The sequence below is a fragment of the Arachis hypogaea genome, chromosome 4, assembly GCF_003086295.3.
Source record: "Arachis hypogaea cultivar Tifrunner chromosome 4, arahy.Tifrunner.gnm2.J5K5, whole genome shotgun sequence".
Taxonomy (NCBI): Eukaryota; Viridiplantae; Streptophyta; class Magnoliopsida; order Fabales; family Fabaceae; genus Arachis; species Arachis hypogaea.
In genome coordinates, this window is record NC_092039.1 from 112,347,431 (window position 1) to 112,419,519 (window position 72,089).

The window sequence follows — 72,089 nt, forward strand, 5'->3', positions numbered from 1 at the left end:
GCTGTAGCCTTCGCAGGAGCCCAATCCAAGGAAACCTTAGCAAAACTCCTCCAACAAATCATGCAGATGATTGAAGAAGATAAAGCATAGAAAGAAGATCCTACTTCATCAGCAGAGTCCTCAAGTGATTATAATCAAAACGAAGATGATTGCTTTGGGATCAACTTAGGGGAGGATTAGATTCTAATCTCAAAATTTATGAAAATCAAAATTGTATCCACTTGTACTGTAGAAATAGTACTGGTTAACATAACCTGTACTGTAGAAATAGTAAAATATCCAATTATAAAAGGAGGCCTCGTTCCCATTAGGAGGCACCCTTCAGTTTTACAAACATAGAGAGAAGTTAGTGAGAGAAGCTCTCTCTCTCTCTCTCTTTATATATATATATATATATATATATATATATATATATATATATATATATATATATATATATATATATATGAGGTTCATGGATCTGAAATTATGTTTACTGTTCATGTTTTCAATCTTTGTACATATCAAACAAAACTATTCTTTAAATCTGGAAGTACGGGTTGTTTAATCTTATCACTTAAAGGGACTGTAGCAGTAAGACCCTTGTTGTGGGACAGTAAGGCTAATTTGACGATGTTCTTGAAGATGATAAGATCCAAATGTAAGATTTCCTGGTGGCTATGGATTTAAAGATTGTTGGAAAAAAAAGAGTTATAACCCTTAGAATAAAAAATTTGAGTGATAGTTTAATGATAATATAAATGTTCTGTCTGAACCAAAGGAGGGCAATGATATCAGATTCTTTTTAAATATGTCTAATCTCTTCCGTTCACTCTCTAGACGTCTTTTCATTAGGGGATCTTCTCCGTCTTCTTCCTCCACCTCTTTACCCCATTCTTCTTCCAATCATCTCGAAATAAACCATCCGCGCGCACGTAGCATGCGCGCGTACGCGCGGATTTCCTTCCTTCACCACATTTCTTTTCTTCTCCTCTTTCTATTTCTTTCCTTCTCCTTTCTTCTTCCCCCCTCCTACCCCTCATCCAACACTTTCAAACACCATCGATAACCATTTATTTTAGTTAGTTATTAGTTAGTTAGTTAGTTAATTAGTTAGTTAGTGGTGCGCGAAATTGTGAACAATACTTTTCACAACTCTCATAATCCCCGGTCATGAACCCCAAAAACTTGGTGTTCAATACCATGGCATTACACAATTTCGCACAACTAACCAGCAAGTGCACTGGGTCGTCCAAGTAATAAACCTTACGCGAGTAAGGGTCGATCCCACGGAGATTGTTAGTATGAAGCAAGCTATGGTCTTCTTGTAAATCTTAGTCAGGCAAACTCAAATGGATATGGTGATGAACGAAAATAAACATAAAGGTAAAGATAGAGATACTTATGTAATTCATTGGTAGGAACTTCAGATAAGCGCATGGAGATGCCTTCCCTTCCGTCTCTCTGCTTTCCTACTGTCTTCATCCAATCCTTCTTCTTCCTTTCCATGGCAAGCTTATGTAGGGTTTCACCGTTGTCAATGGCTACCTCCCATCCTCTCAGTGAAAACGATTGCATATGCTCTGTCACAGCACGCGGAATTCAGCTGTCGGTTCTCGGTCAGGCCGGAATAGAATCCATCGATTCTTTTGCGTCTGTCACTAACGCCCCGCCTGCTAGGAGTTTGAAGCACGTCACAGTCATTCAATCATTGAATCCTACTCAGAATACCACAGACAAGGTTAGACCTTCCGGATTCTCTTGAATGCGGCCATCAGTTCTTGCCTATACCACGAAGACTCTGATCTCACGGAATGGTTGGCTCGTTTGTCAGACGAGCACTCGGTTGTCAGGCGATCAACCATGCATCGTGCAATAAGGAATCCAAGAGATATTCACCCAATCGAAGGTAGAACGGAGGTGGTTGTCAGTCACACGTTCATAAGTGAGAATGATGATGAGTGTCACGGATCATCACATTCATCAAGTTGAAGAACAAGTGATATCTTAGAACAAGAACAAGCGGAATTGAATGGAAGAACAATAGTAATTGCATTAATACTCGAGGTACAGCAGAGCTCCACACCTTAATCTATGGTGTGTAGAAACTCCACCGTTGAAAATACATAAGAACAAGGTCTAGGCATAGCCGAATGGCCAGCCTCCCAAAGAGGGTTCAATCATAAAAACATGATCAAAAGATTCAGAGATCGAAAGACCTCCTCCAAAGATTCAAATACAATAGTAAAAGGTCCTACTTATAGAAAACTAGTAGCCTAGGGTGTACAGAGATGAGTAAATGACATAAAAATCCACTTCCGGGCCCACTTGGTGTGTGCTTGGGCTGAGCAATGAAGCATTTTCGTGCAGAGACTTCTCTTGGAGTTAAACGCCAGCTTTTATGCCAGTTTGGGCGTTTAACTCCCATTTTGGTGCCAGTTCCAGCGTTTAACGCTGGGATTTCTGAGGGTGACTTTGAACGCCGGTTTGGGCCATCAAATCTTGGGCAAAGTATGGACTATCATATATTGCTGGAAAGCCCAGGATGTCTACTTTCCAACGCCGTTGAGAGCGCGCCAATTGGGCTTCTGTAGCTCCAGAAAATCCACTTCGAGTGCAGGGAGGTCAGAATCCAACAGCATCTGCAGTCCTTTTCAGCCTCTGAATCAGATTTTTGCTCAGGTCCCTCAATTTCAGCCAGAAAATACCTGAAATCACAGAAAAACACACAAACTCATAGTAAAGTCCAGAAAAGTGAATTTTAACTAAAAACTAATAAAAATATACTAAAAACTAACTAGATCATACCAAAAACATACTAAAAACAATGCCAAAAAACATACAAATTATCCGCTCATCACAACACCAAACTTAAATTGTTGCTTGTCCTCAAGCAATTGAAAATCAAATAAGATAAAAAGAAGAGAATATGCAATGAATTCCAAAAACATCTATGAAGATCAGTATTAATTAGATGAGCGGGGCTTTTAGCTTTTTGCCTCTGAATAGTTTTGGCATCTCACTCTATCCTTTGAAATTCAGAATGATTGGGTTCTTTAGGAACTTAGAATCCAGATAGTGTTATTGATTCTCCTAGTAGAGTATGATGATTCTTGAACATAGCTACTTTTTGAGTCTTGGCTGTGGCCCAAAGCACTCTGTCTTCCAGTATTACCACCGGATACATACATGCCACAGACACATAATTGGGTGAACCTTTCCAGATTGTGACTCAGCTTTGCTAGAGTCCCCAATTAGAGGTGTCCAGGGTTCTTAAGCACACTCTTATTTGCCTTGGATCACAACTCTTATTTCTCTCCTTTTTTTTTTCGTTTTTCCTTTTTTTTTCTCTTTTTTTTTCGAAAATTTTTTTTCATAGCTTTTTCTTGCTTCAAGAATCATTTTTATGATTTTTCAGATCCTCAGTAACATGTCTCCTTTTTCATCATTCTTTCAAGAGCCAACATTCATGAACCACAAATTCAAGATACATATGCACTGTTTAAGCATACATTCAGAGAACAAAAGTATTGCCACCACATCAAAATAATTAAACTGTTATAAAATTCAAAATTCATGCAATTCTTTTCTTTTTCAATTAAGCACGTTTTTATTTAAGAGAGGTGATGGATTCATAGGACATTCATAACTTTAAGGCATAGACACTAAGACACTAATGATCACAAGACACAAACATAGATAAACATAAGCACTAAAATTCAAAAAACAGAAGAATAAAGAACAAGGAAATCAAAGAACGGGTCCACCTTAGTGATGGCGGCTCTTTCTTCCTCTTGAAGATCCTATGGAGTGCTTGAGCTCCTCAATGTCTCTTCCTTGTCTTTGTTGCTCCTCCCTCATGATTCTTTGATCTTCTCTAATTTCATGGAGGATGATGGAGTGTTCTTGATGCTCCACCCTTAGTTGTCCCATATTGGAACTCAATTCTCCTAGGGAGGTATTTAGTTGCTCCCAATAGTTTTGTGGAGGAAGGTGCATCCCTTGAGATGAATCTTTCCATCTCCCATGACTCGGAGGCGGAAGCTTTTGCCTTCCCTTTCCTCTTTCTAGAGGTTTCTCCGGCCTTGGATGCCATAAATGGTTATGGAAAAACAAAAAGCAATGCTTTTACCACACCAAACTTAAAATGTTTGCTCATCCTCGAGCAAAAGAAGAAAGAAGAGAGTAGAAGAAGGAGAAATGAGGAGAAAGGGAATGGCTTTTGTTTTCGGCCAAAAAGGGGAGAAGTGGTGTGTATGTTGTGTGAAAATGAAGGAGTGAAGGAGGGTATATATAGGAGAGGGGGATGGGAGGGTTCGGCCATTTGAGGGTGGGTTTGGGTGGGAAAGTGGTTTGAATTTGAATGGTGAGGTAGGTGGGATTTTATGAAGGATGGATGTGAGTGGTGAAGGGAAAGATGGGGTTTGATAGGTGAAGGGTTTTTAGGAAGAGGTGTGGAGGTGATTGGTGAATGGGTGAAGAAGAGAGAGAGAGTGGTAGGGTAGGTGGGGATCCTGTGGGGTCCACAGATCCTGAGGTGTCAAGGAAAAGTCATCCCTGCACCAAATGGCAAACAAAATCACGTTTTTGGCCATTTCTGGCGTTAAACGCCGGGCTGGTGCCCATTTCTGGCGTTTAACGCCAGCTTCTTGCCCCTTTCTGGCGTTTAACGCCAGTCTGGTGCCCCTTTCTGGCGTTAAACGCCCAGAATGGTGCCAGACTGGGCGTTAAACACCCAACAGCTAACCTCACTGGCGTTTAAACGCCAGTAGGTGCGTCCTCCAGGGTGTGCTGTTTTTCTTCCTGTTTTTCATTCTGTTTTTGCTTTTTTCATTGATTTTGTGACTTCTCATGATCATCAACCTACAAAAAAAGAGAAAATAACAAAATAAAATAGATAAAATATAACATTGGGTTGCCTCCCAACAAGCGCTTCTTTAATGTCAGTAGCTTGACAGAGGACTCTCATGGAGCCTCACAGATACTCAGAGCCATGTTGGAACCTCCCAACACCAAACTTAGAGTTTGAATGTGGGGGTTCAACACCAAACTTAGAGTTTGGTTGTGGCCTCCCAACACCAAACTTAGAGTTTGACTGTGGGGGCTCTGTTTGGCTCTGTTTTGAGAGAAGCTCTTCATGCTTCCTCTCCATGATGACAGAGGGGTATCCTTGGGCCTTAAACACCAAGGATTCTTCATTCATTTGAATGATCAACTCTCCTCTATCAACATCAATCACAGCCTTTGCTGTGGCTAGGAAGGGTCTTCCAAGGATGATGGATTCATCCATGCACTTTCCAGTCTCTAGGACTATGAAATCAGTAGGGATGTAATGGTCTTCAACTTTAACCAGAACATCCTCTACAAGTCCATGGGCTTGTTTTCTTGAATTGTCTGCCATCTCTAGTGAGATTTTTGCAGCTTGCACCTCAGAGATCCCTAACTTCTCCATTACAGAGAGAGGCATGAGGTTTACACTTGACCCTAAGTCACACAAGGCCTTCTTGAAGGTCATGGTGCCTATGGTGCAAGGTATTGAAAACTTCCCAGGATCCTGTCTCTTTTGAGGAAGTTTCTGCCTAGACAAGTTATCCAGTTCCTTGGTGAGCAAAGGGGGTTCATCCTCCCAAGTCTCATTTCCAAATAACTTGTCATTCAGCTTCATGATTGCTCCAAGGTATTTAGCAACTTGCTCTTCAGTGACATACTCATCCTCTTCAGAGGAAGAATACTCATCAGAGCTCATGAATGGCAGAAGTAAGTCCAATGGAATCTCTATGGTCTCATTTTGAGCCTCAGATTCCCATGGTTCCTCATTGGGGAACTCATTGGAGGTCAGTGGACGTCCAGTGAGGCCTTCCTCAGTGGTGTTCACTGCCTCTTCTCCTTCCCAACATTCGGCCATGTTGATGGCCTTGCACTCTCCTTTTGGATTTTCTTCTGTATTGCTTGGGAGAGTACTAGGTGGGAGTTCAGTAATTTTCTTGCTCAGCTGACCCACTTGTCCTTCCAAATTTCTAATGGAGGACCTTGTTTCAGTCATGAAACTTTGAGTGGTTTTGATTAGATCAGAGACCATGGTTGCTAAGTCAAAGGTATTCTGCTTAGAACTCTCTGTCTGTTGCTGAGAAGATGATGGAAAAGGCTTGCTATTGCTAAACCTGTTTCTTCCACCATTATTGTTATTGAAACCTTGTTGAGGTCTCTGTTGATCCTTCCATGAGAGATTTGGATGATTTCTCCATGAAGGATTATAGGTGTTTCCATAGGGTTCTCCCATGTAATTCACCTCTTCCATTGAAGGGTTCTCAGGATCATAAGCTTCTTCCTCAGATGAAGCTTCCTTAGTACTGCTTGGTGCATTTTGCATTCCAGACAGACTTTGAGAAATCAAATTGACTTGTTGAGTCAATATTTTATTCTGAGCCAATATGGCATTCAGAGTGTCAATCTCAAGAACTCCTTTCTTCTGACTAGTCCCATTGTTCACAGGATTTCTTTCAGAAGTGTACATGAATTGGTTATTTGCAACCATTTCAATCAGTTCTTGAGCTTCAGTAGGCGTCTTCTTCAGATGAAGAGATCCTCCTGCAGAGCTATCCAAAGACATCTTGGATAGTTCAGAGAGACCATCATAGAAAATACCTATGATGCTCCATTCAGAAAGCATATCAGAAGGACACTTTCTGATTAATTGTTTGTATCTTTCCCAAGCTTCATAGAGGGATTCTCCTTCCTTCTGTCTGAAGGTTTGGACTTCCACTCTAAGCTTACTCAATTTTTGAGGTGGAAAGAACTTTGCCAAGAAGGCATTGACTAGCTTTTCCCAAGAGTCCAGGCTTTCTTTAGGTTGAGAGTCCAACCATGTTCTAGCTCTGTCTCTTACAGCAAAAGGGAATAGCATAAGTCTGTAGACCTCAGGGTCAACCCCATTAGTCTTGACAGTGTCACAGATTTGCAAGAACTCAGCTAAAAACTGATGAGGATCTTCCAGTGGAAGTCCATGGAACTTGCAATTCTGTTGCATTAGAGAAACTAATTGAGGCTTAAGCTCAAAGTTGTTTGCTCCAATGGCAGGGATAGAGATGCTTCTCCCGTAAAAGTCGGGAGTAGGTGCAGTAAAGTCACCCAGCACCTTCCTTCCATTGTTGGCATTGTTGTTTTCGGCTGCCATGTGTTCTTCTCCTTTGAAGAATTCGGTCAGGTCCTCTAAAGAGAGTTGTGCTTTGGCTTCTCTCAGCTTTCTCTTCAAGGTCCTTTCAGGTTCAGGATCAGCCTCAACAAGAATGCCTTTGTCTTTGCTCCTGCTCATATGAGAGAGAAGAGAACAAGAAATGTGGAATCCTCTATGTCACAGTATAGAGATTCCTTGAAGTGTCAGAGGAAAAGAAGAGTAGAAGACAGAAGTAGAAAATTCGAACTTATCAAAGGAGATGGAGTTCGAATTTTGCATTAAGGAATAGTGTTAGTCCATAAATAGAAGGATGTGAGAAGAAGGGAAGTGATTTTCGAAAATTAAGTGAAAAATTTTGAAAACATTTTGAAAAACATCACTTTGATTTTCGAAAATAAAAGTGGAAAAGAAATCAAGTGATTTTTGAAAAAGATTTTGAAATTAGAAATAAAAAAGATTTGATTGAAAACTATTTTGAAAAAGATGTGGTTAAGAAGATATGATTGATTTAAAAAATGTGATTGAGAAGATATGATTTGAGACACATTTTAAAAAGATTTGATTTTGAAAAATTAAAAACTTGACTAACAAGAAAAGATATGATTCAAACATTAAACCTTTCTCAACAGAAAAGGCAACATACTTGAAATGTTGAATCAAATCATTAATTGATAGTAAGTATCTTTGAAAATGGAAAGAAATTGATTTTAAAAAAGATTTGATTGAAAAATTGATTTGAAAAAGGTTTGATTGTGAAAAGATTTTGAAAACTTAAAAAAAATTTGATTTGAAAACAAAATCTTCCCTTTTAGCCATCCTGGCGTTAAACGCCCAGAATGGTGCACATTCTGGCGTTTAACGCCCAAAATGCTACCCTTTTGGGCGTTAAACGCCCAACCAGGTACCCTGGCTGGCGTTTAAACGCCAGTCTGTCCTTCTTCACTGGGCGTTTTGAACGCCCAGCTTTTTCTGTGCAATTCCTCTACTGTATGTTCTGAATCTTCAATTCTCTGTATTATTAACTTGAAAAGACACAAATTAAAAATATTTTTGGATTTTTAATAATAAGGATAAATCAAAATGCAATAAGAATCAAATAACAATGCATGCAAGACACCAAACTTAGCAGTTTGTATACTACTGACACTAACAAAATGAAAATGCATATGAGACACACAAAACACTCAAGTCAATAGAATTCAAAGATCAGAGTACGAAAATCATCAAGAATTACTTGAAGATCCTTTAAGACACATGCATGAATGCAATAAGAACAGAAACATGCAATTGACACTAAACTTAACATGAGACACTAGACTCAAACAAGAAATATTTGGATTTTATGATTTTTTTATTTTTTTTTTGTGTTTTTCGAAAATTAAAAGGAAGAAGATATCAAAATTCTTAATGAGAATTCCAGGAATCAGTGCAATGCTAGTCTAAGACTCCGGTCCAGGAATTAGACATGGCTTCACAGCCAGCCAAGCTTTCAAAGAAAGCTTCGGTCCAAAACACTAGACATGGCCAATGGCCAGCCAAACCTTAGCAGATCACTGCTCCAAAAGCAAGATTGATAAAGATCAACAAGCTCTTGTGATGATAAGTTGAAACCTCGGTCCAATGAGATTAGACATGGCTTCTCAGCCAGCCAGACTTCAACAAATCATCATGAAACTCTAGAATTCATCTTCAAGAATTTCGAAAAAAATGAATACCTAATCTAAGCAACAAGATGAACCGTCAGTTGTCCAAACTGAACAATCCTTGGCACTGATGTTACCAAAAGCTTGCTCAAAACTTGAACAATCCCCGGCAACGGCGCCAAAAACTTGGTGCGCGAAATTGTGAACAATACTTTTCACAACTCTCATAATCCCCGGTCATGAACCCCAAAAACTTGGTGTTCAATACCATGGCATTACACAATTTCGCACAACTAACCAGCAAGTGCACTGGGTCGTCCAAGTAATAAACCTTACGCGAGTAAGGGTCGATCCCACGGAGATTGTTAGTATGAAGCAAGCTATGGTCTTCTTGTAAATCTTAGTCAGGCAAACTCAAATGGATATGGTGATGAACGAAAATAAACATAAAGGTAAAGATAGAGATACTTATGTAATTCATTGGTAGGAACTTCAGATAAGTGCATGGAGATGCCTTCCCTTCCGTCTCTCTGCTTTCCTACTGTCTTCATCCAATCCTTCTTCTTCCTTTCCATGGCAAGCTTATGTAGGGTTTCACCGTTGTCAATGGCTACCTCCCATCCTCTCAGTGAAAACGATTGCATATGCTCTGTCACAGCACGCGGAATTCAGCTGTCGGTTCTCGGTCAGGCCGGAATAGAATCCATCGATTCTTTTGCGTCTGTCACTAACGCCCCGCCTGCTAGGAGTTTGAAGCACGTCACAGTCATTCAATCATTGAATCCTACTCAGAATACCACAGACAAGGTTAGACCTTCCGGATTCTCTTGAATGCCGCCATCAGTTCTTGCCTATACCACGAAGACTCTGATCTCACGGAATGGTTGGCTCGTTTGTCAGACGAGCACTCGGTTGTCAGGCGATCAACCATGCATCGTGCAATCAGGAATCCAAGAGATATTCACCCAATCGAAGGTAGAACGGAGGTGGTTGTCAGTCACACGTTCATAAGTGAGAATGATGATGAGTGTCACGGATCATCACATTCATCAAGTTGAAGAACAAGTGATATCTTAGAACAAGAACAAGCGGAATTGAATGGAAGAACAATAGTAATTGCATTAATACTCGAGGTACAGCAGAGCTCCACACCTTAATCTATGGTGTGTAGAAACTCCACCGTTGAAAATACATAAGAACAAGGTCTAGGCATGGCCGAATGGCCAGCCTCCCAAAGAGGGTTCAATCATAAAAACATGATCAAAAGATTCAGAGATCGAAAGACCTCCTCCAAAGATTCAAATACAATAGTAAAAGGTCCTACTTATAGAAAACTAGTAGCCTAGGGTGTACAGAGATGAGTAAATGACATAAAAATCCACTTCCGGGCCCACTTGGTGTGTGCTTGGGCTGAGCAATGAAGCATTTTCGTGCAGAGACTTCTCTTGGAGTTAAACGCCAGCTTTTATGCCAGTTTGGGCGTTTAACTCCCATTTTGGTGCCAGTTCCAGCGTTTAACGCTGGGATTTCTGAGGGTGACTTTGAACGCCGGTTTGGGCCATCAAATCTTGGGCAAAGTATGGACTATCATATATTGCTGGAAAGCCCAGGATGTCTACTTTCCAACGCCGTTGAGAGCGCGCCAATTGGGCTTCTGTAGCTCCAGAAAATCCACTTCGAGTGCAGGGAGGTCAGAATCCAACAGCATCTGCAGTCCTTTTCAGCCTCTGAATCAGATTTTTGCTCAGGTCCCTCAATTTCAGCCAGAAAATACCTGAAATCACAGAAAAACACACAAACTCATAGTAAAGACCAGAAAATTGAATTTTAACTAAAAACTAATAAAAATATACTAAAAACTAACTAGATCATACCAAAAACATACTAAAAACAATGCCAAAAAGCGTACAAATTATCCGCTCATCAGTTAGTTAGTTTTAGTTTAGTTTTCATTTAATTTTCTCTCTTTACATCATAAGTGTTGGATTATTGACTTTGTTTACTATACGTTACTGCCCCTTATTGCCTAAATGCTATTTCAGCATGAATATTTTTAGATAATCTTTGTTGGATTCTATGATTGAGGTTATATTTTGCTACTTGGTTTTGAGTTTTTCATGCTTACCTTTTGAAAAATACCAAGTGATGAGAATTGCCTTCGAGCTTATAACTCTTTTGAATTGCATGTTGTAGCTAGCCACCATGTGATTTGAACTCTCTCTTTGAGTGGGCAATTTCTTGATGGATGTTGTGTATTTACCTTAATGCAATGTATTTCATGATCATATGCATCCATATGTGTTTGACTTGAATGCTTTCATGCTTCTTTAATGCTTGTTTTACTTTACAAGTTCACTTAGACCATCTCAAGCATACTAGAATGAGTAAAGTGCATGCTTCTTTTGTGACATAGCTTTTATGCTAATGTGTGTTCTAAACTGCGCAATTTAGAATTCACACACTTATTTGTCATTAATGTCACATTAATTCACTCACCTCATTCTAGTGATTTACCTCATTCCAACAATGTATGCTTCCTTGCTTTTATATCTTCTAATCTTATGGTGTTAATTTCTATCTTTCATAATGGATGCACCACGAGCAAACAAGGAAGCGGATGAAAGAACATGCAGCAACCGGTTGACCTACCAGCTGAAGGTAGCAATCCGGAGAGTCGCCGTACCCCCTTACTCATCTTTGAGTGCACCAAGGACGGTGCAAACTTTTAAGTGTGGGGAGGTCGTCCGACCGATCAACGATTTTGGGTGACAAATTTCTAATCCCAATACTTTTGCATTTCATTCTAGGAAATTTCTAATCCCAACACTTTTGCATTTCATTCTAGGATTTTAGGATTTTTACTTGCATTTTCTTGTTTTTGCATATGTATACACAATAAGCTTAGTCAAAATAATGAAATTTTTCAAGATTTCTATCTATAGGACACTTCAATTGATTGAGTGAAAACTTTTCATTAAACTTGCTTGAATCACATATATATATTGTGGAACATGAATTTTTGAGCTAAGAACACAAGCAAGTGAGTTTTGAGCCTATTGATGTGGTTACATCTTATAACCACTTATTTTCCTTCTTGTGTGCATTATTCTCTTTCTATGATTGTAATCTTTGATTTGTTTGATTCTTTATGCCCATTATTTTGTGTATTCATGCATTTATATGATTGAGGCCATCATTTCATTTAGCTCACTTACCCAAATGGCCTTACCTTTTATTTTCCATTGTTAGCCAACTTTGAGCCTACGATTAACCCACTTTGTTCTTAATTTAGCACATTACAAGCCTAAAACGGAAAACAATAAATGTCCTTATTTGGATCTTTGATTAGCTTAGGCTAGTGTGTGTGAGCATCATTCAAGAGTGGAAAAACTTGGGACATTGGGTGAATAAAAGGGTGTATTTTGTATTTTGTTGAAAATATTGAGAATTGGGTACATACTCATATATTGATCAAATGTAAAACCTTATGCATTGATGTTCTTGTATATAGAAAGAAAAAAATGAGAAAAACAAAAGAAAAAGAAAAGAAAAAGAAAAAACAATATGGAAAAAAAATATAGAAAAAGAAAGAAAAAGAAGAAAAAGAAAAGTAATAAAAAGGGGACAAAATGCCCCAAAGTGAAGCTCGATAAAATCAATGCATAAGTGTTGTGAAATGAAAAGGGATGCATGAGTATGTGAAAAAGTGAGAAAACTGGGTAGTTAGAGTAGTACTTAATTGTATAGGATGTCATAAGTTAGGTGGGAAGTTTAAGCTTATCAAAGATTCAAATTTCAAGCTCACTTGACCAAATATGCATCCTACCTTGACCCTAGCCCCATTACAACCAAAGAAAAGACCTCATGATACTTGTATGCATGCATGAAATATTTGTTTATTGTTAGAAGAAAAACAAATCTTAGAAAGCATAATTAGGAGAGAATTGAGAGAATCAACCCTAAACACTTGAGTGAATAGAGCGCAAACACATCCGGTGAGGGTTTGATGCTCAATTACATGTTTCTACCTATGATCATCTCTTCTCATGCAAGTTTGTAAAAATATTTAATAACTCAATTCAATTGTGGATTAGACTTGCTAGTCCTTAGCCCTTGTGCATATACGCTTCTTGGGAATTGATTTATTTTGACCAAGCAATTACATTCATGTAGATAGTTGCATATAGGTAGATTGCATTTAGATAGTTTCCATTTGAATAAACACCATACCCTTTACTTCATTCTTGGTTTAAGCATGAGGACATGCTTGGTTTAAGTGTGGGGAGGTTGATAAACCCCGTTTTGACGGTTTATCTTGTATTGATTTTAAGAGATTTTAATACCTTTTACCCACATTTATCCATTGAAATAGCATGGTTTTGTAACTTCTCCTTTAATTGTGCTTAAGAGTGAAAACACGCTTTTTAGGACTTAAAGTAGCTAAATTCAATTCACCTTTGATTCCACTAGATGCCTTGATATGTTTGTTAGTAATTTCAGAATGAAAAGGCTAGGAATGGATCAAAGGAGTGAAGAGGAAAGCATGCAAAGTGGAGAAATCATGAAAAGTCAAAGAAGTTGAACTCGCCCATGGACGCACGCGCGCACCTGCAAATCACCCCATGGACGCGTACGCGTGTTGTGCGCGTACGCGTCGGTGCTGGTTTATGATTGTTTAATGAAAACGTGCCCAGCGACTTCTGAAGGCTGTGGGGCCCAATCTCAACCAACTTTGGCGCCAGAAATGCTATTTAAAGCCAAGGATTGAAGAGCAAGGGGGACATTAGTTCATTTCCACTCATTAGGATTAGTTTAGAAGTAGTTTCTAGAGAGAGAAACTCTCTCTTCTCTCTAGAATTAGGATTAGGATTGGGTTTAGTTCTTAGATCTAGGTTTTAATTCATGTGCTCTTCTACTTCTACTTCTCAATTCTTTGTTGTTACATTCATCATTCTTCTACTCCTTTGTTGTAATTTCCTTTATGTTGTTCTTATACTTTGTTGTAGATCTACTATTGTTCCTTCCATTTTCTTTCAATTCAATAAGAGGTAATTCATAATAATTGTTCTTCTTTGCTTTTCTATTGTTGATCTCTTGCCTTTGTAGTTAGATCTCTCTTTAATTCTTGCAATTTATGTTGTTTACTTTTATTGCCTTTTATGTGTTAGTTGAAATGCCTCTTCTAGATATAGTATAGATTTTGTTCCTCTGTGCCTAGGTAGAGTAATTCGTTACACTTGAGTTATCTAATTCCTTTGTTGATTGGTAATTGGAGAGATTGCTAATTGGTTTGGAGTGCACTAAAGCTAGTCTTTCCTTGGGAGTTGGCTAGGACTTGTGGCTCAAGTCAATTCATCCACTTGACTTTCCTTTATTTAGTAAGGGTTAACTAAGTGGTAGCAATGAACAATTCTCATCACAATTGAGAAGGATAACTAGGATAGGACTTCTAGTTCTCACACCTTACCAAGAGCCTTTTATAGTTGTTAGTTTACTTTTCTTGCCATTTATAATTCTTGTCTAAAAATCCTAAAAACCCCAAATATAACTCACAATCAATAACAAGGCACTTTATTGTAATTCATAGGGAGAACGACCCGAGGTTTCAATACTTCGGTTTATAAATTTAGGGGTTTGTTTTAGTGACAAACAATCTTTTGTATGAAAGGGTTATTGTTGGTTTAGAAACTATACTTTACAACGAGATTTCATTAGTAAAATTCTAAACCGTCAAAAATCTAATCATCAAAATGGCGCCGTTGCCGGGGAATTGCAATGGTGTTGTGTTATTGGTTATTGTATATATGTGAATATTGTGAATATATTGCCTTTTGCTTTATTTGCTAGTTGTAGAATTTTGTTTCTCTTAATTTCTATTAGCTTTTGAATTTTACTTTCTCTTTTCATCATGAATTCTCATTTTGGCTATGAGTATGATTACAACTATGTTGTAGGAGATGTGAATTTCAATGACAACATGCATCAAGGATGGGACAACCAAAGGTGGGATGAGCCATATGCATATGATCAATCCTCATGGCAACAACCTCCACCAATGCACTATGAAGAAGAGCCATTCCATGATACATACCAATCAAATGGCTATGGTGAGTCTCCTTGTGACTTTCAAGAACCACCACCATATGCCTATGAATTATATCCTCAACATGATCATCAACTACACTCACAAGTCTCTTTTCACCAAATACCTCCATATGACTCTAATCCTTATCCACTACACCAACCACCTTTTGAACCATATGAGCCATATATGGAACCACAATTCCAAGATTACTACTCCCAAGAATCAACGCAATACACACCACCACCTTACCAAGAAGAACCACCTTCCTATAATAAACACTTTCTCCAAGACAATGAACCCTCTTATCCACTCCAATCCTCAATGGATGAAATCCTTAGCCTTATACTTCAAGGGCAAGGGGAAATGCAAAGGGAGACACTAGAATTTATGGCTACCTTGACCAAGGTAGTAAGCATTTTAGCCTCCCAATGCTTGAGCACTCAAAGCACTCCCATAGTCACATGGGGAGAATCAATTAAAGAGCATAGCATGAAGGAGAGATTGGAAACTCCGGTGGAAAATGAGGAATGCCACTTTGTATTAGAACAATTGAAGAATCCTATGACCATTGAAGAAAAGGAAGGAGTGGTTGAAGACTTAGGAGATGCGGAACCTCCATGGGAAGCTAAAATAAAAGAAAATCCCTCCAAGAAGAGTAAATTTGATGTTGAGGAGGAATGTGCACAGCCTCCGAGGCATATTCTATATGAAGACTTGGAGAGAATGAAGCAAGAATTGAGTTCCCTTAGTGATGAAGATCATGCATCCAATCTTCTTGGTGAAGAATCCTTTGAATTTGAAGAACCTTCTCCCAATGAATTTGAAAGTGATGTGGAGGTAGATTTCTCTCAACCCCCCATTTATGACTTGAGTGATGGAGAAGAGTTAGATGAAGTTGATGAACAAAGGATTGAGAATGAAGAAGTTTATGAAGAGGTGGAGATTGACGAGGAAGCAAACAAGGGAGTAGAGCTTGCAAGCACATTGGAGACACCTCTCCCCAAGCCACCACCATCCATTCTCTCATTCAAGTGGGTAAATTCCTTATACTTAAGCTTTGTTATTCCCCTTGAATATGGTTTGCTTGAGACAGATGGTCAACGTAGATATATTTGTGGCTTTAAGAGTAAAAAGGAGATGGTTAGTGGTTGGAAGCATCATTCTAGGTTCATTATGGTCACATGTCCAAAGCTTGATAGCAAAGGTTGGTGTATAACTAGAGTACATGGGTCTAGAAGGATGTTTGGTCACTTTGTTGAAAATTCACCTTGCTCACCACCCACATGGATTAATGATAATCAACTTGGAGATGGGTGTGAAGACAAAATATGGGATCCGGGAACATATGAGGATCAACATTGGGAGCCCATGGTTTGTGAAGAACTCCATCAAAGCTTGGAGATATTAATCTTGAATAATGGAGCTTATTGGAAGACCAAGTATTGGTGAAAGTTCCAAGATGAATACAAGCACAAGCCACCTTGAGAGGAGCCCCCCATAAGTCCAACTTAAGGACAATAAACAAAAGTGCTAGGTGGGAGACACCCCACCATGGTAAAATCTTTTCATTTTATCTTTTTGTACATATTGGTATAATTAGTTTAAATTCTTGTTTTGATTGTTTTAATGAGTTTAATTGGTAGTTTAGTATGTTAAATAAGGTTTTATGGTACTTTGGTAGCTGTTTGGAGGTTTGGAATGCTTGGATTGGTGCATAAAAAAAACATAGCAAAAATTTTTGAAAAACAGAGCACCATCCACGCGTACGCGCACTGTGCGTGTACACGTGCATCTAGCATTTTGGACCATCCACGCGAGCGCGCCATGCGTGCGTATGCGTGGATTGAGAAGTTCCACCTTCCAACCATAAACCTGAGAATTAGGCTCGCGCTGTGCGTGCATTGTGCCTAAGGCACAAACCAACTCGCGCGTACGCACACATGACGCGTACGCACCACTCTCGAAATAAACCATCCGCGCGCGCGCGGCATGCGCGCGTACGCGCGGATTTCCTTCCTTTACCACATTTCTTTTCTTCTCCTCTTTCTATTTCTTTCCTTCTCCTTTCTTCTTCCCCCCTCCTACCCCTCATCCAACACTTTCAAACACCATCAATAACCATTTATTTTAGTTAGTTATTAGTTAGTTAGTTAGTTAATTAGTTAGTTAGTTAGTTTTAGTTTAGTTTTCATTTTATTTTCTCTCTTTTCATCATAAGTGTTGGATTATTGACTTTGTTTACTATACGTTGCTGCCCCTTATTGCCTAAATGCTATTTCAGCATGAATATTTTTAGATAATCTTTGTAGGATTCTATGATTGAGGTTATATTTTGCTACTTGGTTTTGAGTTTTTCATGCTTACCTTTTGAAAAATACCAAGTGATGAGAATTGCCTTCGAGCTTATAACTCTTTTGAATTGCATGCTGTAGCTAGCCACCATGTGATTTGAACTCTCTCTTTGAGTGGGCAATTTCTTGATGGATGTTGTGCATTTACCTTAATGCATTGTATTTCATGATCATATGCATCCATATGTGTTTGACTTGAATGCTTTCATGCTTCTTTAATGCTTGTTTTACTTTACAAGTTCACTTAGACCATCTCAAGCATACTAGAATGAGTAAAGTGCATGCTTCTTTTGTGACATAGCTTTTATGCTAATGTGTGTTCTAAACCGCGCAATTTAGAATTCACACACTTATTTGTCATTAATGTCACATTAATTCACTCACCTCATTCTAGTGATTTACCTCATTCCAACAATGTATGCTTCCTTGCTTTTATATCTTCTAATCTTATGGTGTTAATTTCTATCTTTCATAATGGATGCACCACGAGCAAACATGGAAGCGGATGAAAGAACATGCAGCAACCGGTTGACCTACCAGCTGAAGGTAGTAATCCGGAGAGTTGCCGTACCCCCTTACTCATCTTTGAGTGCACCGAGGACGGTGCAAACTTTTAAGTGTGGGGAGGTCGTCCGATCGATCGACGATTTTGGGTGACAAATTTCTAATCCCAACACATTTGCATTTCATTCTAGGAAATTTCTAATCCCAACACTTTTGCATTTCATTCTAGGATTTTAGGATTTTTACTTGCATTTTCTTGTTTTTGCATATGTATACACAATAAGCTTAGTCAAAATAATGAAAATTTTCAAGATTTCTATCTATAGGGTACTTCAATTGATTGAGTGAAAACTTTTCATTAAACTTGCTTGAATCACATCTATATATTGTGGAACATGAATTTTTGAGCTAAGAACACAAGCAAGTGAGTTTTGAGCCTATTGATGTGGTTACATCTTATAACCACTTATTTTCCTTCTTGTGTGCATTATTCTCTTTCTATGATTGTAATCTTTGATTTGTTTGATTCTTTATGCCCATTATTTTGTGTATTCATGCATTTATATGATTGAGGCCATCATTTCATTTAGCTCACTTACCCAAATGGCCTTGCCTTTTATTTTCCATTGTTAGCCAACTTTGAGCCTACGATTAACCCACTTTGTTCTTAATTTAGCACATTACAAGCCTAAAACGGAAAACAATAAATGTCCTTATTTGGATCTTTGATTAGCTTAGGCTAGTGTGTGTGAGCATCATTCAAGAGTGGAAAAACTTGGGAGTGAATAAAAGGGTGTATTTTGTATTTTGTTGAAAATATTGAGAATTGGGTACATACTCATATATTGATCAAATGTAAAACCTTATGCATTGATGTTCTTGTATATAGAAAGAAAAAAATGAGAAAAACAAAAGAAAAAGAAAAGAAAAAGAAAAAACAATATGGAAAAAAAATATAGAAAAAGAAAGAAAAAGAAGAAAAAGAAAAGTAATAAAAAGGGGACAAAATGCCCCAAAGTGAAGCTCGATAAAATCAATGCATAAGTGTTGTGAAATGAAAAGGGATGCATGAGTATGTGAAAAAGTGAGAAAACTGGGTAGTTAGAGTAGTACTTAATTGTATAGGATGTCATAAGTTAGGTGGGAAGTTTAAGCTTATCAAAGATTCAAATTTCAAGCTCACTTGACCAAATATGCATCCTACCTTGACCCTAGCCCCATTACAACCAAAGAAAAGACCTCATGATACTTGTATGCATGCATGAAATATTTGTTTATTGTTAGAAGAAAAACAAATCTTAGAAAGCATAATTAGGAGAGAATTGAGAGAATCAACCCTAAACACTTGAGTGAATAGAGCGCAAACACATCCGGTGAGGGTTTGATGCTCAATTACATGTTTCTACCTATGATCATCTCTTCTCATGCAAGTTTGTAAAAATATTTAATAACTCAATTCAATTGTGGATTAGACTTGCTAGTCCTTAGCCCTTGTGCATATACGCTTCTTGGGAATTGATTTATTTTGACCAAGCAATTACATTCATGTAGATAGTTGCATATAGGTAGATTGCATTTAGATAGTTTCCATTTGAATAAACACCATACCCTTTACTTCATTCTTGGTTTAAGCATGAGGACATGCTTGGTTTAAGTGTGGGGAGGTTGATAAACCCCGTTTTGACGGTTTATCTTGTATTGATTTTAAGAGATTTTAATACCTTTTACCCACATTTATCCATTGAAATAGCATGGTTTTGTAACTTCTCCTTTAATTGTGCTTAAGAGTGAAAACACGCTTTTTAGGACTTAAAGTAGCTAAATTCAATTCACCTTTGATTCCACTAGATGCCTTGATATGTTTGTTAGTAATTTCAGAATGAAAAGGCTAGGAATGGATCAAAGGAGTGAAGAGGAAAGCATGCAAAGTGGAGAAATCATGAAAAGTCAAAGAAGTTGAACTCGCCCATGGACGCACGCGCGCACCTGCAAATCACCCCATGGACGCGTACGCGTGTTGTGCGCGTACGCGTCGGTGCTGGTTTATGATTGTTTAATAAAAACGTGCCCAGCGACTTCTGAAGGCTGTGGGGCCCAATTTCAACCAACTTTGGCGCCAGAAATGCTATTTAAAGCCAAGGATTGAAGAGCAAGGGGGACATTAGTTCATTTCCACTCATTAGGATTAGTTTAGAAGTAGTTTCTAGAGAGAGAAACTCTCTCTTCTCTCTAGAATTAGGATTAGGATTGGGTTTAGTTCTTAGATCTAGGTTTTAATTCATGTGCTCTTCTACTTCTACTTCTCAATTCTTTGTTGTTACATTCATCATTCTTCTACTCCTTTGTTGTAATTTCCTTTATGTTGTTCTTATACTTTGTTGTAGATCTACTATTGTTCCTTCCATTTTCTTTCAATTCAATAAGAGGTAATTCATAATAATTGTTCTTCTTTGCTTTTCTATTGTTGATCTCTTGCCTTTGTAGTTAGATCTCTCTTTAATTCTTGCAATTTATGTTGTTTACTTTTATTGCCTTTTATGTATTTGTTAAAATGCCTCTTCTAGATATAGTATAGATTTTGTTCCTCTTGGCCTAGGTAGAGTAATTCATGACACTTGAGTTATCTAATTCCTTTGTTGATTGGTAATTGGAGAGATTGCTAATTGGTTTGGAGTGCACTAAAGCTAGTCTTTCCTTGGGAGTTGGCTAGGACTTGTGGCTCAAGTCAATTCATCCACTTGACTTTCCTTTATTTAGTAAGGGTTAACTAAGTGGTAGCAATGAAAAATTCTCATCACAATTGAGAAGGATAACTAGGATAGGACTTCTAGTTCTCACACCTTACCAAGAGCCTTTTATAGTTGTTAGTTTACTTTTCTTGCCATTTATAATTCTTGTCTAAAAATCCTAAAAACCCCAAATATAACTCACAACCAATAACAAGGCACTTTATTGTAATTCCTGGGGAGAACGACCCGAGGTTTCAATACTTCGGTTTATAAATTTAGGGATTTGTTTTAGTGACAAACAATCTTTTTTATGAAAGGGTTATTGTTGGTTTAGAAACTATACTTTACAACGAGATTTCATTAGTGAAATTCTAAACCGTCAAAAATCTAATCATCAGTTGCCAAATTGGCTTATGAAATTTTCATGTTAGAATTTTCTTAACTAACGTAATTTGAGGTATTTTCAGATATATGATTTTAATTTAGCTTTCTACATTCTTGGCTTTGGTTGATTAATTGGTAACTCTTGAGTTGTCAAACTCATCGTAATTGATAATTGATATCTTTGCTGATTGATTTAGATTCCTATAACTCTAGTCTTTCCTCAGGAGTTGACTAGGACTTTAGGTGTTAAATTGATTTATCCACTTGACTTACCTTCATAGTTAGAGGTTGACTTAGTGGGAGCAAAAATATAACTCTCATCACCATTGATAAGGATAACTAGGATAGGACTTCCAGTTTTCATACTTCGCCAAGAGTTTTTCTTTGCTATTGATTTAATTCCCTGCAATCTATTTTTCTCTTGTTCTAACCTTTTCAAAACCCAAAAATATTGTTTTTCATAACCAATAATAAAACACACCTACCTACAATTCCTTGAGAAGACGACCCGAGGCTTGAATACTTCAGTTTATAAATTTTATTGGGTTTGTTACTTGTGACAACCAAACGTTTGTACGAAAGGTTTTTCTGTTGGTTTAAAAGCTATACTACCAACGCGATTAATTTTATAAAATTTCTTTACTAGCAGAAATCCGCTCGTCAAAATGGCGCCGTTGCTGGGGAATTGCAAACGTGTGCCTTATTATTGGTTATTGTAAATATTTTTCAAAAAAAATTTCAGATTTTTATTTTAAAATTTTTTTCTTATCTTATCTTAGTTTTAAATTTCAAAAATCAAATCTTTTTTTCAAAAATCATATCTTTTTCAAAATCTTATCTTATCTTTTTTAAAATCTTATCTTATCCTTTTTTTCAAAAATCATATCTTTTCCAAAATATTTTCTTTTTGTTAGTTTTTGTTTTTATTTTTTTTCTACTACTATGAACTCGCACCTCTTTGGCTATGAGTCTGGTTACAATTATGTTGCAGGAAGAGGAGATTACAATGAGAACATGTATCAAGGATGGGACAACCAAAGATGGGAGGAGCCACAAGGATTTAATCAACCCTTTTGGCAACAACCTCCACCAACATACTATAACCAAGAACCCTTCCAAGAGGAATACCAAGATAACGGCTATGGTGAGCACTTTTTTTATTATCAACAACCACCACCATATGCCAATGAACCCCCCTCAATATAGCTTTGGACCACCATACTCACAAGCCCCTTTCCACCATTCACCTCCATATGACCCTAACCCGTATCCACCATACCAACTACCTTATGAGCCATATGAACCATATATAAAATTACCCCAATTCCAACCCAATTACCCCCAAGAACCACCACCTCAATATTCACCACCTCCATATCCATCAATCCAAGAGCACTACGATCCTACTTATGATAGCCGAGCGTAACAAGAATCAAGGGATCATCTCAAGGAAACAGTGAAAAAATTTCATGCAACTCTATATCTACTAAATCAAGCGATAAGTCGATTAGCTTCCCAACGCTCGGGCACTCAAAGTGCTCCCATGGCTACATGTGGAGAATCAATTAAAGAGCGTAGCATAAAAGAGACACTAGAAACTTCAATGGACAATGAGGAACATACCTTTGTATTGGAACAAGTGGAGGAAACCGTAATAGCTGAAGAAGAGGAAGTGGTTGAAGACTTAGGAGATGCGAAACCTCCATGGGAAAGCCAAGTCATAGAGCCTCTTTCCAAGACGGGTGAATTTGATGTTTAGGATGGTGTACAACCTCCAAGGCATATCATGGTTGAAGACTTGGAAGAGGTTGATCAAGAGATGGAGATTCAAGAAGAAGAGGCACAACCTCCCATGCCCTTAGTGAGAAATGAAGAAGAGATTGAATTAGAAGAAAGCTACCAAGAGGAAGAGGTTGATATTGTAGAAGCTTGCAAAGAGGTGGAAGTTTTCAGAGAAGAGCACAAGGGAGTGGAGCTTTCAAATTCATCAGAAACACCTCTCCCAAGGCCATTACCGTCCAACACAACATTCAAGTGGGCAAAAAATCCTATCCTTATCCTTTACTTTTCCACTTGAATATGGGCTATTAGAGACGAATGGTCAACTTAGAGCTCTTTGTGGCATTAAGAGTAAGAGGGAGATTGTTAGTGGTAAGAGTTGTCAGGCAAGGTTCATTATGGTTGGAAACTTTAAGTTTAAACGCAAACGTTGGTGTAGAGCTCAATTGAATGGGTCTAGGATGTTGTTTGACCGCTTCAGTGAGAATTCAGACTGCCTACCACTCGGATGAAACAATATTGCTCAACCAGAAGACGGGTGTAAAAGCAAGGTTTGGGACCCTGGAATTCATTCCAACAGTCATCACTCTTGGGACCTTGTCACTTGCTTTAACTTGCTTGAAGGCTTTCTGCACCTAATTTGGGATCCCGGAGGATATTGGATTTACAAACATTGGTGGAGATTCCTGGATAAATTCAAGCACAAGCCACCATAACAGGGAGCTCACCAAATGTCCAACTTAAGGACTTTAACTAAAAGTGTTGGGTGAGAAACAACCCACCATGGTATGATCGTTCTTTTGCCTCTCCGTAGTTTTCTTTTTCAATAACTCTTCTCAGTCCTAGTGCATATAGTTTGCATCTGCATTTGCATCTTGCATATTAAAAAAAAGAGAGAGCACGCGACGCAATAGCGTCAATGACGCGTCCGTGTCTTATGTGCCTTAGAAACGAGAAGAAAGGAATAGAGAGTCACGTGAAAGTGTGGCTGGAGGCATGCCTTTGGCACAAACTAATCCACGCGACCGCGTGGATGACGCGATCGCGTCATCAACGAAACAGCCTCACCACGCGTCTGCGTCACCCACGCGACCGCATGGCCCTGTAATTCGACGTATAAAGGTGTATGGCCGAAAGTTGAGCTGGAATTGGGCTGGTCTCGTGCTAGCATCACAAGCCCTACCACGCGAACGCGTGCCCTACGCGTTCGCATCATTCTTTAAACAAGGCCATCCACGCGATCGTGTCCACCACGCGATCACGTGACCCAAAGTTTTGGCAAAATGAGCTTTTCACCAGAGAGTTGCGCGGCCGCGAGGCTACACTCGCGCTGAAGGCATGAATCACTTCACGCGAACGCGTGATCCACGCGTTCGCGTCACTTACAAATCGCACCAACCGCGCAAACGCGTGGAGGCGTCACCTGCGCCGCACAGCTTATCCAAATCACCGCCAACTATCTTATCTTTTCTTCTCCAAATCTAAATCTTTTCTTTCCCTTCTTTTTCTTTTTCTTTCTTTTTCTTTTAATTGGTGTTGGAAATTTATTTGGGTCATTATTTTGCTTGTGGATTATTAAGGAATTGTTTGACAATTATATATTACTTTTTATAGGGCTACTTGCATGTTCAATTTAATACTTTCAATAACTTATTTACCATGCATGCTAAGTGTTTGTGAAAAAGCCCGTATGGCATCATGCACTACTTCTGTATTATCCTACTACTTTAATGCCTATTTTTCACAAAATCTCTTTTATATTTTATTAATTAAAATATAATTGTCAATCCAAATAGATTGTTAGTTTGAAAGAGATGATAATCTAACTTGGGCATTTAATGCTTGATCTATGCTACGCATGGCTTTGCCAGTATGCCAATAAACATCTTGCATTTAATAGCCATCACATGCACTTGCCATATTTCCAATTGATGAACTTTTCATATGTAGTCATGACCGTGTGTTAACAACATCCTTCTTTACCGTGCATTGATTATCACTTGTACCATCCTCTTCCTTGATCTAACCCTTAGCTTTAAAAGTTACTTTCTTTTTCCCTTTTCAGGATGGCCACCAAGAAGGGTAAAGAGAAAGCTACTCCCAAACAATCGGCAAGGAAAGGAACAAAAAGAGCACCAATTGAGGAACCACAACCCCCATCCACTTGCACTGGGCTGACATGCACCGAGGACGGTGCAATCTTTAAGTGTGGGGAGGTCGATTCTGATCTCCATGGGTTAGTTATTTTCTTCTCAACACCAATATTCTATTTTCTTTGTTTGTTCATTGTTGCATTTGCATATTTGATTGCATGTTTGTTTGATTTTATGCATTTAGTTACTACTTGGTTGAAGTAATATTTTTTTTAAGAAATTTTATAGTATTTCACTAATTTAAATTGAAAATTTTTTTGTTAAATTTGTTTGAAGTTGTATTTGGAACATAGTTAAAAGCTAGAACACACAACTTGTGAGATTTTGAGCTTATTTATATGGTTACATTATTTAACCATAAATTTTATTCTTGTGTGTTTTCTTCTCTATAATTGCAATCTTTGCTTTGTTCCATTCTATAAGTCTATTATTTAGTGTATTTACATGCTTGCATATGATTGAGGCCATTACTTATTTTTGCTCACTTATCCCAAATAAGCCTACCCTTTTATGTCACCTTTGTTAGCCCCCTTGAGCCTTTCTACCCCTTCTTCTATTTTATAACCACATTACTAGCCTTAAGCAGAACAATAAATTAAAAATCCCAAGTTGAATCCTTGGTTAGCTTAAGATAGATATTGTGTATAATTTAAGTATGGAAATTTTATAGGAACATGGGATGATAGGAAAAAAGGGAATTAAATTGAATAAGTTATTTCAAAATTTGGGAAGCATGCTCATGTGAAATCAAAATAATTAAATTACCATGTGCATCGAGAAAATTTTTTTTAAGTAATTAAATAAGGGGATACAAAAATTACCCCAATGCAAAATAAAAAGAACCAATGCACATGGGACAAAATTCAAAAACAAATTTGGTGCATGAGCATGTAATACAAAAGTGGAAAAATTTGGATAGCTAGGTAAAGAACTTTGAAATTATATAAAGTGTGTATATGTTAGGTGAGATCTTAGACTAATCAAGGATTCACTTTGTTAGCTCACTTAGCCTTATATATATATATATATATATATATATATATATATATATATATATATACCTTTACCTCAGCCCAATTACAACCTTGAAAAGACCTCATGATGTTTGCATTGGCATGGTAAATATTTGTTGATTGGTTAGATGAAGAACAAGGTTGAGAAAGCATGACTAGGGAAGAGTAGAGTGATTGACCCTAGACACTTGAGAGTTAGAGTGATATACACTACCAGTAAGGGTTCAATGCTTAATTCTATGTTCCCTGCCTTCATGAGCTATCTTCTTACAAGTTTAGTTGCTTTATATTGTACAATTTGAATTAGTGAAATTTGGTTTGTATTTGTCTTGAAGAACTTGTTTGCTTTTAACCAAGTAACATCTTAGCATGTAGTTGCATTCACATTCATAGGTTGCATTGCATGAGTCTTGCTTTTTCCTACTCATTTATTTTATCTCCTTAAGCTAAGCATGAGGACATGCTAATGTTTAAGTGTAGGGAGGTTGATAAACCACTATTTTATGGTTTATCTTCACCAACTTATTCATGTAAATTGCATGGTTTTACTATTTCTTCCTCATTTTATGATATATGTGAAAACATGTTTCCTATGCTTTAAAAAAATTAAATTTAATCATCTCTTATTACCATTCGATGTCGTGATATGTGTGTTAAGTGTTTTTAGAGATTACAGGGCAGGAATGGCTTAGAGGATGGAAAGGAAGCATGCAAAAGTGGAAGGAATACAAGAAGTTGAAGGAACTGCAAAGCTGTCAGCCTGACCCTCTCGCACTAAAACGACCAAAACTTGAGCTACAGAGGTCCAAATGATGTGGTTCCAGTTGCGTTGGAAAGCTAACATCTGGGCTTCGATTTGATATATAATTTTCCATAGTGGCTGTACAGCTAGGCAACGCGAACGCGTGCTTCATGTGGACGCATCGCAGTGACGAAAAACCAGCGTGGCAGATTTCACAATCAGCAATTTCTGGGCTATTTCCGGCCTAGTTTCAAGCCCAGAAAATACAGATTAAAGGCTGCAAAGTGGAGGAATGAAGGGGGATGAATCATAATTCACTTTTCATAATTTTAGATGTAGTTTTAGAGAGAGAGAGAGAGAGAGAGAGAGAGGCTCTCTCCTCTCTCTTAGGATTTAGGATTAGGATTCACCTTAAAGGAATTAGGATTTCATCTTCTTCAATCACAGGTTCAATGTTCCTTTATTTGATTTATGTTGCCAAATTGGCTTCTGAACTTTTCATGTTAGGATTTTCTTAACTAATGCAATTTGAGGTATTTTCAGATATATGATTTTAATTTAGCTTTCTACATTCTTGGCTTTGGTTGATTAATTGGTAACTCTTGAGTTGTCAAACTCATCGTGATTGATAATTGATATCTTTGCTAATTGATTTAGATTCCTATAACTCTAGTCTTTCCTCAGGAGTTGACTAGGACTTTAGGAGTTAAATTGATTTATCCACTTGACTTACCTTCATAGTTAGAGGTTGACTTAGTGGGAGCAAAAATATAACTCTCATCACCATTGATAAGGATAACTAGGATAGGACTTCCAGTTTTCATACTTCGCCAAGAGTTTTTCTTTGCTATTGATTTAATTCCCTACAATCTATTTTTCTCTTGTTCAAACCTTTTCAAAACCCAAAAATACTGTTTTCCATAACCAATAATAAAACACACCTCCCTGCAATTCCTTGAGAAGACGACCCAAGGTTTGAATACTTCAGTTTATAAATTTTATTGGGTTTGTTACTTGTGACAACCAAACGTTTGTACGAAAGGATTTTCTGTTAGTTTAGAAGCTATACTACCAATGCGATTAATTTTATAAAATTTCTTTGTAAAACCCGGTTAATTAACGGCTAATTAACCCATAAATGAGAATTTATTCTAGAAAGCCTAAAATGTGATTTTTATGGCTAAATGTGATAGAGGAGATTGAGACGAGAATTTTGGTACCAATTTTATAGAATTCGGACCAAGATTGGACCGAACGGGCCAAACCGGGCCAATTGGACCCAAAGTGGGCCCTTGGCCCAACATAACTTAACCAAAACCCTAGTTTTCAGCACTCTCTCTCCTCATTTGTTACACACACAAGCTGAAATTAGAGAGAAAGGGAGGAAGAACACTCTCTCAAGTTCTCTCCTTTGCTTAATCTTCAAACCACCATAACTTTTGACCTAGAGCTCCGATTGCCGCTCCGTTTGTGGTCACGCGTTCACCGCGGAGAGCTCTACAAAACCCATACAACCAATCTTGAGGTAAGCCACGTGTTGCTGTTCGAAATCTCAGCCCTTATTTTCGAGTTTCATGGGTGAAATGTTGAGATTTTGGGTTCTTTGATGTTATAGGACCCAACTCTCTTGAAGGAGAAGGTTAATCTTGTCTCCTTGGACCTTGGGTGTGGTAAGATTCTCAACCCTAGTGTGATTTGTGATTTTATGATGTTTGGGTTTTGAGATGTTGTGTATGGGTATGATGGTTGTGGCTTAGGTTTTGTATGTGTGGATATTGGAGCTTGATTGGTGATTTTGAAAAGCTTGGAAAGGGCTTGGTGGTGAAAATCTGTTCTTGGAGGTATTGAGGCCTTGAGAGCTTGTGGATAAGTGGTTTGGAAGTGCTCCGGTAGAGCTTGGGAAAATCGGCTAAGGTATGGTTTCGGTTTCCCATATCTAATATGTAATGTGGTAGGAAATACTTAGGCTAGAGGCCCTAAGATAGGCATTGAATGGTTGATGTTGTTGAATGATTGAGATATATGATGTGGTCATATATGTGATAATGATTATTGATGCCTTGGTGGTATGAGGTATGAGAAATATGCATGTTGTAATATATGCTTGATGATTAGTTATGGTTGAATTGTGGGTTGAACCATGTTTATGGTGAGTATGATATTGATTGTGTACAATGATGATTTATTGGAATTGGTGTTGTTGAGAATTGGCATGAGTAAGAGTATATGATATGTCAATATGTTTGAGTTTGAGCCACTTGGGTGAAGTGTGTTAAAATGATGAGTTAATGATTTGGTAAATTGTGGTAATGTGTCAATGTGTGAGTTGAGGAGGCTTGATGTTGAATTTGATATATTTTGATTGATTTCAAGAAAAAGGGATGAAAATGGCATGTTTTGATTGATTTAGAAAAGAGTTGGAAATGGCTTGTTTTGAAAATGGCACTTTGTGGTTTTTATGAAAAACATGGTTTTTGGGCATACTTTGGTGGGACATATCTTGGACTACGGATCTCTGTTTTGTGCCAAATCTATTTAGAAATGAAATTGGATCCGGGATGTCCATGCCGTTCGAAGAACGGGTGAAAAACGATTTAAAATGAGAAAGTTATGTCCGTTGGAAGATTGGGGTTCAAATTGGTGAATTCTGCAGCTTTTAACTTAGAAAATTTTTAGCAGAATGACCCCTTGCGCGTGGGCGCACTTGGCGCGTGCGCGCCGTTCTTCCCGAAAATGCCATCCGCGCGTGCGCGTGATGTGCGCGGGCGCGCCGATTGTGCTGCACCAAATGCCCAGCCATTTTCCAGAGAATCATGCCAGAACTGTGCCAGTGTTGTGCCTGGGGCACGAGAGTACCCGCGCGTACACGTGGTTGACGCGTACGCGTCGATTGGCAAGTTTTTAATCCACGCGTTAGCGTGCATGACGCTTGCGCGTCGATGAAGTTTTTGAGGCCATCCACGCGTGCACGTGGAGTGCGCGTACGCGTGGCCCTGTTTTCATCCCAAAGTTGATTTTTGGGTTTTCAAAGCCAAATCTCATACTTCTAAGCCTCCAATCTCACCATTTATGTCTTAAATCAATATGACATGCCTAGCTATTAAAAAGGGGCTAGGGAATGAGGTAACTTGCGAGTGAAGCAAGGGAAAAATGAATGATCATTGAGGATCAAGCATGATTATGTTAGATGCGGAGGATGGTGGTGGAAGTGCTGGTTATGCCATTGGCCGAAGGGCCGTAATTGTTTATATATTGGCTGGTTCTGGATTGAACCGTGAGCCGGAATAGCTGTGTATGCTATGAATATTGGCTGGTTATGGATTTAACCGTGAGCCGGAATGGCTGATATGGATGTTGATCCATGGATGAGAATTCATGCATGTTTATGCTGAATTATTGATAATTGTGATTTGCACTTCCACTATCGGAGTTACGAGTTTCCCTGGGTAGTAGCAGTGGCTAGCCACCACGTGCTCCAGGTTGAGACTTGATACTCTTTTGACCCTATGTCATAAGTGTGGCCGGGCACTGTGAAAAACCCGGATGAGCTCGCCCCCGTATGTATTCACCAGTGAAGGTGATGGAAATAGATCATGATTATGATCAAGTTTATGATGAGTATAACTCGAGTTGGGGATGCGTGACAGAGGAACAGTCCAATGGTTAGCTACCAGGACTTGTCGGGTTGGCTCTATAACCGACATATGATATCATCAGCCACTAGGGACAGGCATTCATCATATGCATATTATGTGAATTGTTTGAGATTGCCTATTTGACTGCATATTACTTGCTAATTGTCTAAATGCCTTACTTGTTCCTAATTGTATATTTCTTGCTTGATATAACTGTGTTTGCTACTTTATACTCCTGCTGGTGGTTGGGAGGTCTGAAGGAATTGGAAAGGGAAGTATTAGTTAGACTGAAGAATCTTTAGTCAGATGCCCTTTATGGTTTAGTTTGTTTATAAGCTTTGATATTATTTGGAGGAAGTTCTAGGATTGCCTTCGGCTTTCCTCCATTATTATGTATTATATATGTGGAAGTTGTTACCATGCTGGGGACCTCTGGTTCTCACCCATGCGGATTTTGTGGTTTTCAGATGCAGGACGTGTGGTTTCCCGTTGAGGCATGCTGGAGACTTCTAGACTTGCGAAGATCCTTTGTTCTCGGGGCTATGTTTTGGTTTATATGTTTTGCTTAGATACTTTTATCTCCATTAAATAATACAAACTGTGATGACTCCTCTTATGGGAGATTTTGGATAATAGGTTTTATGTATTTGTGTCCCTTTGGGTTTCCTTTGGGGTTTTCCTTATTTTATCATATGTATATATTGCTATGCTCGGACCGGTTATCTTCGCAGCCGGATCTTGAGTCTTGATATTCCTGTTTTTGACACTCCTTTGTATATATATAATCTCGCGTTGGCTTATCCTTGTTCGTTACGTTATCGATCGGAGTGTTGCGCTTTTGAGTTGCGGTTTTTGTTTACCCCTTTTTCTACAAAGGCTCCTAGTTATAATCAATCATTCCTACTACTATATGTACTAAATTTTTATTTTAGAGGTCGTAATACCTTGCCATCTCTGAATTATGACTTAAGCATAAGACTCTGTATGGTAGGGTGTTACATTCTTTACTAGCAAAAATCCGCTCGTCAACTAGTCAACAAATCTACTCCACAATCAAAAAAGAAATTTTAGCCATAGTTTTGTGCATCACAAAATTTCAATCTGATTTACTCAATGAAAAATTTTTAGTCCGAGTTGATTGCAAATCGGCCAAAGAAGTCTTACAAAAAGATGTTAAAAATCTTGCATCAAAAAAAAATTTTGCCAAATGGCAAGCTATCTTAAGCGTTTTTTATTTTGAAATTGAGCACATCAAGGGCAACTCAAACTCTCTCCCTAACTTTCTTACACGTGAATATTTGCAAGGAATCAAGCAAGATCAGGATGCCTAAAAAGGCAATTATCGCCTCCTCAAGAGGCAAAGGCAAAGGCATTCACTTAGCCCTTTAAGAGCTATCTAGGCAATCTCAATCTGATCATGAATATGGGTCTTTTACCCAGAACCCTCCAAAAAATTAACCCAACAATCTATTGAGCCAGATACTAATCAAGCCAAACAAACTAAGGTAGATTACGCCTTCCCAATCCAAACCCTTTTGGCCTTACAAGACCAAGGTGTCACCAAAATCAACAAAAAATCTTGGGTTGATATATGCAGTGAGTCAGATAAAGAATTTGACCTAACCCAGCTCATATCCCACGCAGCCAAACAAAAAATAATTGCACAAAAACCAAAAGAAAAAGCCATAGCTCTAACACCACAAACATCCTCAATCACGACAAAAACACAAAAAGCCCAAGCTAATTATATCCCCACAAATAAAAATTCAAACATTATCCAAATGGAGCCTAAATTTTGGGATGAATCGCCAACAAAGTTATCAGAAAAATCTTTCCTACCGGATTCCATTTCAAACCAATCTCACCCAGTAGAGCTCACCAATTTTATGAGTTCATTTTAGTAGATACTGACTCGGTATCTATTGAACACTACAAGGACAAAACCAATCCTGAACTCATAACTCATTCAACAATCCAAATCCTCAAAGTCCTGACCCCAAAGTGATTTGGGAACAATCTAAACAAAATTCAAAAGTTTTCTCAAAAATATGACCCAATAGGTTTTAATTATTGGGACTACATGAAAGCCTGGACTAAAGTATTTTGGTTTCAAAATACTCAGTACAGACATTCATGGTTAATTTATTTTAAAAGAAATTCAAACTATGTTTTTCCAAGTTGGTCTTACCAATGGTGGGACCTCTTTGGGCCAATCCCAGAAATCCTACCCTCACCTACCGATGTAGGGTATAAACTATTTCAATCAAAATTTGACATTCAGGAAACATGTGTTCCTGTAATGTTAAAATTTTTCTCAATTTTCTCATTGTCCTGGGTATTCTCGTGGCAATATCAATATACAAAATCGGACCATCCTAAAGCATTCCCAATCTTACAAAGGCATGCTTATGTCAAATGGTGGTCTCAATTTGATTCATCAATGACCTATCCAAGAAACACTACAAAAAAATTTGGTTATTACGGTGGTTTTTTAGGGTTATTACGGCAGTTTGAACTGCCGTTATTACCTTGAATGGCGGATAACAAAAACCGCCGAAATTCAAAGCGCCATTTGGTTATTATGGCGGTTTTTTAAAAACCGCCACAATTCCCATGGTTAAAACGGCGGTTTTTTAACATGTTAAAACGGCGGTTTGAACCGCCATTATTTCCGAATAAAACGGCGGTTTTTTAGTTGGTTAAAACGGCGGTTCAAACCGCCGTTATTTCTGGTTAAAACGGCACTATTATGTTGGTTAAAACGGCAGTTCAAACCGCCATTATTTCCGGATAAAACGGCAGTATTTTGGTTGGTTAAAACGGCGATTCAAACCGCCGTTATTTCCGGTTAAAATTACATTTTTATGTTGGTTAAAATGGCGGTTTAACTCGTGGTTATTTCCGGATAAAACGGCATTTTTTTTGTTGGTTAAAACGGCGGTTTAAACTGCCGTTATTTTCGGATAAAATGGCATTTTTTAATTGGTTAAAACGACGTTTGAAACCGACATTTTTACCAAGTTAAAATAGAATTTCATGTTGTTTAAAACGGCATTCATGACCTGCTGTTTTTACTGAATAAAAAAAGATATTTTTTATCGTTTAAAAATGCATTTTTAACTATTATTTTTACCACATTAAGCAAACAATTTTTTGTTTAAAATTTCATAATAACAAAAAATTATAACCCATAAACAATATTATATAACTCAAATAAAATATCAAACATAATATATAATTTTTAGTATTAAAAATTAAAAGTAATAATTCCTATACAAATAATTAAGCAAATCATATCCACTAATTATTACTTTGAGAAGTTAGAGACTGCTAAGGTTACTCAATAACCTCGACGGATCATAATTTTCAATACAGACAGTTCTCTTTTCTTATTTTCGTACATGTAACTAGTTACTTGAACTTTGGTGCAGTGCCTAAACTTGAAACTATTATCCCCTTAACCTAATAGCTACCTGTATGTGGAACTGCTGCTGCATACTGAGTGTCCATAACATAGATCACACTGTTGGCTATAGCACTGGCATAGACCGAAGAACCTTCTATTATCTGCCTCAGTGAAATAGGCCATAGTTAAAATACAGAAGCATAACAATGTGATTCAAAAGATTTATGATTGCCCTTGTTAGTTTCATGTCAAAAAGAAATACCAACCTTGCTATTGAACAAGAAACTGTAATATTTGCCAACATGTCCACCTGCAACATGGTGAAGTTCCAACTGAAGTTCATCCAGAAACTTGGCGACTGAAAGCAGACAGTTAATCTTCTTCCTCTGGAAGAGTTTGATTGTAACATCATCATCAACAATCCGCACATCAACCTCTGGAAGATTTTTTTAGTTATGAGGTTATACCAAGATTATGAAAAGTGATTGGATGACATGTAATAAGACTGAATCAATCACTAATAAGAAATGATATCATTTGACATTCTATTAGTCACTTATTATAGTTATAGAATAGATGCATTATTAATTATGTGTACATTATTCTATTATGGATTATTATGAATTTAATTTAATTTCTCTAGGTAGCTAGGCTTGTTGAAATCGATTGTTGCACGAAGAAAGAGTCTTCATTACTAGAGAATGATAAATAGCCACATAGAAAGAATTAGAATTTTTTTAAACACATTGAATTATTAAATTAATGGTTTTATTAATGTCAACACTATCAATAATAAAGAATCATATTTCGGTAGTGACTAATATTGAATAAACACTCTTATGTCACATTTATGCCTTATTATTAAAAATATAATAAGCTGGCAATAAGTGGGGTTTAAAAATATAATAGCTTAATTATTACTTTTTCTTTTTTTGAGTTTAAAAGAAGATTTTAATGAGAAAGAATTAATACATAATTTGTAATTGATATAATAATATGTATTGAAATTTGAAAGTTAGATGCAGCAGTGAAAAGCATTTAGAGAGAAAGAACATAGTACAAAAGATACATGATGAACACTTGACTAGAAGACATATAAGATTTTCAGAAATGTCACATAAGTTCAATATTCTCCCTGATGATAAAAAACTTATCTAAGCCAAATGGTAGCAAAATCTGTGAATGTAAAGACAAAAATTTAGTAGACATATACCCCAATCTTGAACATGTGCAACTTTTAATACCTTCATTTGTGGAATAAGTGCAGGTCCCCATAAGCAAAAGTAGTATATAGCTGAGCAAGAATTGCTCCAGATCTTATTTTTTTGTATGCATCCTCGCCACTAATTGATACCAAAACTTATGAGAAATTATTGTATAATTTATTTCTAATTTTAAATCATAAAAAGAATACTTATAACAGGTAGGTAGGTAGCTAGCTAGAAACCAAACTATACACATGCAGTAGAGGAGAAACGTGCAGTTTTACCTGCTAATGCCCCCACAGCCAATCAAAGGAATCTTGCCCTGATTTACATTAAAAGGAATCAAAGGAATCTTGTTTTTATAGTTTTGGATTTCAATGGCATATTGAAGAATAAGTCATTGGGAAAATGCTAATAAGGATGGTTCATTCATTTTGGGTGCTAGGAATGTGATTTTTTATGGATATTATGTACAAATGATATTACACTTACCTCTCGTTTCTGATTGAACATCTGGCCTGTGACAGTGCCACGTGCATTATAGGCACTAGGACTAAAAATCTGCAGAACACATTTGAAGGAAAGGTCACAATAGTCAAATATTGATTGATTGGTTCATTGTTCATTTGAAAGAGGAACATTGTCAAACTCATCACATATAGTATCCAGTCATCAGCTATTACAGGTCGGTGAAACCACATCTTGAGAAATGAATTTGAAGAATTGAAAACTCTTGTATGGTATGCCTGAGATGTAAAAAATGTTAATTGTGTACTTACGCATGATCAATACTAACAGAGCTTGCCTTCATACCCTGCTTCCGGTGGGGATTCAAAGCTACTTGAAGAAATATTAAATCAGAAGCAAATGCCACCACACACCTAATGGACAAACAAAAAATATGAAATCCAAGAAATCTTATGCTTAATGTTAAGTATTCCAAAGTGATACAAGATAATGTACCTATGCAAGGCCTGATCATCTGAAAGTTTTCCCTTTGCTCTAAACCAAAAATTCAAACTGCATAAAACATTTAAACAATTATTAAAAAAGGCAAAGAATTGATCTACCCTTCTTTTCCCCCTGCAAAGTATTACCTGGGAGGAGATTTGGTCTGATTTGTTGAAGTTGTAAGTTCACAGAACCGTATCTCTATTGGCCAAGGGGTGAATTTAGTTGTAGCAATTTTGTTCCGGTAAGTTCTGAAGCAACAAACTTAGTCATCAGAGATCCTTAGCTTTAGATACATGAATGTTCTCTAAATAGAATCTTATACATATTCTTTAACAACACATTGCACCCCCCAAAATCTTACTTTGGAAGACGAGGGTCAGTAAGGCATCTCTCCGGCAGCTCCTCCATTGACAAAAGCTAGAAACAATTAATAATCTGAAATCAGCAACACATTTTCATTCTTAAATCTTAATTAATATAAATAACCATGTAACTTACCTTATCTGGTGGAGGCACAGATGGCATGGCTACCTCCTGGTGGTCAAATCCTGATTCTTCTTTCTGTATATTAAGAAAATAACTTATTAGCACCACTAGGTTCATCTTTTGGATATTTCTCCTTCTATCATCTCATACTCATAGTATCAGTTGCTGAAAAGTACGTTGGGTGAACAAAATAAACAGAAGAATGATGTGAAATCGTCAAACAAAAGTACCTGAGCTGCTTCAATTTCCAATTCTTGCTTTTTGATCTCAACAGAAAGAGGGCGCAAGATGCAAAGAAATGACAAATCTGATTTCCCAAAGAATGAATTCTACACTTCCCTGAAAAATAGAAAAACAGGACTTGGTGATCGTGATTAATGATTTTTGTTCAATCACTGAAAATTCAAAGTCCTCCTAAGAAAATCATTAATATGCCTCTTTTGTGCTTAATATATCGAAAATAGAGTTAGAATTTCAGTGAAAATCATACATACATATTGTGTTTTTAAATTAGTTAATACAATTCATAAATACAATGTCACAACGATATATCAGGATTAAATTCCATACAAAAGTTACAATAACCATGCTGCAAAAATCTCCTGTACTGCATACCGCGTCGACAACTCCAGAAGGTAACTTCCAGTAGCCAATTCCATGGAATCTACCTCTTTTTTCCTGTACTACAAGAACCTACAAAAAGTTAAGCTATAACAATCTTCTCTCTTTCTGTCTAGCAATTCAGATTTCAGAGTTAACAGTTTGGAATAGAAATTCGTACTTACTTGTTTATACTCCTTAATGGTGAATGCATTGCCAACTAAATAAGCACCACAAACCATAACAATGAGAAAACTGCAAAGGAACATCCTATTCTTTGGATCAGACAGGACAAAGCCCTGACAAAGATGAGTATACTAACATGAGAAATTGCTATAGTTCAATAAACTAAATATAATCTCTTAGAAAGTTAATTTTAAGAGTATTCTGTCGTACTCAAATCATAACTCATCCAGAAAAGCAAAGCAATGGTATAATTTTATAGCAAATCACAAGAATATAATAATTACAAAGAGTGTTTTCCTCTTTTCGTCGCTGGGGGAGAAGCCGCTGGAAGAGACGTCGCTGGAGGAGAAGTCGCAAGAGGAGACGTCGCCGAAGGAGACTGTCACTGGAGAAGGCGTCGCAGAAGGTCGTCGTTGCTGGAGGAGACGCCGCTGGAGGAGACGTTGCCGGAGGAGACTGTCGCTGGAGAGAGGAGTCGTCGGAGGAGAGATCGTGACAGAGGAGATCGCAGTGGCAGAGAGCTTCAAGATTTCTCTCACACTGGCAGCATTTCAAGTTCAAACAGCAATGATGGGTTAATTTAGGGTTGAGCATTTTATAAAAATTGATAATGGCATTTAAAACCGCCAGAAGCAAAAAAAAACAAAAAACGCCGTTAACTACCAATTAATTACGGCAATAATCATAAACGTCATAATACTCAAATATTATGGCAATATTATAGAACCGCTATATTATTAATGCCGTTTTATATCATTTTTTTGTAGTGAAAGGTCAGAGAATGGTTCAAAACCAATCCCAAGAGTCAGAAGATCTCTGATCCAGAAACGGCCTCGTTTCTCAATCAAAAGGCACAAATTCAGGCAGCCCTTGCAGCCTCACAACCGAAGCAATCAATCAAAGAGAAGCTTCAGTAGATCCTTCACTTGCCTCAAGAAGATGAAGAGTCCTCATCTAAAGAAGAAAGTGATGAAGAAGGTAAAAACAGTCAAGTTGAGGAAGACTGTTTCGAAGTTTGTCTAGCTGATGATTAAAACAAAAAATATTGTAATAATGCCAAGACAATTACTGGAACTATTTGAAACCGCTTCTGTGGCTATAGTCTAGGTCATGTTTACCTGTACTGTAGAAATAGTAAAATCTTCAATTATAAAAAGAGGCCTCGTTCTCATTGTGAGGCACCCTTCCTTTTTACACAATCATAAAGAGAGGTTAGAGAGATAAGCTCTGAAAGTTCCCTTGTAAGCTTTCCAGCTCTTCTTCTTTCCCCTTCTTCTTTTCAATTATATTTCCAATCAATAAAATATAATTTTATATCATATATCTCTTTCTCCCTTAGCTAGTGCAGACGGACTACCGCTAGTGCTAGCTTTCTTCTAATATCAATGGCTGGTTTTACCATACCGCCTTACTAATTATTTAGTTTCTGTATTTTTATTTTCTACATCATACGTAACTGCATTTTTTATTATGCTTTCTTCCTCCTTTCCTCCTTGATCCACTTCGGGCCATCTGGTGTGTGTGTATATATATATATATATATATATATATATATATATATATATATATATATATATATATATATAACTGGAATTTTATTACAAGTCTTCTTGTTAAACTAAAAATTTTATAGTTAAAATTTTGAAGTAGCATTAAGAACTTTTAATATGTTTGTCAGCCTAGATCGTGGTCCCGGTTGTAAGTCCTATTGAGGTAGTGAATCTGTTGATTAATGAAGGGGGTCCTTGGTGCACGAAATTATAATCCCAAAATCAAAATCAAGATTTCTTATGATTTCGTACCACTAACCAACAAGTGCACTAGGTCGTCCAAGTAATACCTTACGTGAGTAAGGGTCGATCCCACGGAGATTATTGGTTTGAAGCAAGCTATGTTTATTTTATTATTCTTAGTCAGGATATCAATTATAATTATCAGTTTGAATTATTAGAAAAATAAAAGAGCGTGAAATAATTACTTGTTATGCAATAATGGAGAATATGTTGGAGTTTTGGAGATGCTTTGTCCTTCTTATTTAAGCTTTCCTCTTGTATTCCTCTTCCCACACGCAAGGCTCCTTCAATGGCAAGCTGTATGTAGGGTGTCACCGTTGTCAATGGCTACTTCCTATCCTCTCAGTGAAAATGGTCCAAATGCTCTGTCACAGCACGGCTAATCATCTGTTGGTTCTCGATCATGCCGGAATAAAATCCCTTGATTCTTTTGTGTTTGTCATCACGCCCAAAAATCGCGAGTTTGAAGCTCGTCACAGCCATCCAATCCTTGAATCCTATTCGGAATACCACAGACAAGGTTTAGACTTTTCGGATTCTCATGAATGCCACCATCAATTCTAGCTTATACCACGAAGATTCTGATTAAGGAATCTAAGAGATACTCATTCAATCTAATGTAGAACGGAGGTGGTTGTCAAGCACACATTCATGGGTTGAGAAAGGTGATGAGTGTTACAGATCATCACCTTCTTCATAGTGAAGCGCGAATGAATATCTTAGATAGGAACAAGCGTGTTTGAATGGAAAACAGAAAGAATTGCATTAATTCATTGGGACGCTGCAGAGCTCCTCACCCCCAACAATGGAGTTTAGAGACTCATGCCGTCAAAGAGTATATAATTCAGATCTGAAAATGTCATGAGATACAAAATAAGTCTCTAAAAGTTGTTTGAATACTAAACTAGTAACCTAGGTTTACAGAGAATGAGTAAACTAAGATGGATAGTGCAGAAATCCACTTCTGGGGCCCACTTGGTGTGTGCTGGGGCTGAGACTTAAGCTTCTCACGTGCCTGGGCTGTTTCTAGAGTTGAACGCCAAGTTGCAACGTGTTTCTGGCGTTCAACTCTGGTTCGTGACGTGTTTCTGGCGCTGGACGCCAGACTACAACATGGAACTGGCGTTGAATGCCAGTTTACGTCGTCTATCTTCGCGCAAAGTATAGACTATTATATATTGCTGGAAAGCCCTGGATGTCTACTTTCCAACCCAATTGAGAGCGCACCAATTGGACTCCTGTAGCTCCAAAAAATTCATTCCGAGTGCAGGAAGGTCAGAATCCAACAACATCAGCAGTCCTTTTTCAGCCTGAATCAGATTTTTGCTCAGCTCCTTCAATTTCAGCTAGAAAATATTTGAAATCACAAAAAAATACACAAACTCATAGTAAAGTCCAGAAATATGATTTTTGCTTAAAAACTAATAAAAATATACTAAAAACTAACTAAAACATACTAAAATCTACATGAAATTACCCTAAAAAGCGTATAAAATATCCGCTCATCACAACACCAAACTTAAACTGTTGCTTGTCCTCAAGTAACTAGATAAATAAAATAGGATGAAAAGAAATTAAGAAGCAATAATATTTCAGAGTTTTAAGTGGAGCTCAGATTCTTATTTAGATAAGCGGGGCTAGTAGCTTTTTGACTTCCGAACGGTTTTGGCATCTCACTTTATCCTTTGAAATTCAGAATGATTGGCATCCATAGGAACTTAGAATTCAGATAGTATTATTGATTCTCCTAGTGTAGTATGTTGATTCTTGAACACAGTTACTTTATGAGTCTTGGCCGTGGCCCTAAGCACTTTGTTTTCCAGTATTACCACCGGATACATAAATGCCACAGACACATAATTGGGTGAACCTTTTCAGATTGTGACTTAGCTTTACTAAAGTCCCCAATTAGAGGTGTCCAGAGTTCTTAAGCACACTCTTTTGCCTTGGATCACGACTTTAACCACTCAGTCTCAAGCTTTTCTCTTGGACCTGCATGCCACAAGCACATGGTTAGGGACAGCTTGATTTAGCCGCTTAGGCCTGGAATTACTTCCTTGGGCCCTCCTATCCACTGATGCTCAAAGCCTTAGATCCTTTTCACCCTTGCCTTTTGGTTTTAAGGGCTATTGGCTTTTTTTCTTTTTCTTTATCCAATGATTCCTTGTAATTTTTCTCTCTCTTTTTTTTTTCACTGCTTTTTCTTGCTTCAAGAATCAAATTCATGATTTTTCAGATCATCAATAATATTTTTCGTGTTCCTCATTCTTTCAAGAGCCAACAATTTTAACATTCATGAAATTCAAAATAAAAAATATGCACTGTTCAAGCATTCATTCAGAAGACAAAAAGTATTGCCACCACATATAATTAATTATAATTTTTCTTATTAAGAACTCGAAAAATATAAATTACCTCTTTATTCTAAAAATCTACTATTTTATTCATGTTTGATGATGATGAGAAAAATAAATTATAACTTAATTGAAAATAAAATCAAAATAGATATACTAATTACCACTACTCCTATATATCTTCTAAGGTAAATTCCTATAACAACAACTATCTCAGAGTTAAAGCTAAAATTAGAACTTAACAACCTGTATTTTGGGAAGTGGATGTTCCTCTAGTCTGTGGGGTGCTTGGTCCTTCAAGAATTAATTTCTGACGCTTCAGTTCCCTTAAGTCATGCCCTTGCTCCTCTTATTCCCTAAGCAATTTGCAAAGCATGCTATTTTGATTATTCTGTTCTTCCTTTATTTGGTCCATAGCTTCTTGCAACTTGGAAACAGATGCCTCAAGATGCTCCCAGTATTCAAATTGAGGGATTTCTGGGAGGAATTCCTGTGCTCTCCTCTTGATAGGGTCATCCTGCAACTGTTGTTTTTCCATTGATATTTTAGTGATTGGCCGCTCAACTGAGATATACTCAGTTATTCCCATCCTTACTCCGGCATCTTTGCAGAGCATAGAAATTAGGCTTGGATAAGCTAACTTGGCGTCTTTGGATTTCTTGTTTGCTATTATGTAGAGTTCACACGAAATTAACTGATGAACTTCTACTTCTTTTCCCAACATAATGCAGTGAATCATTACTGCTTTTTTAACAGTGACTTCAGAACGATTGCTAGTGGGCAATATGGAACGCCCAATGAAGTGCAGCCAGCCTCTGGCTACTAGTTTGAGATCTTCTTTCTTGAGTTGATTTGGGACACCCGTGGTGCTAGTGGTCCACCTGGCTCCAGGGATGCATATATCCTCTAGAATCTTGTCCAGGCCCTTGTTTGTTCTCATCATTCTCCTATTGAAGGAGTCTGGGTCATCTTTCAGCTGAGGCAGCTTAAAGATCTTCCTGATTTTGTCAGGGTGGATGTGAACAATCTTTCCTCTGACCAAGGTCTGATAGTCATAGAGGGCAGTTCCAGATATTCCCTGCCTGTCTGTTTGCCACAGATTAACATAGAACTCCTGAACCATATTACTTCCTACTTTTGTTTCAGGATTAGCTAGGATTTCCCAGTTCCTGTTTCGAATTTGCTCTTAGATCTCCGGATATTCATCTTCTTTCAGATCGAACTTGACTTCCGGGATCACTGACCTTAGACCCATTATTTTGTAGTAATGGTCTGAATGTTCTTTGGTTAAGAACCTCCCTTGATTCCAAAGTGGTTTTAGAATATTCTCCTTCTTGCCTCTTGGAGTGGGTTGTTTTCCTTTAGGAGCCATAATCTTAGTGAGTATATTTTTGTGATCACGGATAAACACATCAAACTTAGAGGTTTGCTTGTCCTCAAGCAAAAGAAAAGAAAGGAGAGGGATAGAAGGAGAGCTAATGTCGAATGGTGGATGAGAAGAGGGAGGCCGAATGTGAATTTAAAAGGGAGGGGGTGGGTTTTCGAAATTTTTTTAAAAAAGATAAGATAGAAGATATGATTTATAAAAGATAAATATGATAAGAAAAAGATATAATTTAAAATTAAAAAGTTGCGAATGGTATTTGAAAAAGATAAATCTGAATTTTTAATTTGAAAAAGATTTTAAAAGATAATTGCGTTTTGAAAAATTTGAAAAAGAGTTGGATTGGATTGGAAAAAGATTTGTATTTATGTATTAAGATATATTTGATATTTTTGAAAAAGGGATTTTAGAAATTAGGGTTTTTTAAAAAAAAAATTCTCTTTTTTTTTTTTGAAATTGAAGGATGACATTTTAAACATGTTTATGCAAGAAATCATGAATTGAAACATAAAAAATTAAAAAATTTGTGAAGAAAAATGAATTTTACCTCCTCCCCACCATCCTGGCGTTAAACGCCAAAACGCTGCATGTTTTGGGCGTTTAACGCCCAATTGCTGCTTCTTCTGGGCGTTCAACGCCCAGTTGTTGCTTCTTTCTGGCGTTGAACGCCAGGAAGTCCTTTGTCACTGGGCGTTTTTCTGAACGCCCAGGACGCTGTAATTCTGGCGTTAAACGCCCAGAAGGAGCTTTGATGAGTGGATAATTTATACGCTTTTTGGCATTATTTTTAGTATGTTTTTAGTATGTTTTAGTTAGTTTTTTATTATATTTTTATTAGTTTTTAGTTAAAATTCACTTTTCTGGACTTTACTATGAGTTTGTGTGTTTTTCTGTGATTTCAGGTATTTTCTGGCTGAAATTGAGGGACCTGAGCAAAAATCTAATTCAGAGGCTGAAAAGGACTGCAGATGCTGTTGGATTCTGACCTCCCTGCACTCGAAGTAGATTTTCTGGAGCTACAGAAGCCCAATTTGCGCGCTCTCAACTGCGTTGGAAAGTAGACATCCTGGGCTTTCCAGAAATGTATAATCAGAATCTTCGTGGTATAAGCTAGAATTGATGGCAGCATTCAAGAGAATCGGAAGGTCTAAACCTTGTCTGTGGTATTTTGAGTAGGATTCAAGGATTGAATGACTGTGTCGAGCTTCAAACTCCTGAAGGCTGGGTGTTAGTGACAGACGCAAAAGAATCACTGGATTCTATTCCAACCTGATTGAGAACCGACAGATGATTAGCCGTGCTGTGACAGAGCGTGTTGAACATTTTCACTGAGAGGACGGGACTGTAGCCACTGACAACGGTGATGCCTAACATACAGCTTGCCATGAAAAGGAGTAAGAAGGATTGGATGATGACAGTAGGAAAGCAGAGAGACGAAAGGGACAAAGCATCTCTATACGCTTATCTGAAATTCTCACCAATGAATTACATAAGTATCTCTATCTTTATTTTATGTTTTATTCATAAATCATCCATAACCATTTGAATCTGCCTGACTGAGATTTACAAGATGACCATAGCTTGCTTCATACCAACAATCTCCGTGGGATTGACCCTTACTCGCGTAAGGTTTATTACTTGGACGACCTAGTGCACTTGCTGGTTAGTTGTGCAAAGTTGTGATGAAGAGTTGAGATTGCAATTGAGCGTACCATGTTGATGGCGCCATTGATGATCACAATTTCGTGCACCAAGTTTTTGGCGCCGTTGCCGGGGATTGTTTGAGTTTGGACAACTGACGGTTCATCTTGTTGCTTAGCTTAGGTATTTTTTTTCAGAGTTCTTAAGAATGAATTCTAGTGTTTCAAGGTGACGTTCTTATCATCACCAAAGCTGATTGATTCTCATCAATTTAGCTCTTGAATGTAAAGTCCTGCTGAAGCTTGGCTAGCCATGTCTAATTTCTTTAGACTAAAGCTTTAGACTAACATTGCATGATTCCTGGAATTCTCATTAAGAATTTTGATATCCTTATTTTCTTTTTCACTCAATTTTTGAAAAAAGAAAAACCAAAAAAATTACAAAATCATAAAAACCAAAAATATTTTATGTTTCTTGTTGAGTCTAGTGTCTCATTTTAAGTTTGATGTCAATTGTATGTTTCTTTTCTTCTTGCATTTTTCGAATTCATGCATGTGTCTTCATTAATCTTCAAGTTGTTCTTGATGATTTCCTTGCTCTGATCTTTAAATTCTCTTGTCTTGAGTGTTTTGTTGTTTCTCATATGCATTCTCAATTTATTAGTGTCAGTAGTATACAAACTTCCAAGTTTGGTGTCTTGCATGCATTGTCTATTTGATTTTAGTTGCATTTTGATTATTCCTCATCATTAAAAATTCAAAAAAAAAATTTAATTTGTGTCTTTTCAAGTCAATAATACAGAGAATTGAAGATTCAGAACATACAGCAGAGGAATTACACAGAAAAAGCTGGGCGTTCAAAACGCCCAGTGAAGAAGGAAAACTGGCATTTAAACGCACCTGGCTGGGCATTTAACGCCCAAAAGGGTAGCACTTTGGGCGTTAAACGCCAGAATGTATACCATTCTGGGCGTTTTAACGCCAGGATGGCACAAGAGGGAAGATTTTGTTTTTAATTCAGATTTTTTTCAAGTTTTCATAATTTTTCAAAATCAAATCTTTTTCAAATCATATCTTTTCAATCATATATTTTCAAAATCAATTTCTTTCCATTTTTCAAAAATACTTGCTAACAATTAATGATTTGATTCAACATTTCAAGTATGTTGCCTTTTTGAGAAAAGTTTAATGTCTGAATCATATCTTTCAAATTTCTTGTTAGCCATGTCATTAATTTTCAAAATCAAATCTTTTTAAATTGTTTTTTTTTTTCAAATCATATCTTCTCAATCATATCTTTTTAAAACCATAAGTTTTCAATCATATCTTTTTAATCACATCTTTTTCAAAATGTTTTTAAAATCTTTTTAATTTATTTTCGAAAATTTCTTCCCCTCTTCTCACATCCTTCTATTTATGGACTAACACTACTCCTCAACGCACAATTCGAACTCTATCTTTCTTGATAAGTTTGAATTCTTCTACCTCTTCCTTCTATTTTTCTTTTCCTCTGACACCTCAAGGAATCTCTATACTGTGACATAGAGGATTCCATATTTTCTTGTTCTCTTCTCTTTCATATGAGCAGGAGCAAAGACAAAAGCATTCTTGTTGAGGCTGACCCTGAACCTGAAAGGACCTTGAAGCGAAAGCTAAGAGAAGTTAAGGCACAACTCTCTGTAGAGGACCTAATAGAAATCTTCAAACAAGAAGAAGACATGGCAGCCGAAAATAACAACAATGCCAACAATGCAAGGAAGGTGCTGGGTGACTTTACTGCACCTACTCCCGACTTCTATGGGAGAAGCATCTCTATCCCTGCCATTGGAGCAAACAACTTTGAGCTTAAGCCTCAATTAGTTTCTCTAATGCAACAGAATTGCAAGTTCCATGGACTTCCATTGGAAGATCCTCATCAGTTTTTAGCTGAATTCTTGCAAATCTGTGACACTGTCAAGACTAATGGGGTTGAGCCTGAGGTCTACAGACTTATGCTATTCCCTTTTGCTGTAAGAGACAGAGCTAGGATATGGTTGGACTCACAACCTAAAGAAAGCCTGAACTCTTGGGAAAAGCTAGTCAATGCCTTCTTGGCAAAGTTCTTTCCACCTCAAAAATTGAGTAAGCTTAGAGTGGAAGTCCAAACCTTCAGACAGAAGGAAGGTGAATCCCTCTATGAAGCTTGGGAAAGATACAAATAATTGATCAGAAAGTGTCCTTCTGACATGCTTTCTGAATGGAGCATTATAGGTATCTTTTATGATGGTCTGTGTGAACTGTCCAAGATGTCGTTGGACAGCTCTGCTGGAGGATCTCTTCATCTGAAGAAGACGCCTGCAGAAGCTCAAGAACTCATTGAAATGGTTGCAAATAACCAATTCATGTACACTTCTGAAAGGAATCCTGTGAACAATGGGACGAATCAGAAGAAAGGAGTTCTTGAGATTGATACTCTGAATACCATACTGGCTCAGAACAAAATATTGACTCAGCAAGTCAATTTGATTTCTCAAAGTTTGTCTGGAATGCAAGCTGCACCAGGTAGTACGAAGGACGCTTCGTCTGAAGAAGAAGCTTATGATCCTGAGAACCCTTCAATGGAAGAGGTGAATTATATGGGAGAACCCTATGGAAACACCTATAATCCTTCATGGAGAAATCATCCAAATCTCTCATGGAAGGATCAACAGAGACCTCAACAAGGTTTCAACAATAATAATGGTGGAAGAAACAGGTTTAGCAATGGCAAGCCTTTTCCATCATCTTCTCAGCAACAGACAGAGAATTCTAAGCAGAGCCACTCTGACTTAGCAACCATGGTCTCTGATCTAATCAAAACCACTCAAAGTTTCATGACTGAAACAAGGTCCTGCATTAGAAACTTGGAGGCACAAGTGGGTCAGCTGAGTAAGAAAGTTACTGAACTCCCTCTTAGTACTTTTCCAAGCAATACAGAAGAGAATCCAAAAGGAGAGTGCAAGGCCATCAACATGGCCGAATTTGGAGAGGAGGAAGAGGCAGTGAGCGCCACTGAGGAAGACCTCAACGGACGTCCACTGTCCTCCAATGAGTTCCCTAATGAGGAACCATGGGAATCTGAGGCTCACACTGAGACCATAGAGATTCCATTGGATTTACTTCTGCTATTCATGAGCTCTGATGAGTATTCTTCCTCTGAAGAGGACAAAGATGTCACTGAAGAGCAAGTTGTCAAGTACCTTGGAGCAATCATGAAGCTAAATGACAAGTTATTTGGTAATGAGACTTGGGAGGATGAACCCCCTTTGCTCACCAAAGAACTGGATGACTTGACTAGGCAGAGTGATAAACCCATATTTCATGGTTTATCTTGTGCCCAATTGAGTGGTTTTTATCAACTCTTTACCCACTTATTCATACTATTTGCATGTTTTACATTTTCCTTCCTGATTTTGTGCTATGATTGAAAACATGCTTCTTTGATCTTATATTTGCTTATTATTAATCCTCTCTTATTACCATTAGATGCCTTGATATGTGTGTTAAGTGTTTTCAGATATTATAAGGCAGGAATGGCTCAGAGGATGGAAAGGAAGCATGCAAAAGTGGAAGGAATACAAGAAGTTGGAGAAACTGCTAAGTTGTCCAACCTGACCTCTTCGCACTCAAATGGCTATAATTTTAGCTACAGAGGTCCAAACAACGCGGTTCCAGTTGCGTTGGAAAGCTAACGTTCGGGGCTTCGATTTGATATATAATTTGTCATAGCTGCCCTAACGCCAGGCGACGCGAACGCGTGGGTCACGCGGACTCGTGACTTAGCGGGAGCGCAACCCGCGCGGCCGCGTGGACGACGCGACCACATCACTTTTCCGCGACCTGTACGGACCAAAAAGCGCTGGAAGTGACTTCTGGGCTGTTTCTGACTCAGTTTTTAGCCCAGAGAACACATATTAGAGTTTATAAAGTGGGGGAATGCATCCATTCATAATCATGCATTCATAATTCACTTTTCATATTTTAGATGTAGTTTTTAGTGAGAGAGGTTTCCTCCTCTCTCTCTCTTAGGATTAGGACTTAGGACTTCTCCTATTTTTAGGAGTGACTCTCAATCCCAGGTTCTTTATTTTTATTTATCCCAATTTAATTTATGAACTCTTCCATGTTACAGATTACTCTTTTAAATTAATATTATTTGAGGTATTTCAGTTTAATATTGCTTTCTTTTATTTACATGATTATTGCTTCCCATCCAAAAGCATTTTTATTCCAGCAGCTTCAATTTTCTTTCCTTTTGGCCTTGGTTAATTAATTAGTAACTCTAGAGTTATCAAACTCATTATTGAAAGGAAATTGGATTTCTTCATTTCATTAATTCATATTCCAATAACTCCAGCCTTTCCCAAGGAAAGACTAAGACTTGAGGATTCAAATTAATTCATCCACTTAACTTACCTTCATAGTTAGAGGTTAACAAGGTGGGAGAAGAATCCAATTCTCTTCATAATTGATAAGGATAATTAGTATAGGACCTCCAGTCTTTATACCTTGCCAACAGTTTATTTTATTGTTAATTTATTTTACTTGTTATTTAAATATGCTTGTGCCCATTGCCCAAATTCCAAAAACCCCAATTTTACCTTTTTCATAGCCAATAATAAGAACACACCTCCCTGCAATTTCTTGAGAAGATGACCCGAGGTTTAAATACTCGGTTATCAATTTTAAAAAGGGGTTTCTTACTTGTGACAACCAAAATGTTTGTACGAAGGGATTTCTGTCGGTTTAGAGACTATATCTACAACGCGATTGTTTTTATGAAATTCTTTACTGGCAAAAATCCCAACGTCAAAATGGCGCCGTTGCCGGGGAATTGCAAACGTGTGCCTTATTATTGGTTATTGTAAATATTTTTCAAAAAAAAAATCAGATTTTTATTTTAAAATTTTTTATCTTATCTTATCTTTTTCAAAAATCATATCTTTTTCAAAATTATTTTCCTATCTTTTTCAAAAATTATATCCTTTTCAAAATATTTTTTATTAATTTTTGTTTTTATTTTCCCTACTACTATGAATTCTCACCCCTCTCGCTTTGAGTTTGGTTCTAATTTTTGTTGAAGGAAATAGAATCCACAGCAGGAATATGCATCAAGGTCAAACCAATCAAGGATGGATGGAGCCAAGAGGATCTAATCAACCCTTTAGGCAACAACACCATCCTAGATATCATGGACAAAGACCAGGCTACAATGCATCCCAAGCTGATAGATATGGTGGACCACCTTGTAGCTACCAACAAGCCCCACCCTATGCTCAGAGATCATCCTTTCAACACAACCTCAACCCACCACACTCACAAGCCCCTTTCCACCATTCACCTCCATATGACCCCAATCCTTGTTCACCACACTAACAACCATATGAACCATACACAGAACCACCACCTCAGTATACACCATCTCCTTATCCTTATCAAGATGAACTACCTTCCTACCATGAATCCTTTCTCCCAACAATTGAACCCTCCTATCCACCCCAAATCTCCTTGGAAAAAGTAATTGCTGATCTAAACTCTACTATACAAGCTCTCGCCACCCAAATCGGATTACCAAATCCCTTCAACAATCAACCCTCAAGCTCTAGTGCACTTCCTTTTCAACCACAGAATAATCTATCCATCCCGTCACCACCATCCATGGAAGAGCACCCACATCCATCAATCCAAGAGCAACATGATCCCACTGATACAATTGACATGGAACAAGAGAGAGAGGATCATCTTCGCGAATCCATACTTCATAAAGAGCTAGAGGAGGCACTAAGGGTGAAGGTAGTAGAGACCTTCGAAGTTGACAGTGCGGTTGAAAAACTAGTGAAAGAAGACAACAAGGAGGATTTCGTGCTTAAAGGTGAAAAAATAGTTGGAAGGAAAATCATTGAGGATGAATATGATTGCATACTTAAATACCTGGATCAAGAAAGAAATCGATTACCTTTCCAACGTTCGGACATTCAATGAACCCCCATGGTTTCATGTGGGAAATCTATTGAAGAATGTAGCAGGAAGGAGAAATTAGGCACTTGGTGGACGAAATTGTGATCCTCAAAGTTGGTCTCTTTGTACTTGTATGAAATTTAAATATTGGCTCTATCAAGAATACCCCAAAGAGATCATGGTATGATGAATTGGGATCTTTAATAATCCCTGGTAATGGCACCAACAGCTTAGTGTTGTTGTTGGACCAAAAGAGTTACAAGCACTGTTAGAGAATCTCACAACTCCGTTCAACTAACCAGCAAGTGCACTGGGTCGTCCAAGTAATACCTTACGTGAGTAAGGGTCGATCCCACGGAGATTGTTGGTATGAAGCAAGCTACGGTCACCTTGTAAATCTCAGTTAGGAGGATTAAATTGGTTTATGATAAGTTCGAAAATTAATAATAAACAAAAAATAAAATAGGATAGAAATACTTATGTGAATCAATAGTGGGAATTTCAGATAAGCGTATGGAGATGCTGTGCTCCTCTTGAATCTCTACTTTCTTATTACATTCATCCAATTTCTTCTTACTCCTTTCCATGGCAAGCTGTATGTAGGGCATCACCGTTGTCAATGGCTACATCCCATCCTCTCAATAAAAATGGTCCTATGCTCTGTCACAGCACGGCTAATCATCTGTCGATTCTCAATCAGGTTGGAATAGAATCCCTTGATTCTTTTGCGTCTGTCACTAACACCCAGCCTTCAGGAGTTTGAAGCTCGTCACAGTCATTCAATCCCGGAATCCTACTCGGAATACCACAGACAAGGTTAGACTTTCCGAATTCCCGGAATCCTACTCGGAATACCACAGACAAGGTTAGACTTTCCGGATTCCCATGAATGCCGCCATCTATCTAGCTTATACCACGAAGATTCTGTTGGGGAATCTAAGAGATATGCGCCCGGCCTAAGGTAGAACGGAAGTGGTTGTCAGTCACGCGCGTTCATAGGTGAGAATGATGATGAGTGTCACGGATCATCACATTCATCAAGTTGAAGTGCAACGAATATCTTAGAATAGGAATAAAAGAGAATTGAATAGAAAATAATAGTAATTGTATTGAAACTTGAGGTACAGCAGAGCTCCACACCCTTAATCTATGGTGTGTAGAAACTCCACCGTTGAAAATGCATAAGTGAAAGGTTCAGGCATGGCCGAATGGCCAGCCCCCATAGTCTAAGGACCTGGCATCCAGAGATGTCTAATACACTAGTAAAAAGTTCTATTTATAATAAACTAGCTACTAGGGTTTACAGAAGTAAGTAATTGATGCATAAATCCACTTCTGGGGCCCACTTGGTGTATGTTTGGGCTGAGGTTGGTCTGTCCACGAGCTGAGGCTTTTATTGGAGTTGAACGCCAAGTTGTAACGTGTTTTGGGCGTTCAACTCTGGGTTGTGACGTGTTTCTGGCGTTTGACTCCAGACAGCAACATGGAACTGGCGTTGAGCGCCACTTTACGTCGTCAATTCCCAAATAAAGTATGAACTATTATATATTGCTGGAAAGCGCTGGATGTCTACTTTTCAACGCCGTTCAGAGCGCGCCATTTGGAGCTCTGTAGCTCCAGAAAATCCATTTCGAGTGCAGGGAGGTCAGATTCCAACAGCATCAGCAGTCCTTTGTCAGCCTCCTATCAGAGTTTTGCTCAAGTCCCTCAATTTCAGCCAGAAATTACCTGAAATCACAGAAAAACACACAAACACATAGTAAAGTCCAGAAATGTGAATTTAACATAAAAACTAATGAAAACATCCCTAAAAGTAGCTTGAACTTACTAAAAACTACCTAAAAACAATGCCAAAAAGCGTATAAATTATCCGCTCATCACAACACCAAACTTAAATTGTTGCTTGTCCCCAAGCAACTGAAAATCAAATAGGATAAAAAGAAGAGAATATACTATAAATTCCAAAATATCAATGAATATTAATTCTAATTAGATGAGCGGGACTTGTAGCTTTTTGCTTCTGAATAGTTTTGGCATCTCACTTTGTCCTTTGAAGTTCAGAATGATTGGCTTCTCTAGGAACTTAGAATTTCGGATGGTGTTATTGATTCTCCTAGTTAAGTATGTTGATTCTTGAACATAGCTACTTATGAGTCTTGGCCGTGGCCCTAAGCACTTTGTTTTCCAGTATTACCACCAGATACATAAATGCCACAGACACATGACTGGGTGAACCTTTTCAGATTGTGACTCAGCTTTGCTAGAGTCCCCAGTTAGAGGTGTCCAGAGCTCTTAAGCACACTCTTTTGCTTTGGATCACGACTTTAACCACTCGGTCTCAAGCTTTTCACTTGGGCCTTCATGACACAGGCACATGGTTAGGGACAGCTTGGTTTAGCCGCTTAGGCATGGATTTTATTTCCTTGGGCCCTCCTATCCATTGATGCTCAAAGCCTTGGATCCTTTTTACCCTTGCCTTTTGGTTTTAAGGGCTATTGGCTTTTTCTGCTTGCTTTTTCTTTTTCTTTCTATTTTTTTTTCGCAAGCTTTTGTTTTTCACTGCTTTTTCTTGCTTCAAGAATCAATTTCATGATTTTTAGATCATAAATAACATTTCTCTTATTCATCATTCTTTCAAGAGCCAACAATTTTAACATTCATAAACAACATGATCAAAAATATGCACTGTTCAAGCATTCATTCAGAAAACAAAAAGTATTGTCACCACATCAATATAATTAAACTAAATTCAAGGATAAATTTGAAATTCATGTACTTCTTGTTCTTTTGAATTAAAAACATTTTTCATTTAAGAGAGGTAAAGGATTTATGGAATTATTCATAGCTTTAAGACATAGTTACTAACTACTAATGATCATAAAGTAGAGACACAAAACATAAATAAACATATAACATAAAAAAAACGAAAAGCAGAAAAAAATGACAAGGAATGAGTCCACCTTAGTGAGGGTGGCGCCTTCTTGAAGGACCAATGGTGCTTTTTGAGCTCATCTATGTCTCTTCCTTGCCTCTGTTGCTTGATCCTCAGTGATTTTGGTGCTCCTATCCTTAGTTGCTCCCAATAATTGTGTGGAGGAAAATGTATCCCCTGAGGTATCTCAGGAATCTCTTGATTTGCAGTCAAATGTTCTACCACTGAACTATAGACCCTTTACATGAATCTTTCCATCTCCCATGACTTGGAGGTGGAAGCTTTTTGTCTTCCCTTTTCTCTTTTTTTTCTTTTTTTTTTTGAGGTTTCTCTGGCCTTAGGTGTAGTATAATCACCAAGCATCCTCCTTGCATTGTTATTATTTTTGGCTGCCATCTCCTTCTCTTGTTCGAAAATTTCAGAAAGGTTGCCTCTGGATTGTTGTAATTTAGCTTCTCTTAGTTTCCTCTTCAGAGTCCTTTCAGGTTCTGGATCAGCTTCAACAAGAGTGTCTTTTTCCTTGATCCTGCTCATATAGGGAAGAAGAGAACAAGAAAAGAAAGAGGAATCCTCTATGTCACAGTAAAGAGGATCCTTATTGTTAGTAGAAGAAGGAAGGGAAGAAGAATGAAGAAGAGAAGTGGAAAGAACTTGGTGAATGGATCCCAATACAAGGGTAAAGATAGGGGAAGTGATCTGAGATGAAGAGAGGTGAAGAGAAGTGTTAGTAAATAAATAAATAAATAGAAGAAGAGAAGAGGGAGAGAATTCGAAAACAATTTTGAAAAAGTAGTTAGTGATTTTCGAAAATTAAAGATAAGATATAATTAAAATTAAAATTTAAAACAATTAATTAATTAAAGAGAATTTTTGAAAAAGAGATGAGATATTTTCGAAAATTAGAGAGGAAAAAGTAGTTAGGTGGTTTTGAAAAAGATAAGAAACAAACAAAAAAGTCAAATAGTTAGTTGAAAAAGATATTAAAATCAAATTTGAAAAGATAAGAAGATAAGAAGTTTAGATAAGATATTTAAAATCAAATTCTTGAAAAAGATATGATAAAAAGATAAGATGAGAAGATATCATAAAAAGATAAGATAAAAAGATATGATAAAAGGATTTAATTTTTAAAATTAAAATTAATTACTTAAGTAACAAGAAACTTAAAAGATAAGATTCTAGAATTTAAAGATTGAACATTTCTTAACAAGAAAGTAACAAACTTCAAATTTTTGAATCAATCACATTAATTGTTAGCATAATTTCAAAAATTTGATATAAAGATAAGAAAAATATTTTGAAAAAGATTTTTGAAATTTTTCGGGAAAAAAAAAGAAAAAATGGAAAAGATATGATTTTTGAAAAAGATTTTGAAAAGATGAGATTTTTAAAATTGAAAATTTGACTTGACTCATAAGAAACAACTAATTTTAAAAATTTTTGACTTGGTCAACTCAAATTTTCGAAATTTTGAGAGGAAAAAGGAAAATATATTTTTTTGATTTTTAAATTTTTAATGATGAGAGAGAAAAACACAATTATGACCCAAAACATGAAAATTTTGGATCAAAACATATGATGCATGCAAGAACACTATGAATGTCAAGATGAACACCAAGAACACTTTGAAGATCATGATGAACATCAAGTACATAATTTTGAAAAAAAAATTATGAAAGAAAGCATGCAAGACACCAAATTTAGAAATCTTTAATTTTTGGACAATATGAATGCAAGAATGCACATGAAAAACAACACAAGACACAAAACAAGAAAACATCAAAATCAAACAAGAAGACTTACCAAGAACAACTTGAAGATCATGAAGAACACTATGAATGCATGAAATTTTCGAAAAATTAATGCATAGATTTTAGAAACATGCAATTGACACCAAACTTAAAAATTGACTCAAGACTCAAACAAGAAACACAAAATATTTTTGATTTTTTTGATTTTATGAATTTTTTTGTATTTTCTTTTGATTTTTTTTCGAAAAAAACATATAGGAAAAATAAAATTAGAGATTCAAAATCTTTAAGAAGAATTCCAGAAATCTCTCAATATTAGCCCAAAGCTCCAATCAAAGGGTTGGGCATGGCATAATAGCCAGCCAGCCTTGGGATATCATCAGTCATTCAACAGCAAGTGGATGAGGAATAGTTGGCTAGCTCTTGTGATGATGATTTGGAAGCCTCAGTCCAAAAGAATTTGAATATGGCTTTACAGCCAGTCAGGCTTCAACATGTTACCATGAAACTCTAGAATTCATTCTTGAAAGTTTTGAAGCCATAGAATAATTTAAAAAAAAAATTTCAAAAATAATTTTTTTTTGGAAAACGAAAATAAAGAAAAATTTTGAAAAATTTTTTGAAAACTTTTTGAAAAGAAAATTACCTGATCTGAGCAACAAGATGAACCGTTAGTTGTCCATACTCGAACAATCCCCGGCAACGGCGCCAAAAACTTGGTGGACGAAATTGTGATCCTCAAAGTTGGTCTCTTTGTACTTGTATGAAATTTAAATATTGGCTCTATCAAGAATACCCTAAAGAGATCATGGTATGATGAATTGGGATCTTTAATAATCCCTGGTAATGGCACCAACAGCTTAGTGTTGTTGTTGGACCAAAAGAGTTACAGGCACTGTTAGAGAATCTCACAACTCCGTTCAACTAACCAGCAAGTGCACTGGGTCGTCCAAGTAATACCTTACGTGAGTAAGGGTCGATCCCACGGAGATTGTTGGTATGAAGCAAGCTATGGTCACCTTGTAAATCTCAGTTAGGCGGATTAAATTGGTTTATGATAAGTTCGAAAATTAATAATAAACAGAAAATAAAATAGGATAGAAATACTTATGTGAATCAATAGTGGGAATTTCAGATAGGCGTATGGAGATGTTGTGCTCCTCTTGAATCTCTACTTTCTTATTACATTCATCTAATTTCTTCTTACTCCTTTCCATGGCAAGCTGTATGTAGGGCATCACCGTTGTCAATGGCTACATCCCATCCTCTCAGTGAAAATGGTCCTATGCTCTGTCACAGCACGGCTAATCATCTGTCGGTTCTCAATCAGGTTGGAATAGAATCCCTTGATTCTTTTGCGTCTGTCACTAACGCCCAGCCTTCAGAAGTTTGAAGCTCGTCACAGTCATTCAATCCCGGAATCCTACTCGGAATACCACAGACAAGGTTAGACTTTCCGAATTCCCGGAATCCTACTCGGAATACCACAGACAAGGTTAGACTTTCCGGATTCCCATGAATGCCGCCATCTATCTAGCTTATACCACGAAGATTCTGTTGGGGAATCTAAGAGATATGCGCCCGGCCTAAGGTAGAACGGAAGTGGTTGTCAGTCACGCGCGTTCATAGGTGAGAATGATGATGAGTGTCACGGATCATCACATTCATCAAGTTGAAGTGCAACGAATATCTTAGAATAGGAATAAAAGAGAATTGAATAGAAAATAATAGTAATTGTATTGAAACTTGAGGTACAGCAGAGCTCCACACCCTTAATCTATGGTGTGTAGAAACTCCACCGTTGAAAATGCATAAGTGAAAGGTTCAGGCATGGCCGAATGGCCAGCCCCCATGGTCTAAGGACCTGGCATCCAGAGATGTCTAATACACTAGTAAAAAGTTCTATTTATAATAAACTAGCTACTAGGGTTTACAGAAGTAAGTAATTGATGCATAAATCCACTTCTGGGGCCCACTTGGTGTATGTTTGGGCTGAGGTTGGTCTGTCCACGAGCTGAGGCTTTTATTGGAGTTGAACGCCAAGTTGTAACGTGTTTTGGGCGTTCAACTCTGGGTTGTGACGTGTTTCTGGCGTTTGACTCCAGACAGCAACATGGAACTGGCGTTGAGCGCCACTTTACGTCGTCAATTCCCGAATAAAGTATAAACTATTATATATTGCTGGAAAGCTCTGGATGTCTACTTTTCAACGTTGTTGAGAGCGCGCCATTTGGAGTTCTGTAGCTCCAGAAAATCCATTTCAAGTGCAGGGAGGTCAGATTCCAACAGCATCAGCAGTCCTTTGTCAGCCTCCTATCAGAGTTTTGCTCAAGTTCCTCAATTTCGGCCAGAAATTACCTGAAATCACAGAAAAACACACAAACACATAGTAAAGTCCAGAAATGTGAATTTAACTTAAAAACTAATGAAAACATCTCTAAAAGTAGCTTGAACTTACTAAAAACTACCTAAAAACAATGCCAAAAAGCGTATAAATTATCTGCTCATCAGCACTCAGGTGGATAGTGAGCAGCACGATTTGATATTGGAACAAGTGGAGGAAGCCGAAATTATTAAAGAAGAAGAGGAGGAAGTGGTTGAAGACTTAGGAGATGCTGAACCTCCATGGAAAAGTCAAGACATAGAACCTCCTTTCAAGACGGTTGCATTTGATGTTGAGGAGGGTGTACAACCTCCAAGGCATATCACAGTTAAAGACTTGGAAGAGGTTGATCAAGAGATGGAGATTCAAGAAGAAGAAGCACAACCTCCCATGCCCTTGGTGAGCAATGAAGAAAAGATTGAATTGGAAGAAAGCTACCAAGAGAAAGAGGTTGAAATTGAAGAAGCTTGCAAAGAGGTGGTAATTATCAGCGAAGAGCACAAGGGAGTGGAGCTTGCAATTTCATTAAAAATACATCCCCCTAAGTTGCCATCATCCTTTAAAACATTCAAGTGGGTAAATTTCATATCCCTTAGCTTTCTAATTCCACTTGAATATGGGCTACTGGAGACGGATGGTCAACTTAGAGCTCTTTGTGACATTAAGAGTAAGCGGAAGATGGCCAGTTGTAAGAATTGTCCTGCAAGGTTCATTATGGTTGGAAGCTTTAAGTTTAAACGCAAAGGTTGGTATAGAGCTCAACTGAATGGGTCTAGGAAGCTGTTTGGTCGCTGCAGTGAGAATTCAAATCACCTTTCACCCGGCTGGAAAAATGCAGATCAAGACAAAAACGGGTGTAAAGGTAAGGTTTGGGATCCTGGAATCTGTTCTGACATTTGTCATCCCGCGAGCCTAAGAATCTGTTTGAAGCTTCGTAAGGGCTTTACGTGCTTAGTCTGGGACCCCGGAGGCTACTGGAACTCCAAACATTGGTGGAGATTTCTGGATGAGTTCAAGCACAAGCCGCCATAAGAGGAAGCTCCTCAAATGTCCAACTTAAGGACTTTAACTAAAAGTGCTAGGTGGGAGACAACCCACCATGGTATGATCGTTTCTTTTTCATTTTTATCTAGTTTTATTTGTTTTCGAGTCTTATTTTATCTTATTATATTGAACCTGGAGTTTTGCATAACATTCATATTAGCATTGCATTATGCATTTTTCATGCATGTAAAAAAAAAACATCTTTCGCTACGCGACGCGATCGCGTCAGCGACGCGTCCGCGCCGCTTGGAGAGTAAAAAAAATGAAAGTGAACAGAGAGTCACGCTGGAGCGTGGCTGGAGGCGTGCCACTGGCACAAATCGATCCATGCGACCGCGTCCCTGACGCGTTCGCGTCGCATGGGAATCATAGCCTCCCACGCGACCGCGTGCCCCACGCGGCCCCGTGCTCTGAGCTTTCGACATAAAAGGGTGCACAGTGAAATATTGTGCGAGAGTGGTGCTGGATTGGTGCTGGAAGCACAATCATTATCACGCGACCACGTCGCCGACGCGGCCGCGTCCTCCATTTTCTGAAGCACACCCACGCAATCGCGTCACCCTATTTTGGCAAATAAATTAATTTGAACAGAGAGTTGTGCTAGTGCGAGGCTGCACTCGCGCCAGAAGCATAACATGGGTCACGCGATCGTGTGACCATACTTAAAGCGCATCCATGCGAACGCGTGCCCCACGCGGCCGCGTCTCATGCGCCGCACAGCTCAACCTAAAATTGCCAAATATCTTATCTTTTCTTCCCCAATCCTAATTTTTTCCTTCCTCCTTTCTTACTCAGTTCTTTCCCTTCTCATTCTCCTTATCTTTCATTTTCTTTTACTTAATTGCATACTTTCATTCATTGCATTATTTTCATTCGTGTTGGAATTTTATTTGGGTCATTGCTTTTCTATATTTTTGTGGATTATTTGACAATTATATATTACTTTTTAAAGGATTGCTTGCATGTTCAATTTAATACTTTCAAATAGCTTATTTACCGTGCATGCTATGTGTTTGTGAAAACGCCCGTATGGCATTGTGCACTATTTTTAAGATTTCTTTTAATCTACTACTATAAATGCTTGCTTTTCACAAATTCCCTTTACTATTTTATTAATTAAATATAATTGTTAATACAAACGTTATTGTTAGTTTATCATGACTAACAATACATTAAAGCTTTTGATGCTTGATCTATGCTACTCATGCCCTTGCCGGCATGCTAATAAACATCTTGCATCCAATACTCCCCATGCCTTGCTATATTTCCATTGATGAACTGATCACATGGAATCGCGACCATGTCTTTCATTCACTATTTCTTTTGCTTGGCATGATTATCACTCGTACCGCCCTCCTCTTTGCTCCATCCCTTTGACTTCATGTGCCTTTCTCTTCTTCCTTTTTCAGGCTGGCCACCAAAACGGGTAAAGAGAAAGCCTTTACAAGAGAGCACCAGCTGAGGAACCACAACCCCCATCCACCTGCACATCTCAGCATGCACCGAGGACAGTGCAATCTTTAAGTGTGGGGAGGTCGATACCGATCTCCATGGGTTAGTTATTTCCTGACTCAACACCAATTTTTTATTTTATTTGTTTGTTCATTGTTGCATTTGCATGTTTGATTGCATGTCTGTTTTATTTTTGCATATTTTACCACCTGGTTGAAGTAATATTTTCTTTTTTAAAAAACTTTTTATAGTATTTCACTAATTTAAATTAAAAACTTTTTGAATAACTTGTATGAAGAAATTTTATTTTGGAACATGGTTTAAAGCTTGAACACACAAAACCAGTGAGATTTTGAGCCTATTTGATTGGTTGTATTTTATCAACCAATATTTTAATTTTGGTGTGTGTTTTTCTCTCTAAAATTGTGATCTTTGTCTTACTTGATTCTATATTTCCATTGTTTAATGTATGCATACATTTATATGATTGAGGCCTTGTTTCACTGAGCTTACATACCCATATGGCCTTACCTTTCATTATCCCTTACAAACCAATGTTGAGCCTATTATACCCCTTTATTCTTTACTTTAGCACATCATTAACTCTAAGCGGAAAACAATAATGTCCTTAATTTGAATCCTTGGTTAGCTTAGACTAGTGAGAATGCTTATGAATTAAATGTGGGGAAGTGAATTTGGAAACATTTGGTTTGAGAATTGAGTATGTTAGAATTTTCTGAAAATGTGAAAGAAATGTTTAGGACATGATTCATGCATCCAATAATTTAATCATATGCATTGAAAAAAAAAGGAAGAGAAAAGGAGCAAATAAGAAAAAGGGGACAAAATGCCCCAAAGTAAGTAGTGAAGGCAATGCATATGAGTTGTACTTGAAATTAGAATGCATGAATATGTGGAAAACATAGTTAATGGGAAGTCAGATTTTATATTATGATTACATGGATTGTCCTAAGTTAGGTGGAATAGTTTATGTTAATTAAGGATTCAAATTTTAGTCCACTTGGCCAAATACAATCCTACCTTGACCCTAACCCCATTACAACCCTTAAAAGACCTCTTGATTTGTGTATTGATGCATTAAATTTTTGTTGATTGTTAGATGAAGAGCAAGCTATAGAAAGCAAGATTAGAAGAGAATTGAGAGAATTGACCCTAGACACTTGAGAGTTAAAATGACATACACTACCAGTAAGGATTCAGTGCTCAATTCTATGTTCCCTGCTTTCATGAGCTATCTTCTTCTTGCAAGTTATTTGTATTGTATTTTGTTATTTGAATTAGTGAAATCCAATTCATATTTGTCCTGAAGAACTTATTTATTTTTAACCAAGTAGGTAGAAACATTTTGCATTTAGTTGCATTCATAGGTTGCATCTCACACATTCTATCATTCCTCTTCATTCCTTTATAGCTTCTCTTGAGCTAAGCATGAGGACATGCTAATGTTTAAGTGTGGGGAGGTTGATAAACCCATATTTCATGGTTTATCTTGTGCTCAATTGAGTGGTTTTTATCAACTCTTTACCCACTTATTCATACTATTTGCATGTTTTACATTTTCCTTCCTGATTTTGTGCTATGATTGAAAACATGCTTCTTTGATCTTATATTTGCTTATTATGAATCCTCTCTTATTACCATTAGATGTCTTGATATGTGTGTTAAGTGTTTTCAGATATTATAAGGCAGGAATGGCTCAGAGGATGGAAAGGAAGCATACAAAAGTGGAAGGAATACAAGAAGTTGGAGAAACTGCTAAGCTGTCCAACCTGACCTCTTCGCACTCAAACGGCTATAACATTAGCTATAGAGGTCCAAACGACGCGGTTTCAGTTGCGTTAGAAATCTAACATCTGGGGCTTCGATTTGATATATAATTTGCCGTAGCTGCACCGACGCCAAGCGACGCGGACGCGTGACCTGGCGGGAGCGCAACCCGTGCGGCCGCGTGGACGACGCGACCGCGTCACTTTTTCGCGACCTGTACGGACCAGAAAGCGCTGGAAGTGACTTCTGGGCTGTTTCTGACTCAGTTTTTGGCCAAGAGAACACATATTAGAGTTTATAAAGTGGGGGAATGTATCCATTCATAATCATGCATTCATAATTCACTTTTCATATTTTAGATGTAGTTTTTAGTGAGAGAGGTTTCCTCCTCTCTCTCTTAGGATTAGGACTTAGGACTTCTCCTATTTTTAGGAGTGACTCTCAATCCCAGGTTCTTTATTTTTATTTATCCCAATTTAATTTATGAACTCTTCCATGTTACAGATTACTCTTTTAAATTAATATTTTTTGAGGTATTTCAGTTTAATATTGCTTTCTTTTATTTACATGATTATTGCTTCCCATCCAAAAGCTTTTTTATTCCAGCAGCTTCAATTTTCTTTCCTTTTGGCCTTGGTTAATTAATTGGTAACTCTAGAGTTATCAAACTCATTATTGAAAGAAAATTGGATTTCTTCATTTCATTAATTCATATTCCAATAACTCCAGCCTTTCCCAAGGAAAGACTAAGACTTGAGGATTCGAATTAATTCATCCACTTAACTTACCTTCATAGTTAGAGGTTAACAAGGTGGGAGAAGAATCCAATTCTTTTCATAATTGATAAGGATAATTAGGATAGGACCTCCAGTCTTTATACCTTGCCAATAGTTTATTTTACTGTTAATTTATTTTACTTGTTATTTAAATATGCTTGTGCCCATTGCCCAAATTCCAAAAACCCCAATTTTACCTTTTTCATAGCCAATAATAAGAACACACCTCCCTGCAATTCCTTGAGAAGACGACCCGAGGTTTAAATACTCGGTTATCAATTTTAAAAAGGGGTTTGTTACTTGTGACAACCAAAACGTTTGTACGAAGGGATTTCTGTCGGTTTAGAGACTATATCTACAACGCGACTGTTTTTATGAAATTCTTTACTGGCAAAAATCCCAACGTAACAGAGATTACCTCAAAAAAGATAGGATCCTGGGAAGTTCTCAATACCTTGTATATTAGGCACCATGACCTTCAAGAAGATTCTGTGTGACCTAGGGTCAAGCATAAACCTCATGTCTCTCTCTGTAATGGAGAAGCTAGGGATCTTTGAGGTACAAGCTGCAAGAATCTCACTAGAGATGGCAGACAATTCAAGAAAACAAGCTTATGGACTTGTAGAGGATGTTCTGGTAAAGATTGAAAATTATTACATCCCTGTTGATTTCATAGTCCTAGAGATTGGGAAGTGCATGGATGAATCCATCATCCTTGGCAGACCCTTCCTAGCCACAGGAAAGGCTGTGATTGATGTTGACAGAGGAGAGTTGATCATTCAAGTGAATAAAGAATCCTTTGTGTTTAAGGCCCAAGGATATCCCTCTGTAACCATGGAGAAGAAGCATGAAGAGCTTCTCTCAAAATAGAGTCAAGCAGAGCCCCCACAGTCAAACTCTAAGTTTGGTGTTGGGAGGCCACAACCAACTTCTAAGTTTAGTGTTGAACCCCACATTCAAACTCTAAGTTTGGAGTTGGGAGGTTCCAACATTGCTCTGAGTATCTGTGAGGCTCCATGAGGGCCCACTATCAAGCTACTAACATTAAAGAAGCGCTTGTTGGGAGGCAACCCAATGTTATATTTATCTATTTTCCTTTGTTATTTTATGTTTTCTGTAGGTTGATGATCACGGGAAGTCACAAAATCAAACAAAAAAGAAAAATAGAATGAAAAACAGAAAGAAAAACAGCACACCCTGGAGGAAAACCTTGCTGGCGTTTAAACGCCAGTAAGGGCAGCAAATGGGCGTTTAATGCCCAGTCTGGCACCATTCTGGGCGTTTAACGCCAGAAAGGGGCACCAAACTGGCGTCAAACGCCAGAAATGGGCAAGGAGCTGGCGTTAAACGCCAGAAATTGGCACCAGCTCGGCGTTTAACGCCAGAATTGGCAGAAAGAGCAATTTTGCTCGCCACTTGGTGCAGGGATGAATTATCCTTGACACCTCAGGATCTGTGGACCCCACAGGATCCCCACCTACCCCACCACTCTCTCTCTCTTCTTCACCCATTCACCAATCACCTCAATACCTCTTCCCCAAAAACCCCTCACCTATCAAATCTCACCATTCTCTTCACCACACACATCCATCCTTCATAAAACCCCACTATCCAAATTCAAACCACTTTCCCTCCCAAATCCACCCATAATGGCCGAACCTTACCCCTCTCTCCACCCCTATATAAACCCATCTTCACTCCTTCATTTTCACACAACCTACACACTACTTCTCCCCATTGGCCGAAAAACAAATCCAACTCCATCTCCTCTATTTCCTCTTCTTCTACTCTCTTCTTTCTTCTTTTGCTCGAGGACGAGCAAACCTTCTAAGTTTGGTGTGGTAAAAGCATTGCTTTTTGTTTTTCCATAACCATTTATGGCATTTAAGGCCGGAGAACCTCTAGAAAGAGGAAAGGGAAGGCAAAAGCTTCCACCTCCGAGTCATGGGAGATGGAGAGATTCATCTCAAGGGTGCATCAAGACCACTTCTATGAAGTTGTGGCCATGAAGAAGGTGATCCCCGAGGTCCCTTTTCAAACTCAAAAAAAGGTCAACTTTAATCAAAGGTTGGACCAAGTCCTCATGGATATCTGTGTGGAAGGAGCTCAATGCAAACAGAAGATCCCACTCATAGACATGAGCATGAGGAAATTCCTCATCATGGAATCCCTGAGATGCCTCAAGGGATGCACTTTCCTCCACAAAATTATTGGGAGCAAATCAACACCTCCCTAGGAGAATTGAGTTCCAACATGGGACAACTAAGGGTGGAGCACCAAGAACATTCCATCCTCCTCCATGAAATTAGAGAAGATCAAAGAATCATGAGAGAGGAGCAACAAAGGCAAGGAAGAGACATTGAGGAGCTCAAGCACTCCATAAGATCTTCAAGAGGAAGAACAAGCCGCCATCACTAAGGTGGACCCATTCTTTAATCTCCTTGTTCTTTATTTTTCTGTTTTTTTTTTTCGAAAAATCATGCTTATGTTTATCTATGTTTGTGTCTTATGATCATTGGTGTCTTAGTGTCTATGCCTTAAAGTTATGAATGTCCTATGAATCTATCACCTTTCTTAAATGGAAAATGTTTTAATGACAAAAGAACAAGAAGTACATGATTTCGAATTCATCCTTGAAACTGGTTTAATTATTTTGATGTGGTGGCAATACTTTTTGTTTTCTGAATGTATGCTTGAACAGTGCATATGTCTTTTGAATTTGTTGTTCATGAATGTTAAAATTATTGGCTCTTGAAAGAATGATGAAAAAGGAGACATGTTACTGAGGATCTGAAAAATCATAAAAATGATTCCTGAAGCAAGAAAAAGCAGTGAATTCAAAAAAAAAGAAGAGGAAGAAAAAGCAAGCAGAAAAAGCCAATAGCCCTTTAAACCAAAAGGCAAGGGTAATAAAAAGGATGCAAGGCTTTGAGCATCAGTGGATAGGAGGGCTTACAGGAATAATATCCTGGCCTAAGCGGCTAAACCAAGTTGTCCCTAACCATGTGCTTGTGGCGTGAAGGTGTCAAGTGAAAACTTGAGACTGAGCGGTTAAAGTCGTGATCCAATGAAAAAAAGGGTGTGCTTAAGAACCCTGGACACCTCTAATTGGGGACTCTAGCAAAGCTGAGTCGCAATCTGAAAAGGTTCACCCAGTTATGTGTCTGTGGCATGTATGTATACGGTGGTAATACTGGAAAACAGAGTGCTTTGGGCCACGGCCAAGACTCATAAAGTAGTTGTGTTCAAGAATCAACATACTTAACTAGTAGAATCAATAACACTATCTGAATTCTGAGTTCCTATAGATGCCAATCATTTTGAACTTCAAAGGATAAAGTGAGATGCCAAAACTGTTCAGAGGCAAAAAGCTACTAGTCCCGCTCATCTAATTGGAGCTAAGTTTCATTGATAATTTGGAGTCTATAGTATATTATCTTTTTTTTATCCTATTTTATTTTCAGTTGCTTGGGGACAAGCAACAATTTAAGTTTGGTGTTGTGATGAGCGGATAATTTATACGCTTTTTGGCATTGTTTTTAGTATGTTTTAGTTAGGTTTTATTATATTTTTATTAGTTTTTAGTTAAAATTCACTTTTCTGGACTTTACTATGAGTTTGTGTGTTTTTTTGTGATTTCAGGTATTTTCTGGCTGAAATTGAGGGACCTGAGCAAAAATCTGATTCAGAGGCTGAAAAGGACTGCAGATGCTGTTGGATTCTGACCTCCCTACACTCGAAGTAGATTTTCTGGAGCTACAGAAGCCCAATTGGCGCGCTCTCAACTGCGTTGAAAAGTAGACATCCTGGGCTTTCCAGAAATGTATAATAGTCCATACTTTGCCCGAGATTTGATGGCCCAAATAGGCGTTCCAAGTCAGCTCAAGAATTCTAGCGTAAAACGCCGGAACTGGCACAAGAATGGGAGTTAAACGCCCAAACTGGCACCAAAGCTGGCGTTTAACTCCAAGAAAAGTCTCTACACATGAAAGCTTCAATGCTCAGCCCAAGCACACACCAAGTGGGCCCGGAAGTGGATTTTTATGTCATTTACTCATCTTTGTAAACCCTAAGCTACTAGTTCTCTACAAATAGGACCTTTTGCTATTGTATTTTTATCTTTTGATCATTTTTTGATCTTAGGATCATCTTTGGACGTCTAGTTCTTAGATCATGGAGTCTGGCCTCTCGGCCATGCCTAGACCTTGTTCTTATGTATTTTCAACGGTGGAGTTTCTACACACCATAGATTAAGGTGTGGAGCTCTGCTGTACCTCGAGTATTAATGCAATTACTATTGTTCTTCTATTCAATTCGGCTTATTCTTGTTCTAAGATATCACGTGTTCCTCAACTTGATGAATGTGATGATCCATGACACTCATCATCATTCTCACCTATGAACGTGTGCCTGACAACCACCTCCGTTCTACCTTAGATTGAGTGGATATCTCTTGGATCCCTTAATCGGAATCTTCGTGGTATAAGCTAGAATGGATGGCGGCATTCAAGAGAATCCGGAAGGTCTAAACCTTGTCTGTGGTATTCTGAGTAGGATTCAAGGATTGAATGACTGTGACGAGCTTCAAACTCCTGAAGGCTGGGCGTTAGTGACAGACGCAAAAGAATCACTGGATTCTATTCCAACCTGATTGAGAACCGACAAATAATTAGCCGTGCTGTGACAGAGCGCGTTGAACATTTTCACTGAGAGGACGGGACTGTAGCCACTGACAATGGTGATGCCCAACATACAGCTTGCCATGGAAAGGAGTAAGAAGGATTAGATGAAGACAGTAGGAAAGCAGAGAGACGGAAGGGACAAAGCATCTCCATACGCTTATCTGAAATTCTCACCAATGAATTATATAAGTATCTCTATCTTTATTTTATGTTTTATTCATAAATCATCCATAACCATTTGAATCTGCCTGACTGAGATTTACAAGATGACCATAGCTTGCTTCATACCAACAATCTCCGTGGGATCGACCCTTACTCGTGTAAGGTTTATTACTTGGACGACCCAGTGCACTTGTTGGTTAGTTGTGCGAAGTTGTGATGAAGAGTTGAGATTGCAATTGAGCGTACCATGTTGATGGCGCCATTGATGATCACAATTTCGTGCACCAAGCTTCTTTCTGGCGTTCAACGCCCAGAAGATGCTTCTTTTTGGCGTTTTACGCCCAGATGGCTATTCTTATTGGCGTTGAACGCCCAGTGGATGCTTCTTTTGGGCGTTCAACGCCCAAAATATTTCTTACTGGCTTTTTCATGCCAGTGAGCTTCCAAATTCCCCTGTAACTCTGTGAACTCAAGCAATTGCTATTCTACCTTGAAGATAACTGAGATATACCTGTAAAAATTAATTAATAAATAAACTTTGTAACTGACTGGGTTGCCTCCCAGTAAGCGCTTCTTTATTGTCTTTAGTTGGACTATTACTGAGCTTTAATCAAGCCTCAGTTTTGAGCATTCTAGCTCAAAATTGCTTTCAAGATAATGTTTAACTCTCTGTCCATTAACAATGAATTTTTTGTTAGAATCATTATCCTGAAGCTCTATGTATCCATATGGTGACACACTTGTAATCACATATGGTCCTCTCCACTGGAATTTCAATTTCCCGGGGAATAATTTGAGCCTAGAATTAAATAGCAGAACTTTCTGTCCAGACTCAAAGACTCTGGATGACAGTTTCTTATCATGCCATCTTTTTGCTTTCTCTTTGTAAATTTTTGCATTTTCGAAAGCATTGAGTCTAAATTCCTCTAGCTCATTTAACTAGAGCAAACGCTTTTCTCCAGCTAACTTGGCATCAAGGTTTAGGAATCTGGTCGCCCAGTAGGCCTTATGTTCCAATTCCACTGGCTAGTGACATGCATTTCCATACACAAGCTGGTATGGGGAGGTCCCTATAGGGGTTTTGAATGCTGTTCTGTATGCCCACAGAGCATCATCCAAACTTCTTGCCCAATCCCTTCTACGGTTAATTACAGTCCGTTCCAGGATTCTTTTAAGTTCTCTGTTAGAGACTTCAGCTTGCCCATTTGTCTGTGGATGATATGGAGTGGCTACCCTATGGCTAACTCCATAACGAACCAAAGAAGAGTAAAGCTGTTTATTGCAAAAATGAGTGCCCCCATCACTGATTAGTACTCTAGGGGTGCTAAATCTGCTGAAGATGTGTTTCTGGAGGAATTTTAACACTGTCATAGTGTCATTAGTGGGTGCTGCAATAGCTTCCACCCATTTGGATACATAATCCACTGCCACCAAAATATAAGTGTTTGAGTATGATGGTGGAAAAGGCCCCATGAAGTCAATACCCCATACATCAAACAACTCAATCTCCAAGATCCCTTGTTGAGGCATGGCATAACTGTGAGGCAGATTACCAGATCTTTGGGAACTGTCACAATTAAGTACAAACACTCAGGAATCTTTATAGAGAGTAGGCCGGTAGAAGCCACATTGAAGGACTCTTGTGGCTGTTCGCTCACTTCCAAAATGTCCTCCATATTGTGATCCATGGCAATGCCATAGGATCTTCTGCGCTTCTTCTTTAGGCACGCATCTATGGATTACTCCGTCTGCACATCTCTTGAAGAGATACGGCTCATCCCAGAGATAATACTTTGCATCCGTGATCAGCTTCTTTGATTACTACCTACTGTATTCTTTGGGTATGAATCTCACTGCCTTGTAGTTCGCAATGTCTGCAAACCATGGCACTTCCTGGATGGCAAAGAGTTGCTCATCTGGAAAGTTTTCAGAGATCTTAGTAAGAGGGAGGGACGCCCCTTCTACTAGTTCTATTCGGGACAGGTGATCTGCTACTTGATTCTCTGTCCCTTTTCTGTCTCTTATTTCTATATCAAACTCTTGCAAAAGCAACACCCATCTTATGAGTCTGGGTTTTGAATCCTGCTTTGTGAGTAGGTATTTAAGAGCAGCATGGTCAGTGTACACAATCACTTTTGATCCTACTAAATAGGATCTGAACTTATCAATGGCGTAAACCACTGCAAGTAGCTCTTTTTCTGTGGTTGTGTAGTTCTTCTGTGCGTCATTTAAAACACGACTGGCATAGTAAATGACGTGCAAAAGCTTGTCATGCCTTTGTCCCAACACTGCACCAATGGCATGGTCACTAGCATCACACATCAATTCAAAAGGTAATGTCCAATCTGGTGCAAAGATGACTGGTGCTGTGACTAGCTTAGCTTTCAGAGTCTCAAACGCCTGCAGACACTCCTTATCAAAGATAAATGGTGTGTCAGCAGCTAGCAGATTACTTAGAGGTTTGGCGATTTTTGAAAAATCCTTTATAAACCTCCTATAGAATCCTACATGCCCCAGAAAGCTTCTGATTGCCTTAACATTGGCTGGTGGTGGTAATTTTTCAATTACCTCTACCTTAGCTTAATCCACCTCTATTCCCCTGTTCGAGATTTTGTGCCCAAGGACAATTTCTTTAGTCACCATAAAATGACATTTCTCCTAGTTTAAAACTAGGTTAGTCTATTGGCACCTCTTTAGAACAAGGGCTAGATGATCAAGACAGGAGCTGAATGAGTCTCCAAATACTGAAAAGTCATCCATGAAGACTTCAAGAAATTTTTCCACCATATCAGAGAAAATTGAGAGCATGTATCTTTGAAAGGTTGCAGGTGCATTGCACAGGCCAAATGGCATCCTTCTGTATGCAAATACTCCAGATGGACATGTGAATGCCGTTTTCTCTTGATCTTGGGGATCTACTGCAATTTAATTATAACCTGAATATCCATCCAGGAAGCAGTAGTATTCATGACCTGCTAGTCTTTCTAGCATCTGGTCTATGAATGGTAAAGGAAAATGATCCTTTCTGGTAGCTGTATTGAGCCTTCTATAATCAATACACATACGCCACCCAGTAACTGTTCTTGTAGGAACCAGTTCATTTTTTTCATTATGAACCACTGTCATGCCACCCTTCTTAGGGACGACTTGGACAGGGCTCACCCAGGGGCTATCAGAAATAGGATAAATGATCCTAGCCTCTAGTAATTTAGTGACCTCCTTCTGTACCACTTCCTTCATGACTGGATTCAGCCGCCTTTGTGGTTGAACCACTGGCTTGGCATCACCTTCCAATAGAATCTTGTGCATGCATCTGGCTGGGCTAATGCCCTTAAGATCACTGATGGACCACCCAAGAGCTGTCTTGTGTGTCCTTAGCACTTGAATTAGTACTTCCTCTTCCTGTGGCTCTAAGGTGGAGCTTATGATTACAGGAAAGGTATCACCTTCTCCCAGAAATGCATATTTCAGGGATGATGGTAATGGTTTGAGCTTGGGTTTAGGAGGTTTCTCCTCTTCCTGAGGGATTTTCAGAGGTTCTATCATTCTCTCTGATTCCTCCAGATCAGGCTGAACATCTTTAAAGATATCTTCTAGCTCTGATTCGAGACTCTCAGTCATATTGACCTCTTTTATCAGAGAGTCAATAATATCAACACTCATGCAGTCATTTGGGGTGTCTGGATGCTGCATAGCTTTGACAATATTCAACTTGAACTCCTCCTCATTGACTCTCAGGGTTACTTCCCCTTTTTGGACATCAATAAGGGTTTGGCCAGTTGCTAGGAAAGGTCTTCCTAGAATGAGAGTTGCACTCTTGTGCTCCTCCATTTCCAGCACCACAAAGTCAGTAGGAAAGGCAAATGGCCCAACCTTGACAATCATGTCTTCAATCACGCCTGATGGGTATTTAATGGAGCCATCAGCAAGTTGGAGACATATCCGGGTTGGTTTGACTTCCTCACTCAAACCAAGCTTTGTGATAATAGATGCAGGTATTAGGTTGATACTTGCCCCAAGATCACATAGAGCTTGCTTGGTACAAGTACCCTCTAATGTGCATGGTATCATAAAGCTTTCGGGGTCTTTAAGCTTCTCAGGTAAGCTTTTCAGAATGACTGCACTGCATTCTTCAGTGAGGTAAACTTTTTCAGTTTCCCTCCAATCCTTCTTATGACTTAAGATCTCTTTCATAAACTTAGCATAAAAGGGTATTTGCTCAAGTGCCTCTGCAAACGGAATCTTTATTTCAAGAGTCCTGAGATAGTCTGCAAAGCGGGCAAATTGCTTATCCTGTTCCACTTGGCGGAGTTTCTGAAGATAAGGCATTTTGGCTTTGTATTCCTCAACCTTAGTTGCTGCAGGTTTATTGCCTACAGATGTAGGTTGAGAAGCCTTTTTAGAAGGTTATTATCAGCACTTGTATGTGTTTGATCCCCCACTGGCATTTGAATGCCAGAGGTGGAAGCTGGAGTGGCGTTAGACGCCAACTCCTCACCTGTTTCTGGCGTCTGAACGCCAGAACTATGCTTCCTTTGGGCGTTCAATGCCAATTCCTTGCTTGTTTCTGGCGTTGAACGCCAGGACTGAACATGGTTTAGGCGTTCAGCGCCAGCTTCCCACTCATTTTCTGGCGTTTGAACGCCAGAATTATTCCTCTCTGGGCTCTTAATGTCCTCAGAGGGATTTTGGGTAGTTTGCTCATTTCTTGGCTTCCTGCTATCTTGAAGTGATATTTTTAATGTTTTCTCACTTCTTAATTGAACTGCTTGGCACTCTCTGTTATTTGTTTTGATAGCTACTGTTCTGTTTGCTTCAACTGTACTTCCATATTCATATTAGCCATTCTTGTTTCTTGTAATATCTCCTTGAATTCGGCTAACTGTTTTGTTAGAAAGTCTAATAGCTTATTGAATTCCGTAGCTTGTTCTGCAGGACTGAGTTCAGTAGTCACTGTTTTAGCT

The 72,089-nt window shown here is 38.0% G+C and overlaps 1 protein-coding gene and 2 non-coding genes across 3 annotated transcripts; 1 reads left to right on the top strand and 2 right to left on the bottom strand.

Annotated features, from left to right (window-relative positions):
• The first annotated feature begins 6,643 nt into the window (after positions 1 to 6,643).
• LOC112799376 (small nucleolar RNA R71) lies at positions 6,644 to 6,751 on the top strand. The gene has a single exon (XR_003200956.1). It is a non-coding gene; the product is annotated as a small nucleolar RNA R71 (small nucleolar RNA).
• A 26,639-nt stretch (positions 6,752 to 33,390) lies between these two features.
• Positions 33,391 to 37,637, bottom strand: LOC112797311 (acyl-CoA hydrolase 2). Its single transcript, XM_072235972.1, is given in 13 exon segments — positions 33,391 to 33,738; positions 33,844 to 34,013; positions 34,822 to 34,920; positions 35,275 to 35,343; positions 35,439 to 35,483; positions 35,558 to 35,663; positions 35,746 to 35,802; positions 35,880 to 35,984; positions 36,098 to 36,153; positions 36,235 to 36,297; positions 36,453 to 36,561; positions 36,838 to 36,915; positions 37,008 to 37,637. Coding segments are annotated over 10 exon segments (738 nt in total). The 5' UTR covers positions 36,262 to 36,297; positions 36,453 to 36,561; positions 36,838 to 36,915; positions 37,008 to 37,637; the 3' UTR covers positions 33,391 to 33,734.
• Positions 37,638 to 46,302: 8,665 nt separating this feature from the next.
• LOC112799467 (small nucleolar RNA R71) lies at positions 46,303 to 46,410 on the bottom strand. Its single transcript, XR_003201047.1, has one exon. It is a non-coding gene; the product is annotated as a small nucleolar RNA R71 (small nucleolar RNA).
• Positions 46,411 to 72,089: the final 25,679 nt, after the last annotated feature.